The sequence below is a fragment of the Malus domestica genome, chromosome 15, assembly GCF_042453785.1.
Source record: "Malus domestica chromosome 15, GDT2T_hap1".
NCBI lineage: Eukaryota > Viridiplantae > Streptophyta > Magnoliopsida > Rosales > Rosaceae > Malus > Malus domestica.
The window spans coordinates 51,285,224-51,346,171 of NC_091675.1; the positions used below are offsets into that span (position 1 = coordinate 51,285,224).

Consider the following 60,948-nt stretch of genomic DNA (forward strand, 5'->3'; position numbering starts at 1 on the left):
GAGTTTGTTTTTACAACATATGGTAGAATCATGGCCTACCAAGGTGTGGCATCATGCCCGAAGCTGATCCTTGGTACCTAAGACCTAAAACTTCAAGAATAAGGGATAATATTCCCAAACCTCAACCTTGTAGAATCTACTTCCGTCTCGATGGAATAGACCGTTGGTTATGCACCTGTTCGTGCCTATACCAATGTCGTTGAGGAATACCATTCTCATAGTCAATATGTGAGACTAATTTTGCTCCACCAAACATCGTTGGAAGAGCAGAATTTTGACATTGATGGCCTTGTTGGTCGAATCACCTTAGTAAACCATTTACTTTGTGAATATTTTTCCATGTTCTTGGATTCACTTTTGGCGTTTGTTTTACTTATGGATAATCTTATTGATATGGTCCTCGAATACGAGTTAATTGAATCATGTTTCTTGTATACATGTGATCGAATTCAATTAAACACGTGATTAGGTAGGAATGTGGGAAAGTTAGTTGTTTAGATGAATGTGATACTACGCACACTAACTTTACACCTAAATCACATCTCTAACAAGGACTTCAAGTTTATCCAACCTGATTAAGAGCATTGGCATGCTCCTCGTTGTATGAATAATACTGCATCACCATTCAAGGGACTTTAAATTCTCCCTGTCGTTGAGTTTTTAAGGATATTCGAGAGAACAATGATCATAAATGAAACCATTGAAGAAAATAGAGTGAAGTATTGTTGCACCACCTCCAAAAATGAGCCTAAAGCTTTGATTTGGGGCCAATAGGTTGTCCCTCAACTGGGAACACACCACATGTGGCCGACCTGGAGTCTGGTAATTGAGCAGTTTACTTGCTTTGGCACAACCTTTTTAGACACTTAGGTCAAACAAAGATGCCACGATGCATCTCCTTACCCAAAGTAAGGATCTTGTACGTACAAGCACACTTTGCCAAGCCTGCTCATTAGGGAAATTGATTTTCTATATCATTCCTCGCAAATATACGAAACGACCCTCTTTTAACAGTGGATTCAAGGGAATATATGTGGACTAATCCAACCAAAATGCGAACCATATAAATACTTATGGTTTTGGTTGATGAATCGACAAACTGGTCACATGTTTGTCCACACACATTGCTGCTAAACCTCATGGCCAATTAAGGGTTCACCACCCTACTTATCCCTTAAGGTTTAGGAGACTGGATAATGTCGGAGAGTTTATATTGATGGTTTTCGATAAAGTATTGCATGTATTTTGGGTTTATAATTGAACATCAAATTCCCATGATTCACCCCAAATAGCCTTGCCTAGTGATCATAAAGCGCAATTTAAATGATTGCCCAAATTTTGGTAAACGTGCAAAGTTTTCTGTTTCTGCCTAGGGTTATGCAATCTTGTACGCAGTTATGTTGGTCTACCTTAAGGCCCATTGCCACCCAACCTATTTGACGTTATAGTTGGTTACTAGGTACGAACCTAATTATTTTTGTATTTACACATTTGGGTGTGCATTCCATAAGCCAAGTTGTGCCGCCGCAACGTACCAACATGGGTCCTCAAATGAAGTATGTGAATCTTTTGTCAATTATGAATATCCCTCACACTAGTTCTCTTCGAACCCTTGCACGTGATCTCTTTACCGCTCATTTTGCGGGTTGTCACTTTAATAAGACAGTTTTCCAGCCATTATGAGGAGATAAGAACGTCAACGTTACTGGAGAACGACATAAAGTTACGTGGACGTTTCCCACTATATCTCATCTCAATCCCCATAGCGCACAAGTGTGATAAGCAAGTGTCATAAATTCTAGCTTTCAGAATGTTGCTCCAGACGCATTCCTCTGATCTACCTAAAGTGACGAGATCATATACCAGTTGCAAACATGCCTGCAATGATAGACGTACTTAACGGACATTGAGTCAACATCCCCAAAGGGTATGCCACCCCCAAAGGGTATGCCACCCCCGTTGGACTGTTTGGACGCCCTTGTTGGACGGTCCGGTACACTGGCGGATAGCCAATCAATCTGTTTTGGTCTGGAGCACAACAAATCACTTGGTTCGTAGGATTCACTTCCCTAGAAGAGGAAGACAAGGCACAACAATGAATCCATACTTGATAGCTGTCTCAAATCATTTCCATCTCATGAGATTAATCCAGATTACTCCCGAGACTTGAAGTTTTTGGTCCAGTATACTAGTTTGGATTAGCTAAATGGAATGAGATTACCATCGATGATGTTTTCACTTATATGGTAGCTATCGACATAAATGAAAAGCGATGATATCGAACCGTGTTCCATTGATTAAGTGACAACGTAGAATTGATTGGACAACCAAAATAACAATCCAGGTCAAATTTTTTACCAAAGTGTGTATTAGACTTGCCATTCCTACACTACCCAATGTAACCCTATTGTGTTACAAGTGGGAAAAGAATTGTTATGAGCTGAATGAAATAGTGCGATATGATGCACGCCTTACGGCGTAAGGTTTCTCTCAAACGTCCTATGATTGATAGCAGCATTATGAAATGTGGTTAGTGTTTTCTCCATGGGGTTGTTGATATGGAGATTTATATGTAAGTTCTTGAAGAATTACATGGACTGGTTCAAATAGTTCCAAACCATGGAACACCATCTTAACTTGTTTGAGTCATTCACTTACCATCTGACGGATGTGGTATACCTATCTAAGTGATTATTTGATCAGTCAATGATGAATTATGCCCTTGCGTGTTAAACTGTGAAGTCTTATTCTGAATTGCTAGAGTTACAGTTTATGTCGTTGACACGAATCTCACTAAGATTTCGGAAGAGCTTAAGAAAACTGCCTCACACTTGAAGATGGAATTTAAGATGAAGGATATTGGGAAAACTCGTTTATGCCTTGACCTGAAGTTCAAGCATTGTTCTGATGGTATTTTGGTCTACCAGTTGAACTACACTCCGAAGGTGTCACGTTTGAATATACCTTTGATCATCTATACGCTATATGCAAATGAGACCCTTGAAGAGGTTATGGAATCCAAAATTCCATATTTGAGTTCAACTTTGTGTTTCGTTGTACTTAGCTCATTGTATTTAGACAGAACATCTTATTCGTTGTTGATCTGTTGGTAAAGATGCAGCACCGTGCCTACACGCAACCACTTAATTGGTATTAAAGACGTCTCTAAAGGTACTACAAAGGCAAATCCCAACGCATCTCAAGCGGATCTAACCCCGTGATCCTCGAAATGATGCTTGCCTTGTTTGTTATGCTGACACATGTTACTTATCAAACCTGCACAAGGCAAAATCCCCGAATGGTTATGTCTTTACAGTTAGAGATATTGCAATATCTTGGAGGTCCACGATATGGCCTTAGTTGCGAAATCTTTGAATTGTTCCGAGACTCACCTTACTTCACTACACCACAAGTGAAACATGGTTAGGAGTTGTTGTTGAGCATATTCGAAGTACTTGCTATGTTTTCATCTATCATTGAGTTCGAACAACGTTTCATGAAGATTATGTCACATGTATCCACCCGACCAAGACATGATACATCAACGAAGTCAACGCTAAGACATATTGTGTCTACATCTACATTAGCAAAACATCAGGAGATTGAAGTCATGCAAGCCGATCTTAGACAACCTTGCCGACCTCTACACAACATCACTGCCGAAGTCAACCTTCCAGAAACTTGTCCGAGGAATTGGTATGCCTAATTATTCGTATGCAATGCTTATAGTTCTCATTTGGAAGTTATGTCAAACTTAGGGGAGTATCCAGAAGTATACTCACTTGATCTTAATGTACTTTTTTTTTATGATTATGAGCATTTTTCTCACTGGGTTTTTGCTACATAACTAGGTTTTAACGAGGCACCCATCCTGCACTGATTATACCCTTGTGAGCTATTCTACTTACGTCCAAAAGATGTATAGTTTTGACTTAATGCAACTTCTCACTTTTCTCCTTAGACTATGGATTTTCCCCCACCTTGGGTTTTACCATAGCGAGGTTTTGTGAGTTTTACCTTTTTATGCATTGTTCTGATGACTTCATCAATTGTACTTACTCCATCGTTGAAGATCTGATTCGCCATTTACTTGAGTATTTACACACTCAAGGGGGAATGTTGCAATCCTATTAGATTAGGAATGTGATTGTATAAATCCTAGTATATCTTGGAATATCTCTTATATTCCTATTAGGAATTGATTACCTATAAAAGTTGTAATCCTAAAAGGGTAAGGAATTAATCTTCTCTACTACTATAAATAATGGCACAATGGGGTGGAATAGAATACACCTCACAATTACACATCTCTCTCTCTCTACTATTACCGCACCCTCTCTCTTTATATGGCCTCCATAATTGTTTAGTAATTATGCCCACAACATAATTCACAATACAATTAGATTCTACTTGAAATTGTTGAGACGTGATATACAAAAGGTAAACAATATCTATCTTAATTAGATTCTATTTGAGATAATTTAGACGTCATATATAGAATGTGTACTATCTGACATTTCTCTATTAATTGGATGTCAAATAAAAAAAAAGAAGTTTCTTGAAAAAACATATATAAAATAAAATTTTAACAACTTGTTTTTTAATTTTTTTTTAAATTTTCCATTTTTCTTATCTCATATTAATATCGATAAATTTTTCATCCAAAATAACCATGCACAAGTCACATTACTTGCATTTATGGTTTATTACGGACCTTTTCAACTCCCTACAACCCTTTTCTCAAGTTATTTTGGGGCAAAATTTATTAGGCTTTTTCGTTAAAACCAAGAGGCACAACAAAAACTTGAGACACAAGATGGATAGATAATGTCATAAATCATCATGACTTAATTGAACACTTTTACTATCCTACATGACACTTAAATGAAGTACTTTTTGCTTACATGAACACCAGATTGATGTCGGACGACAAAATTCATTTATAGACACACACACACACTGTACATATACTAAAACCCAAACTCGGGTGGTACTGTTTTTCACTGTTCATGAACAGTGAAAAGACGGTAATGCCCTTCGTTGTTGCTGGTTCTCAATTTCAATTTTCTGTATTGCACAGTGAAATGACAATTTTACCCGTGTTGTGCACGTGTTGATCATCGCGTAATGGGAAGCAGGATGCAAAATCCGAAGCCAGCTCTCTCTCTCTCTTTCCCTCTTTCTCAAAGGTTCCTCAGTGCTCCATTTTTTGATAGCCTTCCTCAGCGTTTTTGTCCTCCCGCTCCACGCGTCTCTTCTCCTCTACTTTCGCGTTGTTTGGATTGTTCTTCGCTATCGTGTTCTGCCATTTTTTAACCCTTGGTGGCTTTTCTTTTGTTAATCTTTGTGTTCACAGGTGTGGAGCCATTTTGCAAGGGAAAAACCCATCGGCCGGTAAAGGTTATTTAGCTTGGTAGGTTGGGTTGTACGGATCTTCAGCTTGGTGAATGTAATTTCTCTTGGTGAGTTTTTTTGGTTTTTTTACTGTAGGTTTTTGGTTTTATTTTGTCTGATTTTAGATTTTACCAATGGGTTTCTTATTGAGAGATGTGTTTTCAAAATTTTGGGCTTTTGTTGTTGTCGTCAGTTTTTGGGTATGAGATTTCGATTCTGTTCCGTGTGTGGTTTAGTCATCTAGGAAAAGAACCAGGTTTCATGTATGGGTGTTCGCCAATCAAACAGAATTCAAATATAGACCACACTCATCCAATGAAATTTGATTGGAGGTTGGGTGAGTGTGGTCTATATTGTATGGATCCTTTGTATTTGAAGCAAGATTTTGATAAAATTTGAGTATTTTTTGCAAATGACTACTTTTGTGTGTTCCAGCACTCTATGCATATTTTTTAATAACGTACCAACAATTAGGTTTCCATATTCTTAATGACTTGCAAAGATGTGTTCCAATTAGTCTATGAACTTCACTATTGTAATCTTAATATATTTGTGTATATTAGTGCTTTTTGTTATGATTTAATGAGTTCGTGCTTTTTGTTGCTTAAGTAACATGAGAATATGTTTCTATTATCATGGATTACAATCGACTATCATTTTTACATGCTTCACATTCCTTTGTGCTTTTGTTTTCCCCAGTTTTCTCCCCTGTTGCCTGTACTCATGCAGTTCCAACTTTTCTACAAACTCGATACTGTGAAATGAACCTTTTTGGTCAATAAAACGGTATAATTTTTTCCCACTTTTGTGTATATTAGTGCTTTTTGTTATGATTTAATGAGTTTGTGCTTTTTGTTGCTTAAGTAACATGAGAATATGTTTCTATTACCAACTATGGATTACAATAGACTATCATTTTGACATGTTTGTGCCTATCCATGTGACTTTTTCAGTTGATTCAGCATGTTGTTATATATTATCTTCTTTCTTAGGTTCTTCAAGCATTTAGCTTCTTAGAATATCATTTTTCAGATGGTTCCCTTAACATGCTCTGCCTCAATTTTACAGAGCTCTTACATTAGTTTTATCTTACTCCTTTTTAACTCTTGACATGATTTCATCATGTTGGAAGAACCATTTTCAGAACGCATGTCGAGGGTCAACTAAAACTTAACAGATTTATATATTTACTATTAGCTAACTCTTAATTATGACGCCGTTAAAAAAATCAAGGATAAGTTGAATGATTTGAAAGAAACTAAAGTCGAATTAATATGAACCAACCATTCACTGCAAAATGATATATTTTTAGGTGTATTCACAATAAAAAGTACTATAATGACTGGTATATGTGGTTTATATTTTCTATACTTTTTTCTTATAATCTCTTATGCCTTGATCTAATTACTTTCTTGAATTCGATCTGTTTTTGTAGAAACTTGGTTCTAAGGCAAGTTGGAAATGCACAAAAGTTTGATCGCATCCTATAGAAGTACCAGAGAAGGTCATTTCCATTTCATGCAAAATCAGACTTCTTTCTACACACAAAAACAGTAGGTAAACACGCATTACCCTTATTTTGTTTATGATATAATTCTATTGTCTATAAATTTATTTCAATTTTTTTTTCCTCGCCAGAGATGCTTCCTTAATGACCAACATAGCAGAGAACAACTTTTAGTATTGCACTAAACAACATTTCCCGTTAATGTTCTTGGACAAAAAACAATTTGTGTTTTTTCGTATCCAAAGGACTTCATAATATTTTTAATAGACAAAATAGGTTTCTCTTTTGATATTTAAATTTGTTTAAAATTGTGTATAATTTTCATTAACATTGGTAACTCAGTTTTTCATTCAAACATTATTTATGGAAATTGAAATTACATAATCTTTTATATAGTTTTCAATTCCGCAGCAACGAGCGTGTACAAATTACCTATCCTCCAGTATATGTTTCCATCATGAGATCACCCAAAAGACAAAAACCACCTTCATTGTCAGTTCATTTCCATACAAGTTATCTTGGATTGTTATAGCATTTAGCCCATGCTTAATATGAAGGACTAGACTACACTTGAAGGATTAGGAAGGGCTATCCATAAGGGGTTGATGTCAAAGCGTATCCCTAATCTTATCCCCACTAATAAAAAAAAAGGTCGTACCCAGTGCACAAGGCTCCCGGTTTACGCAGGGTCTGGGAGAGGTGAATGTCGGCTAGCCTTACCCCCATTTATGGAGAGGCTGCTCCCAAGTCTCGAACCCGAGACCTTCCGCTCATGGGCGAAGGCACTTGCCATCGCACCAAGTGCGACCTCTACTTATCCCCACTAATACGTTTAAAAATTGTAAGCAGACATATTGAAATTTATGTATATAAACTTTTTTTTTTTATATAAGAACAGATGTAATTTAGAATCATGCATGTGTCACCATCGTGGTAGTATATTATTGAACGACACTAAAGATTAATTATGAACTTAGACTATATGCCAGAAAAAAGTTGCTCATTACTTGCATATAATTTATTTTGTTTGTTCAGGGCAGAGCATGGTGGCATGTGCTTTGGGTGGGAGTTTGTACCGTAGGAGAAGCTGTCGTACATTCTTGAAGCAGAACATCGTGCGGAGAACATTCAGAGGATTGGTATGTATGTCTTTACCTCTTTTTAGATTAAATAAACCCTCTGTTTATAAAATTTATATTAGATATGGCTTTTGGCTTCATTATATATTTGTGAAACTAATCTCTGCAGTTTTTCAATTCATCTAGCGTATTTGTTATTTTGAATGACACTAAAATTATTTATGGGTTATAGGAACCATGGGTTAAGAAAATGGGTACAAATTCAGAGCTGCGTTCTTCTTCCCTCAAAATAAGAAGAAAACACTTCCTCAACACCATATTTTGGCACCTCAGGTATATTTGTGTTCTAAAGCCTTCATGTCTTGAGTACTTACGGTTTTGTACATTGCAAACTTTAGCGTATTGATCCAATTGGCTAGAATAGTATACTCAACCAATTTCATATCCTCTTGGCCAAAAGAGAGTATAATACTTGCCACTAAGAAAAATACTTCATATAAAAGCAATATGTTGTTGTGTGGCATGCTCTAATTAGGGATATTTTTCTGTTATAAGAAAATCATAAAGAGTCACATTTTTGTTTTTTAGCATTTGGTTAATGTTTCAATCGTAAACGTGATTACGCAATGAAAGCTGAGGACACACAAATGATACATTAAGTTTGGTATTTGTAAGTTACAAGCTCATGGAAAGTAAGGTTTTGTAATTGTCTAATGACATGGTCAAAAAGTTGTCCACCTTATGTTTACAATGGTTGTCAACGAACATTGTAGTCTCATTCCGTGGAAGAAATCTCAAAGTAAGATGTTAAATGTCTGAAATAAGCCTAATGTTGAAATTTATTTCCTTGTTTCATTTTTTTGTATGAAAAAAATATTTATTGTTGAAATTTTCTTGGTGCTTTGTTTTATAAAAGATTAAGCATGGGGATTATTTAGCTTTCATTGATTGGCATCAGTTTTTAAGTTTTGTCTCTGCTTTTGTTTGTAGGATCAACCTGGGAAAGAACAGAACAAAACAGAGCACAAGCATTATCAATTTATTTGCTGAAGTATTGCAGGCCTGCAGCTATCTGCACGACTCCAACGAGCCACACCAAGCTTACAACAGGTTTGCACACCTGTAAAGCTCCCTCTTCCTCTTTCCCTCCCTCCATTTTTTTTTTCTTACAAGTTTCATGTTAACATCAATTTCTACATCAATGAAATAGGAATAGCTAGATTTTGAACAACTATTTATATATATATATGTAGAGTTGTCAATAACTATTATATACATTTTATAAATACTTTGTACATATTTTGTATAAATACTTTTTACATATTTATTTACACAATGGTTACAACACATTTAATTCCTCATTGTAACACATACGCTTATCATCAAGTTGACATTCCCGGGACATCGCGCAGGCTAAATTTCTAGTATATATCTAGAATGGTATAATTTTCATTAAGAAATATTCTTATTTGTTCATATAAAATTTGTTAATAAATTTGTCATTCTTGACTATTGCAAGCAAAAAAAACAAACCATCCAAGTGCAGTCGGAAAAATAAAATTAATATTTAAACTTAGGATAAATATCAGTTTACTATTTTCAAGTTTCGTGATTTTCAACCTTTAGTATAGAAAGTTTTTTTCTTCTCAAAGTCATACATAAAGTGTTAATTTTGAGATAGTCTCATACATCCATTAGTATAACTGGTAAATTTTCCGTTAACTGATGACGTGACACTCATATGGATAATAACTGGACGACACGTGTCATTAAGGATCCACGTGGAAATTAAAAAAAATTTAAAAAATAAAAGTTTGGTCGTTTTATCCCTCCCCGACCTTCCCTTCCTCCCTTATCCCTCCATTCTCTCCTCTGCACTAACCCACCAAACCCTCCTCTCCTCTCCTCTTCAACTCATTCTTTCTGTCTTTTTGTTTCGCTTCACTCCCTACCAGTACACATCTCCTCGCTGGCCATCTGCAATCTCAAGCAGCTTATCTCATAGATTTCTTCCCCATTTGATTTTCTTCTATATTTTTGGGATTTTAATCCCCAAATAAATGGTGCCGTAGCTTATCTTCCACAACCAGTAATCCCAATTTTTCTGCTCAAGAAACAAAATCTACTGATTACACGGGATTCAGTTTCCTTCCTTCTCTCCGATCCCAGAATCGGATTCCGCAGCCGTGAAACCGCAGCTGAATCTTTCTCTGCGTTGGTCCGTCGGATTTGGTCAAAAATGCAGGTCGGTATCGAGACCCATTAAAGCTCTGATCCTTTCCGCTCCTATTTGTTTCTCGTTGGTCCGTAGGATTTGCGCTCAATCCTAGAAAAGCTCCGCCGCAAACCGCCGTAAAGATCAGATATTTAGCTGCCCTTGTTAAAATCTCCACCTTGGTTCTTGATCTTGGTACTGAATCTACTGTTTTCTTTCTCCTTTTTTTGTTCTGAATTTTGATAGTGTGATAATCTCGCTGCTCAAATTTGGCCGTTTGGAGAAGAAAGGGGAGAAAAAGATTCTTAGGTTGCTTTTAATTTCGATTTATTTCCTTCGTGTTAAATGGGTTTACGGCGAAGAATCTAGGTTTTAATTTCTTTTGAGCTGAAAAGATTCGAAAGCCAAGCCCTTTGAGTCTCTGAGGGAGCTTCTTTTACAAGGATTCCAAAAGGAAAAGCAAAATCAGAAGAATTGCAACGGTTGGAACCTTCAAAGTCGCTTTATAGAAAACACATTCTCTTCTCTGAGCCCAAATCATTCTTTCCCTTTACCAAGTATCCTTTGCTTCTATTAATTGGAGCTATAATGGATTTACGAGCCAAAAGCCAGAGGTTTTGAAGCTTGAATTTGCATAAATTATAGCACATTTTCAGTTACCATTCTTTGGATCCGAAATGTTATAAATAGGAAGTCTTTTGGGTGCATATTGTCGTCTGGGAATTGGGTTTCTACCAAGTTGGTTTTGAGTGGCATTGTGCTGAGTTTCAAGATTTCAAAGCATCGATGGGGTTCTTCGAAGTTTCACGATGTTGTTCATTGTGATATGTTTTTTTTCCCGGCTGCCTGATGTTTCTGAACAATCCTCAGGAGGCTCAACACGCGGGCTTGATGGGCTTCTTTGCGATGGGTGGAGTCGAAGATGGAGGGGAAGGGTGGATGTATGAGGAGTCGAAGAGGAGAGGAGAGGAGGATTTGGTGGGTTGGTGCAGAGCAGAGAATGGAGGGATAAGGGAGGAAGGGAAGGTCGGGGGAGGTAGAAGATGATATATCTTTTTTTCTATTTTTGAATTTTTAATTTCCACGTGGACTCCTTAATGACATGTGGCGCCAAATCATTGTCTACATAGGTACCACGTCATCAGTTAAAAGGGAGACTTAACAATCAGACTAACAGATGTATGAGATTGTCCCAAAATTAACACTTTAGGTATGATTCTAGGACGAAAAAAACTTTATGTACCAAATGTTGAAAATCACAAAACTTAAGGGTAGTAAACTGAGATTTACCCTAAACTTAAAAGGAGCCAAAAGTGTAGGAACTCATAACTCAATGGTAGTAAAATGTCAAATTATAAAATTCAAGGGCCAAAATGTTACTGACCCTAAATACATGGGTGCAAAGTGAAGCCGTTTAATATTTTGAGTCCATTGAGCAAAGAGAGAAAGAGTGCCCAATCTAACATTTCGTCAGTACAACAACAACAACAATGCCTTCTCTCATTATGTGGGATTGGCCGTATGTGAACCTTCTTTGATTTCCTCACTTTCCATTTGGTGTCCCTCACACGTTGGTGGTTAGAGAGAAGCTAAAATGCTTATGTAAATCCTCCGGCTTCCGAAAGCGTGGATTACCGTGACTAAGTTACCAGCTGATCTTTTTATTTTTTTATAAAGAATAAATAAATAAAGATAAAGAGTCCATAATACAATTATATTCTACTTGAAATGGTTGAGACGTGATTTACAAAATGTAAACAGCATCTATCTTTTTAATAAAGATAGAATCCACAATATAATTAGATTCTACTTAAGATAATTTAGACGTTAAATGCAGAATGTGTACTATCTAATATTTCTCCATTAAGTGGGTGCCAAATAAAAAAGGAAACAAGTTTCTTGAAAAGACATGTATGAAGTAAAATTTTAAGCAATGTGTATTTTAATTTTTTTTTTTATATTATCCATTTTTCTAATCTCACACTAATGTCGATCAATTTTTCATCCAAAATAACCATGCACAAGTCACATTACTTGCGTTTATGTTTTATTATGGACCTTTTCAACTCCCTACAACCCATTTCACAAGTTTTTTTGGGGTAAAATTTATTAGGCTTTCTCGTTAAAGTCTAGAGGCACAACAAACGCTCAAGACAAAAGATCGATACATGATGTCATAAATTGACACTTTTACACTTTGCAAGTGCATATGTAGCTATTATATATAACGACAAGGGTACAATTTTCATTACGAAAAATTCTTATTTGTTCATGTAAAAATAAACCAACATAGTGCTAAGTTGGAAAAGTAAAATTAATGTTTAAACTTAAGAGAGGCCAAAAGTGTAGGAACTCATAACTCAATGGCAGTAAAATGTCAAATTATAAAAGTCAAGGACCAAAATGTTACTGACCCTATATAGATGGGTGCAAAGTGAAACCCTTTAATATTTTAAGACTCCGTAGAGCAAAGAGAAAGAAAGCGAGTGCCAAATCTAACATTTGGTCACAGTACAACAACAACAACAAAACCTTATTCCATTAAATAGGGTTGGCCTTATGAATCCTAAAACCCCATTGCGCTTGACTTTGCATCAAAGTCTTCCGTTAGCACCAAGAGGGGAAAATACTCGACTCAACCTTGTATATAACACGCTTTTTGCCTCCTTCATTGATTAGAAGTGTATTCAAAAGGCTGAGGTGGCTGAGGTTCCTCATCAACAGCCATGGTCGATGCAGAATCCTGCTGTCCGGTTGCTGATACACCACCAGCTGCAGATGCTGTAGAAGACGGAGTGTCGGTAAGTGAAAGCACCTCGGGCTCAGTAGGTCGCAGGTCTCTCAAGAGAACAAACCCCGAAGGTGCTAACTTAATGGGCACGTATCTACTTTCTTCCAGAAATTTGATATATTTCTCCTGAGAAGGAACCACCCTAGCAGGGTTCGTTAAAATCTCAAAAGAAGGCTCAGGCTCTGATTTCTTTTCCGCTTGGCCATCAACCTGGCAAAAGGATGGATCAGAAACTAAAAGACAGTAAAGTACATGGATCTAATCATAGTTCATTTTCTTCCAATAGTAACCACTGTTTGTGTGTCCTGTGTATAGATAAGACAACTTGATGATTATGGAATATAAACCGAGCAACTTTCGGAAGAAACATAAACCGTAAACATTGAACTTTCTGAAATTGCGTAAGAGGAAGCGGTGAGACAGGACTTACCTGCATTGAATCCCCATCCTTCTCACTTGATTTTCCTTTCTCATTCTTTGCTCTGGAAGATGAAGCCTCCACCCCGGATAATTTTCCAGCATTTGCCTTCTGGTCTGCTTCTTTCTTGGCCTTAGCTTTGCTGGCCTTTGCTGATGTTGACAATACAGCAGTGGGGAGTTTTACAGCCGATGTGGCAGTTGGCACAGTGGTCGGTTTAGGATATTCAAACAGCGAAGGTTTTGCATGTGACATGAACTCAAACTTTGGCACTTTCAGGTCAGAGTTCAGTCCTATCAAAGCTGTTGGTGAGAATGCCAAGCTTATGAAATAAATGAGAGGATACCAATACCAATACTGGCTGAAAACAGCAAGGCCAACAACTGCGGTGACCTTATCATGTTTTGTCTTAGAAAGTAATCTTATGGTCACGTTCCTTCCACCAGCATCGAGAATTCCGGAGGCCAAGATTGCTCCCATTTTGCTCATGGTGTCCTCATGCTTATCAAGAATAATTCTCTCCAATTGCCGCCTATAGTTAAAAAACAGAACCAAAAATAAAACAAGTTAACTCGATTTTCTAAATTTCAGACATCATTGGAAGTAAATGATAACTATATTTTATCTATATATGACTCCATGTGGGACTCAACCAATGTTACGGTCCAATGTTCTGAACAGTCCACTTTCTTGGTCTCCATCAAAAGATCATCCTTACAACTAATCAGCCAAATCAAAATTTGTTTGACTATAGTATCATCACACAATGATTTCAATGTCTATCACAACTATTCATCTATTTATTTGATCAGTCAGATAACTTAATGACTTTCAATTTGGCCGACTTTTCGTAAAGATGATATTGGATGGAAACCTAAAGAGTAAATGGTTCTACTCATTAGACCACAATGTGGCTGGATCCCACAACGTTATCCCTAGAAATTGCTATAAAAGGAATCCCTCATATGAAGCTACCCCTATCGATAGACATATACATAAATATACAATCAGTCTTTCCAAGGATCAAATGATTAACAACTTCCAATTCGGATAAACTTTTGCCATGGAGATCTTTGAATGGGTATTCAATAGAAAGATGGTTCAGAATACTGAACTATAATGAAGGTTAAGCCCCACAAGCGATCCTCCTTTTTCTGCAAAGCTAAATCCCTCCTTCAAAGCTCCCTATGTGTGTGCATGTTTGGTATATGTATAGTTGTATACACGGTAGAAAGGGACCATAACCCACTTAAAAATTATCCATAAAATTGCAAAATTCAGCAAAATGGGAAACCATTTCACCATTTCATTATCATTGTGAGCATTGCAGCACATTATGGTTGCTCTTTATTTTGTCTAGATAGATCCTCATGATTTTCAATTTGGTTGGTTTTTCCTATGGTTGATCCTTGAAAAGAAAACCTAAGAAGTAGACAGTTAAGATCATTGGCTTGCACGAGATGTGTGTGTTTAGAGAGAGAGAGAGAGAGAGAGAGAGTTTGCAAAATACAATAACAGTACCTGAAAACTCCTACACGAGAATCACTGGCTTCACTAATCTGGACCATGACCATAGCCATTGCAATGAGAGCACCTTGGCGCACAAAATCAACAACATCTGAAGTCAGAGGCTCTAGCAAAGATATGGCCTCACTCAAGCCAGTACCAGCACAGGAAATGCCTACTGCAAGAGCAGCACCATAACGAACATGCGGGTTGTAAGACTCAGATAGCAGGGAGACAATTCTTGGCGTCTGCAGTTTGTGCAATTTTGGAGATTCAAAGGCATCATAAGCAAACAAAAAAATAAAATAAAATAGGGCAGCAGCATCAAATTGATTTGGACAGAGCATAGCAATGGACAAATAAGACAGTACCAACCTGCTCTGGCTCAGAGTACAACACAAACCCAAGTGCTAGAACAGCAGTCCTCCTAACATCATCACTCACATCAGACACAGCAAAATGCAGCAGCTGACGAATGGCTTTGTTGTTTGCTGTCCCACTGTAGGCCAATGCCAAAGCATACATACCACCATAACGTAGTATAGGATCTTGATCCCTTGTCATCTGCTCAATTAGTGTGTCTGCTTCTTCTTCTCTTCCATATACTGTCAAGGCAATTCCCAATGCTAACCCCCTGTAACACACTATACAGTTAGTAAAGACCTTAAGCGTATTATACCTACCACAGATCACAAATTAGCATACTTTGCTCGATAAAATAGTATAGTTATAAGTAAAAGAATGCCGAGAGGAAACAATAAAAAGATAAAGCAATTCTCTATACCTGATGATCTTTTCATGTTGTGTCTCATGTGCATAAACAAGCATCTCACTAGCCTTCTCACTTGCAGTTCCAACCATAAGCAAACCCATACTAATCCCAGCAGCTTCACCTGCAACAGCACTGTCAGTATACAGCACATTTTTAATGTCATCATAGATCTCTTCGTCAGCAGTTCCTAAAGCTGATAAGCCAAGACCTAAGCATGCACCATGTTGAATAACCTGCATCAATAGATCTCCCATTAGAAAATTTTGGCAATATACCAAATATGCACAAAAAGATATCATCGCTGATTTACAAAGTACACACCTCTACATTGGTACTACGTAGGCTATCACGGAGGAATTCTTTGATGCCCTCGCCATGGTTGGCATGAATAAGACCCAAAGCATACAGAGCACCGCCTTCTGAGTACGGACTGCCACCGCCACCACCAGCACCACCCTGAGGCAAGTAAGGTGCCATCAGAGATCTTCCTTGCTGCAAGTGGCCTCTGTGAATAACACCTAACCCTGCTGTTGCACTGAATTTTGCCCAATTTGTGGCTCTGCTCAACCAGTCCTGACAATTTAAATTGTTATTGTCAATATTGATAACAAAGAAATATGCCAATGGAGACGGTGGTCAAATGAAAAACTTAGGAGATGTGCTTTACCAGATTCTCTCTAAGAAATGTGTCCACAGTCGTTCCAGCATGCATAATTGCATTAGCATAAATGGTTGCACTATGGCATACACTATTTCTCATCTCAACAGACTGCTTTATTGTCTTCAGAATAAGAAGATCGGACCTATATGCAAATTTCAAAACAGTCAAAACACTTTTCCACCACTCAATTCAGAAGAAACAGAAGTTCTGATGATTGCATTAAAAAACAATAGGGAAGAAAACAGAAGCCTCACTTGTTATGACTGTACAAAAATTGTAGAGTCAACTGTATTGAAGTCTCGCCAGACAAAATTCCTTTAATTTTTGTTAGCCTCTCAGAATAGATCACTTCTTTCGGATCTTCGAGCACACTCACATTAGAAGTAGAACCTCCATCTGTCATTTGAACATCCTCAGCAGCAGAACTTTCATTTGTTGCAGCTTCACTGGCTTCTGGCTGCGCAGCTTCTGATGGCTGAGGCTTGGGAGGTGAGAGGCCATTTCTTACACTTAAGAGAAAAGCTTGGTGTTCATTCTCTATGAGATCAAAGGCTACTTGATATGCCAAGAGCGCATCGTCCTTGTTTTCAGAACGCAGAAGCTTTTCCAATATGCTTGCAACACCTTCAGGTTCATCTAAGAACATGAGACACTGACAAATGCTCAAATAATCTGGAGAAGGCAGTTTCTGATACACATTTACCAGAAGACGAAGTACCTGTCCCAAAGAACCAAAGGAGAAACAAAAGTCTCACACTCCAGAAGAACATTTGTAAATGCATGACTTGATTCAAATAACCAACATCTGTGAATGCATGACTTGATACAAATAATCAACATAGCAGAAAGCATTGAGGGGTAAAGGATTGGGTGCTTTTCCCTATCAAAGGATTATAGAACAAATCAACAAATCACATTTTTACCGCTAAACTATAGCCACTACAATCTAATTAATGTATATAAATGAACCTTTTGTCGAACAAGAAAATTGGCCATAATGAAGAGATAGGATCATCAGATAATCATGAAAATTAGAGCGTTAACATGTTGTATCAGAGACCCCAATGAGATTAGGAAAAGAAATAGAATCCTTTGAATTTATATAACTAAATAACAAGTGTTTCTTGCCAGAGGTTTTTGACCTAGACATTTCGACATCACTACTCAAGCCATAACATGCATGTATTGTGTTTTAATTAACTCCACATCATTTAAACGTAATATTATATGAAATACAAAATTATTATGGAACAGAAATCTAAACTACATCGTGAACGTGCAAACACATGTTAAATCTATGCAATGTATTGTACTATCCATGCACACCTTTGTTATACATGTATCATGCATCTTTTCTTTAAACACTGCATTTCTGTGCACTTCTCAAGAGAATAAAAAATACATATACTTTTAAAGAGAACAATATAATAAGACACAAGCCTCTTGCCACACTCATATGCGTGTGGCAATTAGCTCTTTTATAACTAAATTTTTTTTTGAACAAAAAAGTTTAAATTTATAATTTGTGTAATTTAAAAGAATTAGACAAATATAAAACAATTCAAAAAAGTCAGTAACCACCCACAATGTGTGGAGTGTGTAACTTATTTTAAAATTTTAATTCAAATTTTTTTCAATTCAAAATGTTATATGATTACTATTTTGTCCTTGATAATTAAATTCTCATTTTGTGAATGTCTGATGGCAACTTTTGGTATTATGAATATTTCACCAAATTACCCTTCTCCCATTATACATAGAGATGATACTTTCCAGTTTAAACAAATCTACCGTGTTATATACATATATAGCCTCAAGAATCAACAAAAGGTAAATGCTTCTACTATCCTTATATCAACGTGTTTAACAAAATGTTAGCCAAAAAAGGAGATACGAAGTCACACATTTTCATGTTATCAAAAGAATCATATGAATCTAAAAGTTACAAGCCAACAAGGTATCATCTTACCTCACGTCTATATTCTCTAAGATTAACAAAGGAATGAGAGACATTTATGCAATATGACAAAGTTCCATGCACATTATCACTTTTTGTGATTGCTTCCTCAAGTATATCCAATCTTCGGCATTCAATTGCAATCCCCATAGCCTGGTGGTACTTTCCATCCACGATACACCTAAAGGGGAAAACAGGTAAGAAAACCAAAGGTACTGAAGTACTGTATTTAAAGACACTAGAGGCCCGCATACTTATTCAGCATTCTCTCTACAATTGCCTCCAATCTAGGATCCACATTTGCTGCTTCAGCACTTGATTCTGCTGCCTTAGACTTAAGACTGGCATATTCGTCTATAGCTTTAGCTGAAGAGGAGCAAACAACCAAATATGTCATGTAAATAAATTGTGGTTGTGTATCCTCAAAATTCCATACAAATCCACTTCTAACAATACTAAATCGGAGATGATGTTCTACTAGATCACGAAGCAAAGTTGATTATCTAGTTTGAGATATCTTAAACCTGCTTGCATTGTCCTTTCACAGTTTTCTAACCCTCAAAGTACATCATAGATTCTACTCATCACAGTCCTCGCTTACAAAGTGAAGTCAGTTTTAATACCTTAGAGTATCATACTTACAAAAATATGCTTACCTAGAAGAGTATGGACATAATCAGAATCCTCTGACACATCAAATAACGAACTAGCTCCAAGGGCATAGGAGAGTGAATCATTAAGTTCACCCAAATAATAGAAAACCTGGAGTGAGGAAAAAATCATGCAAACAAAAGATTGAAGTAGTTAAGCTTACATTCCAGAAGAAAATAGGAAATTTTGCACCCACAAATGAAAAAGAGACACACAAACTTCAAATTTAACCTGTCAGATTTGCATGCAAATACTTAGTATTACGAATTCATTGATGTTTTTCAAGAATTTCTTGGCTGTTCGAAGGAAAAAATGCAACCTTACAAAATTCAGCCAACAGGGCCCAGGTTGCCAATAGATTTTCCCAACCTTATTTGTGTGCAAAATTGCAACCAAATTGATTGATTGAAAAATCACTTTCGAACTGCCACACTAATTCCAAAAGGTAGGCTGCACAGTTTTTACCTTTGACACAAGCAATGCCGCCAGTTGTCTTTGATGTTGATCAAACTCTTCATCTTCATACAAACTTTCTCTGAGAAACAATAAGACATCCTTATAAGTATTTTGTTGGCTCGTATATTACTATTCATGAACCTAGTCTGATTATTCCAAGAATATATCTCAATGCCTCCAAAAAAAATTCCAGGAGCCATTGACTGATCAAGATTATGGAGGGAGAAAGAATCAAATAAGGAAACCCCTGCCACTGCCAGGGGCACTGACTGGACACTGGCAACGAGGAGCAAGTAATATTCTTCCTCAGTTCCTCTTAAGTATCTAGAAAATCAAAGTTTTCGAAAATAACGCAGAAAAACTTAGTTGCATTTCTCCATCTCCGTTGTAATATCAATCCAAAGTCTTATTTCTCAACACTGCCTTAAAAGTGCAATTCAACTGCCCAACGCCGAATTGAAGACAATGGAAACCCCATTATCTGCTTCCATAGCCTACTCCGCCTAAACCATGATCTCAATTACTCCATCCTACACAACGCTCACTCTTCCACCACCACCCACAAAACAATTGCAATCCAACACATAAATCCAATTCCGTTCTCATTAAAATAATCCTAATTTCATAACCGGCACTAAGAATTGAAACCCTTATCCCATTCGCACAAAATCGAAAACAAAAACAAATTATTCGAGTTCACACGTCCTTTCAACTACTCAATACTCCAAAATACATACACACACAAAAATTCGAACAATTCTTCTCAGAACAAGCGAAACACTAACCCTAAATCACAAGCATTCTGAAAAAATAAATAAATAAATAAATGTGTGTGAGAGAGAGAGTACATGACGGGGACGCTGGTGGAGATCTCGGGCCAAAAGTTGTCGACCAATTTGTTGAGGTTGGACAAAGCGTGGAGCTTGAGCAAAGGATGGGACTCGTTCAGCATCGCTAGTAGCCCACCGGCCGAGCTCACCAGAGTCGCCATAGCTACACCACCGTACACCGATTAACGCAATTTCCGATGAGGTTCCCTGCGATTGGGGTTTTGCCAGACGCAGATTCGAAACCAACACTTGAATAATAAGGACACAGAGTGCGGGCTTACTTCGTTTTCTTTTTGTTTTTATGAAATCATTATGAACCCCTGTATGATTTTTTTTGTTACATTTAAACCCTCAAAAAGTTAAATAAATAAAAAAATAAAAAAACACTGGCATGACAGAGAGGATGTTGTAGGAAGTAGCTTATGTAACTAGACTGATTGAAAATTTTCAAGAACTCAGTCGTAACAAAAATATGTGTAAAAAACGTATCTTCATATCCTAATTTATATTTGAATACACAGTCAATGAAGATTAAATGTTGATAACATATAAATAAAATATCGATGACATAATGAATAAAAATTAACGAAATAACGATCAAATATTAATAATATAATTGTTGGTGCCATAATTCCTCCTGCGTTTGTGGTAAACTTTGTGATCGAAGGGACTGTGCCATAAAGGGGTTAAATATATGTTAAGTTCTTTTTTATGCCTTAGTGACAAGGACTTTATATTTTCTTTATGTTAATGCCAGGAACCAAAAACTGATTAGAACTCTATGTCAGTTTGCATTTTTATGTAAAGAGAACGATAGAAAGCAAGACAAACAGATAGAAAAGTGAAAAACTGAATGTAAGGGCAATGTCAAAGCTTGTCAAATGTTAATCGAAAGAACAATAACTTGCACAAAATAATAACTTGAAAGTACATGATAAATACAAATATTCGAGCCAAGTTTAAACTTATTCGGGCAAGATCAATTGCCAGTTGGGCGAGTTCTTACAAGTACAAGATGTGTTTTGGGAAAAGAATGCTACAAGAAACGTAGTAGAGCTATAAAAGTAAGAGTGTTTGAACTACAAAAAGGAATGTATGAAAAGTAAGAATGTTTGAGTTAATATATCTTCTTCCTTTACGTTGCCTTCTATAGAACCACCTCTTTATTTAAATACTCGAGCTTTTATTCCATTGAAACTACATACTTGCCACATTAAAATACTTTTCTTCTATAAAACTCGACTGACTAGTCTTCCTTCCATGTGAAAGGGGGTTTTTGGGGAATTGGATCCTCTCCTGAGCTTGTGCTCAGGAATTTGTTGACTAGCGCACGTGTGATCCAACGACTACAATTATTATAACTTTTAAAAGGATTATCTGTTTATAGCAATTTAATCAAAATCCAACGATCCTGGTGCGCTGATGATGAGGCTCATGAGCATAAGCTCAGGAGAGGATCTAATTCCGGTTTTTTTCAACCCATAACTTTTGAATTCGTTGGGCTTCGTACTTCCATTTGCCTTCAAATTAAATACCCATCAGACTTCAGACACAATTCAGTGGGTTGGGCCTTGAACAGACCCATGTTTTCAGGCCTAACAAGGAGTCCCATTTTTGTAAAATCACATACATACCCTTCCCAAAGACATTTCAGTCGTTTGGATCCCAGCCAACCCTATTATCAGGGATTTGGATCCTCGCCGGATCCCCCTCCCTGGGGATCTTAAGGGATCAATGCACACAGACCGTTGATAAAAAATCGTACGGTCCAAATTAAATTATTTTTATATTTATAAAAGTAAAGTAATCTCGTTTTGCATGAAAAATAAAAAAAAAAATTATAACCGCACGATTTTTGATCAACTGTCCATGTACGATCCCCAGACAGGGATCCCGCGAGGATCCAATTCCAATTATCAGGGCACAAACCCCTTGGCAGAGCAAACAGAAGAAAGCAAGTAAAAGCAAAGCCACTTTCTGATTGTGGTGTGCATTTGTGGAATGGGAACCCCAGCTGTCCTCTCCTTAAATTTGCCACAAAAAGCATAACACAAATTCCACAGATTAAATATCTACCCAACTACTTAAATATCTACCTAACTACCGTAATCAATGTCAACCCTTGCATCCATTTTAATCCATACGTTCATCCACGCGCCATGTCTCGTGTGGGGCGTGACACTCTCTGTGACATTGAAGACACCGTCATTAGACCATAAAAACGCTGACGTTGAAGCAGTCCAGCCTTACATAAGTTACCCACCCTATAAGTAACCTGCACGTCATTGTTACTCGCTCACCGTTGATTTACCAATTTTACAAAATCAAGGAGGAGCCAAGAGTTTGCAAAACACATATTTCATTTTGGATGTTATCCTGTCATTTTCAGGAGGCACTACATTATAGTCTGACACATATCTTTTAGTTTAAGAGAAAATTATAATTATTATGTACTCGATTTAATCATATCACCGGTTTAATGGATATTGCAATATTATGTACTCAGTTTAACCATGTTATTGTTCTGCCTAAAGCAAATTGAGATTCCACTATAAATCAATTGACAATATAAATAACATAATTTATTTATAAGCACATGTAAGGTTCATCTTCTCATCAATGCGAGGATTTATTCGTAACAAGCTCTCTCACGTGTGGCGAACTTTCAAGCCTAACATGTGGACAATACAAACAGATTGACATGGAGCAAGTGTGAGCGTTAGGCTTTACACTTGAGACAACCTGACTTTAATACTATTAAAAAGTTGAGAATCTATCACACATTATGTCCTATGTTATTAAAACATTTTTATTTTATTAGCATAAAATATAACAATGTGTTGATGTCGTATAAATCGTTAAATTGTTCTCAACGGTTTCATTTTCTTGATTTGGTGCAACGTTGAGGAGAGAAGAAAACAAAAGTAATAAAGCAATAAGTTAAATGATGGTCTGAGTCGCTCACTCCCTCAAGTGCTGTCTCCATCTTTTTCCTCTTTCCTTTTTTCCATTCACCAAATATTGAAACTATCAATGCCAGGATGCATTCGCAAAGCGTTTTTTTACGTGATGAACTTTCAAGTTTAACATATAGACAATATAAATGGGTTGACGTGAAACATGTGTGAGCGTTAGACTTCACATTTTGGATAACCTGACTTTGATGTTATAAAAAAAATTGAGATTTTATCACACATTATATGATATACTATTAAAATATATTTATTTTATTAACATAAAATATAATAATATGTTCGTGTCATATGCGTTATTCTCGACCATTTCCTTTTGTTGATTTGATGCAACGTTGACGAGAGACCCCGAAGACCGTCTCCATCTTTTTCCTCTTCCCATTTTTTCGTTCTCCAAATATTGAAAACTATCAAAAGCTCAGAGAGAAAAGGAAGAACGGACAGAAACAAAAATAGAAAATGATTCACTTTTATTATTATTTTAATAACAGTTAAGCAAAGCAAAGAGCTGAGTTTGAGTTTGAGTGTGAGTGTGAGTCCAAGGCAGATGCAACGGGCAGCCGGCGGAAGCAGCGGCGGCGAAGTGAGTCGAGGAGGAGGCGGACTCGGGCGGTTCAGCTCCGCCCCAGCCGCATGGTTAGAAGCGCTGCTTGAAGAGGACGAAGAGGACCCACTGAAGCCCACCCAGTGTTTGACTGAGCTTCTTGCTGACAACACACCTTGTACGACGGTGGATCCAGCGTCGTATGAGGCTGCAGATGGGTATCTTAGTCGACAGCATAGCTCACCGGCTGATTTTAGTGGCGGCGGCGGGTCGGGGGGATATTTCTCGGGGTTTGGAATTCCGGCCCACCTCGACCTTGTGTCGTCGTCGTCGTTGTCCCCAAACAGCTCTTCTTCCTCTGCTAATAAGAGGGTTCGGGAGCAGCACCACTTTTCCTCCGACTCACATGTGGTCAGTTTTTTATTTTTTATTTAATATATTGTTTGGTTATTAATTTGTTAATCTGGTTTAATTTTGGTAATCTTGGTTAATTTGTGAAATGGCAGAAAGTGGAGGAAGGTGGGTTGGAGGATTCGGTGAGTTGCAGGGTGAGGGCCAAGCGTGGTTGTGCGACACATCCCAGGAGCATTGCTGAAAGGGTTTGTAATTATTTTCATTAACTTAACTTAATCACTCTTTAACTACACACTAATTGTATATATTTCTCCAGAATTTTGAAAGGTGTAGGAATTTATTTATATTAATCGTTAAAGATTTCAAGCTTAATTTTGTGGGTTAATTCGTAATATTATAGGTCCGGAGGACTAGGATCAGTGACCGCATAAGGAAGCTACAAGAGCTGGTGCCCAACATGGATAAGGTACATACATACACCCTCCAAGATTCCTCCTTTGCAGTTTCCTTTTTTCGTTTTTAGTGTCGTTAGGGCGCGCCGGTTTTCTACACTTTTTGGTTCTTCTAGTTCTGCAGTGCAGACTTACTTGAAACAAGTATTAGGGCGCCGGTAAAGTATACGATTGATGTATTCATTACTATATAATATACATTTATATAGGTTTTAAATCTAGGAAATCACTACCTAGTTTAAGACAAATTTTTAGAATCCGTACCACGTCTAAGTTGCATCAACTTTCCTTAAAGCGTCATGGATGCTTGTTTGAGGAGTGCATCAATGTAGAAGATGAAACCGAAGTTGGTCGGTACAACACCTTTCAAGTATGTGTGGTTTCTACAAGAAAATTATCCCCGTGATAGGTCAGCGGTTTATGAAGGGTTCTGCATCAATTTTAATGGTTAATAAACATTTAAAAGACTTCTTGTGTACTTTCGTATTTTGCAACTTCTTGGTTTTTTAATTGAGATGCAAAGTTATCATGATCTGCAGTAAACTGTAAGCACCCATTGTATTTCAAATTAGCACTGTTCTTATTTTGTCATTGTGGGGGTTAAATTCGGCTTCCCCGCTAGTGAGATATGTTTGGAGCTTCTGTATGATCAGAATATTAAATATATGGAAAAAAGAACAGAATCATAGATTGTGTGTTGGATAATGACATACTTTCAATTTTTGGTCAAAGATAATGGCATACTTAAAAATCAGGAAGTGTGATTCATGATTAAAGCTTAGAAAACTTAAATCTACAAGGTTAAAAACTTTTTTGGTGCTCTAAAAAATGATATGTAATTATGCTTCTTGCCATCAACTTTAACCCATAGGGTAACAAGTTAGGACTTAATTTTACCGACAAAGACAATCTCGTTTAGATAAGAAAATATCAGTCAAGAAAATTACAATAATATGACAAAAGTACCGTAAAACTTTTTTTCCAGATAGAAGTCGCGAGTACTCTTTAGAGGTCGCACTTGGTGCGATGGCAAGTGCCTTCGCCCATGAGCGGTAGGTCTCGGGTTCGAGACTTGGGAGCAGCCTCTCCATAAATGGAGGTAAGGCTAGCCGACATTCACCTCTCCCAGACCCTGCGTAAAGCGGGAGCCTTGTGCACTGGGTACGACCTTTTTAGAAGTCGCGAGTACTCTTTGGCTTGGGAGCTATTTAGATAGAGTTTCTCTATGCACGGTAATCGTTGCTATAATGCTGATGTGATATCAATGCTTGTCTTGCTTCAAACTGAATCACTTGAATCTCGTATTGAAGAATTTGAGTGAATGAAATCCTTCAAGAGAGTAGCACTTGAGCATTTTTCATTGTATGGGACAAACTTTATGTGAGGGAATAAGTTGCATGGCTGCGGCCTGCAGGTGGAGCCATTACAGCAGAGAGATTATTGAAAAGAATATGTATAAGTTGGTGAACATAGTGTTATTTGGGCCGTTGGTCTCACTTTATGGAGAAAGTTATTTAGGGAGGCAAGGTTGACTTTTATGATTGATTCCCTAGTCATGCATACTTTAGAAACGAGAGAGGTTGTGCCTTCGGTGGAGCAGAAAAGGTGCAAATATGATGGAGCTGATGCATTTTGAACATTTTTGTATAAAGGAATGCAAGGATTTTGAAGGAATATGAGGAGATGAGGTATCCTTTTTGTGGGAACGAGTGTGTTGTTTGGCATTATAGTGGGCGTTGGTTTCTAAATAGTTTCTACAATTTATTGAGATTGTTGTGTGTGTTATGAAATTTTTACTTTTCATAAATAAAAATCTAACTTGAAATCCTAATACATATTAAACTCGAGTCCCATTCTCTTGGTCGCTTGGTGACCAAGGATGCATGGTTACTCGCTCTTGATTAGATATCAAGGGTTGAGATTAAAACATTAAAATCATATCCAACCCTTGATATCAAATTCAAGGGTGAATGACCATGCATTCCTTATTGACCAGGTGACCAAAAAACATTTATGTATAAAACTCTGTGTCTTTAGAATCCCTAACCCTAGAATTTGTAGAACTATCTTAAAACTTTGCACAAATAATAGAAACAAGAAGATATTTTGAATAACTTCAAAATCTGAAAATTGTGTATATGAATTTTGTCAAAACTTATCATGTGTTTATGAAACTAAGAGGACAATAGCTTACAATTGTTTGGTGGGGTGCTTCTGTTGATTTTCCTTGCAGCAAACTAATACTGCGGATATGTTAGATGAGGCAGTGGAGTATGTGAAGTTTCTTCAGAAGCAGATTCAGGTATTATTCCTCTGAGGAGACACTTGGGAAATATTTGAACGGAAAAAATTTACATTAGCTTTTCCTTTCTTGCTCCGTCTTTTGAATAAGATGTTATGTCTGTCTGCGGTGTAATTGAGGTAATTGAAGGGAAGATGCATACTAAAAAATTCGAAACATGGCAGGAACTTTCGGAGGATCAGCGCAGGTGCAAATGCATAGCTAAAGAATGATCAGAAGGTACCAGAAATGCCTCCTACTGTCCTACTGTTTAGTGTAATTACTAGATATATTAATTTCAGCCAAGGTTCATCATGCTGGTGGCATGTTGATAACGATTCCTAAGAGACTTACCTTGTAATTCAAGATACACCATTTTCTATGTTGCATTCTTCTGCAATATATAGATGTAAGAGTGCCATACCTAGATTCCATGATTCCGCGCTTAGCTGCTTCCACTTGGAAAAGTTCAATCGGTATGATTTTTGTTGTCGCTTCCAAGGAAACAGATTATTATTGTAGTTGTACATTAGAATGGCAAGATTTTTTTTATTTTATTTTGTTATTAACACGCTTCATTTATGCATCTGTAATGTTTACTATCGTGTATCCGGATGTTTACATTCATAAAGTTTTCTGTTCCGTGATGGAGCTATATAATTAGTAAAATCGCTTGTGAAATTCTCAGAGCGGTAATTAACTTAAGTTACCTTGTAGGCTTGTAGCATAGTGATATTGAGTTTCGATGTGTATGTTGTCATCACCATAAAGGAGGATTCAGGTGAGAGACTATCGACCTGCATATGGCTGATGATTGTTTTAAATACCACAACGAAGCTTTATCCACTAAGTGTGGTTAACTGTATAAATTTTAGAACATCACTGAGTTCGGTTTTACACTAAGTGGGGTAGGCTGTATGATTGCAACCTCTAATATGGAGTGGTGGCTCTCAGAGTTGGTAATGGTGAGAGGCTGACTCATAATCTAGACGAACAAGTTGGAAGGATTAGCATTTTTGAGTTAAAGGTTCACAAATGCATGGTCAGCAGTGATGCTTTAGTTTGAGTTGCACCGGCTTTGGTTTAAGTTTGTGAAACATATAATTGGAGCGGGTAAGCTGTTTTTTGACGGCCTGAATTATCCCTCTAAACAATATTTTCTGGTAAATTAAGCCCTTGATTATTTGAAATCAGCCAATTAACCTCTCACCATCAGATTCGATGAAATTTCATCCACTTTGCTATCAAATACCGGCATAACTTAACCCTCAAGTCTGAATTGAGTGCTGGTATTTGATGGCAAAGTGAATGAATTTCATCGAATATGATGGTGAGGCGTAAAGAGAGCACCAAAATCCCACGAGGTGCCAAACTAAGTAACAGAAAACTATATCGCGGATTGGTTAAGAGTGTTTATCCTTGCATCCGACTCGCCTGGTCCAAATGCGAAAACGCGAACCCAAAACTTGCACAGTTATGTAATGCTACTAACAAAGTTGACCAAGTTTCTGCTGGACGAACCAGTCTCTCCCAAAGCAGCCAAAGCCATCTCCCCAATTTTCTTGCACCTCTCTCTAAGCACTCTTCCTCCCGACTCCATCAACTCCCTCACTCTCCTCTCCACTTCTTCCCCGCTCACGAACCCATCTTCCTCGTCTCTCTGCTCCACCCCGATCGCGATTTCCATGTCTGTCACTAGAACATTCCTGTTCATATGCTGCTCCGCGTAAAGCGGCCAAGCAATCATCGGCACCCCCGCAACCACTGCTTCCAGTACCGAGTTCCATCCGCAATGTGTCACGAACCCACCAACCGATTCCTTCTTCAACACCACCACCTGCGGCGCCCATGACTTCACTACCATCCCCCTGTCTGCCGTCCTCTCCAAGAACCCTTCTGGCAACACACCCTCCAAATCAAAGTCGTCAACTCCATGGACCTGCTTTGTTTTCTCTTCAACCGGCGGCTTCTTCACCACCCACAGGAACCTCTGCCCGCTCGCCTCCAACCCGTTCGCTATCTCCTTCAGTTGAGCAGCCGGAAAGGATCCCCTGCTTCCGAAACAGAGAAACAGCACGCTTCGACTTGGCTGCTTATCGAGCCATGACAAGCAGTCCTCCTCCTCGGCTGCAGCTGCATCATTACTCAATTCCTTCTCTTCGTCAATCAATGGACCAACGTAGTACACAGGCGGAGTTGGCCCATCAGGAACACACAGGCCTCCAGCAATGGCCTGGAGGACGTTAGATGACTCGAGCTCTTCGAACGTGTTGACGATGATTCCGTTGGATTTGGGAAGCTGTGAGCAGAAATAGATCATGTCCGAATAAGCAGGATCGTTCCGGTCGAGCACCGGTTCGACCATGTGTATAGCCTTCAGAGGAGACTTCCATCCGGGGAATTCGAAAACGGTGTCGCGGAGGTCTTTGAAACTCTCGGTGGTTTGCTCATCGATCTTGGGAAAATACAAAAAAGCAGCAAGAGCTGCGGCACCAGAAGTGTAGAAATAGTATGTTGGGATGTTGAATTCCTTCCCGATGGGAAGAGCGGAGGTGCAGAAGAGGTCGATGATGAAGGCGCGAACGGCGGCGGATTTAGAGATTTCTTGGAGGGCACGGCGGACGTGGGGATCGTTCTGGCGGATGAAGTCGAACATGATTGCGGCGCCGCTTATGTTTCGGGTAATTTTATTGGTGACGCGAGGGAATTGGCGGAAGGAAATGGAAGGGTGGGAGTGGGAGATGCGGCGGATGTAGGCGGGGATGCTAGTGATGTCGACAACGCTGCCGCAGGTGTAGAGAATGGTGATGGAGAATTTGTGGGGGCCGTAGCGGTGGACGATGAGCTTGCCCAGCTCCACCATGGAGACGATGTGCCCCATCCCTGGAGCTGCGTACAGCACAATGGCGTCTCCCATGGCGGCGGCTACGACCCCTGGTGGTAGTTATGATTTGTTTGTGTGTCGCGTTTCGTGCTGCAATTTGAAGTGATTTGAGAACAGAAATTCAACTGAAGAGAATTAATGCTGGTGAATGGCCCGTGCGCCCCAACTAATTTGTTAGGAGGAAGTTAACCATGATTTGTTTGTCTTTTTATTTTTTATTTTTATTTTTTTATCTTGTTTTCTAGTATAGTATTACGATTGGTCAAGAGATGTGCCACGTATCTTTCTTTATAGCCATGAATTGAACAAAACTGTTCTGGATTACCATTGTTAAATTCATAGAACCGTCAGTTTGTTTAATTACGATTGTCTCAACTTTTATTGAGGACTATTAGATGTGACGGCAACGGTAGTCTGGTTTTTGCTGCTTGAGATTAGGGATTGTTTTTGTTGTTTGTTATCGTTGCCTACGGGTTTAGTTTGTGAGGATCTCCTGTTGTATCTTGGATTGATACTCTCACTTTACTTGAGCTTTTTACTTTATCTGTTGTTGTTTATCAGGTTCTTTTCGAGCCTTATACTAATTTTTATACTAATTTTTATTGTAATGAAAGTTCTAATGACCAACAAAAAATGTGAAAACATAAGAGCTAATTGAGTCTCTAGAGAGAAGTGAGGATTAAATTGAGTTTTAGAAGATAAAGTGTGATCAAACTGAGTTTTATGAGGCGTAGCTAAATTAAACATATGATATTACATTTTTACCCATCCACATCAGCAATTTTAAAGGCTATTTGACAAAAAAAAAACATAATAAAGTCGAACAAATTTTAACTTTCAGAGAATAAAGTTGTGACTTATAAATTATATTGAGTGTATGATCAAAATTAAATTCTATAAAGCGTATGATCAAAATTAAATTCTATAAAGCGTAGCTAAACATAAGTTACTAACCCATACATTTTAAGTTGGTCAATTTTTTTTTATATTCATTTTTAAATATACCTTAAAGTAATTATTAAATTATTCCAATTTAATCTTTTTACTAACAGTAACTCCACCCCTAAAATATCCCTAGGCTATTACTCTCTAAGTTATTGAGGAAGGCCATTACTCTCCTTAATGAACATTAATATGCATCTCAATCCCTAAACTAAATAATTTAGGTAATTCGTATTAAAATATTAATTTTTTATAAAATAATATAAGATAATTTTATTATAATTTCGGACAGGAGTGGCTCGAACCGTCTTCCAAATTTCTCGCAACTTCAGCTCATTACTCGTAATCAGGACATGAGTGGCTCGACCAATCCGAACCTGCATTATTAGTCATTTTTTTGCAAATATGATAACCTTGAGAGAAAGATTCGTCGAAACTATTTGAAAATATTGAATCGTGGTGTAAGGTGAAGGAGCATAGTTACATATTTAGAGGAAAAAATTATAATTTTTTGTATTATTTAATATTATTTTGACTTAATTAACCTAGACCGTTTTATTACAAAAAAATTGAAATCAACAGCCCAAATTGTGACACGTAATCTAACAGTAACAATTCCATTTTTTTATCTTTTTCAAGTTCGGAAAATATGGACATTGATCGTAAATTCCAACGGTCCAGATTGTGACACGTTACCTAGCCGTTAGGGTTGAATTTCAAATTTTTTTTTATAGCCGATGGAAATCCAACTGCTCAAGTCACGCCACGTTGCTCCAAAATCCAAAGTCATTAGTGCACCTGCACTCGAGTCCCACTCCTGAAATCGTGTCAGTTAACACGCCTCAACTCACTAGTGTAATTCACGTGCCCGGCGCAAAAAAATAAATATGAAACGTTACTAGCGTCATGTTGACACTAACCTGACGACACTACGCCTCAATCTCTGGGTCAGTCAATTCGAGCCTCGACACTGTGTCTGGTTCACCTTAAGGCCAGTGGATTGATTAGGGCTAGAATTTTTTTTATTTTTTTTTTTCGGTGGTTGAAGGGAGGCATTCGCTTGCCCAATAGCCTATGGTATTTTTGGGCTGGAGTTGCTCTAAAGGAGCCTTGGGGTCAGTTGTTTGGCTTTACTAAGTCTCATTGGATTAGATTGGACTAACTCTTAAAGTAGTCCTATGTTTGTTCCGCGTAGGGATTACTTTTAATGGTACTATTAGGGACTCGCTGCGACTAACACCATCGTTAGGTGGTCTTAGCAAGAGCCCCTGAAAACAATGGGACTGCTAAGACCTGCTTCGTTCTTCTACTTCGTTTGTCTACTACAATGACTCACTTCTTTGTTCATCTACAACACCGACTTATTGCTTGGTTCGTTCTTTCGTTCGTCTGGAGATATTGCTCAACTCGCAAGTGTAATTCACGCGCCCAGTGCAAAAAAAAAAAAAAAAAATCCGGAATGTGACGCCACGCTGACATCGGTCTGACGCCAATACACCTCAGTCTCTAGGTTAGTTAATTCGGGGCTGGGCACTGTGTCAAGTTCACCTTGAGCCCAGTGGATTGGGTAGGGCTAGAACTTTTTTTTGTCTTGGGTGGGGGGTGGAGGTGGGGGGGGGGGGTGGGAAGGCATTTGCTTGCCCAGTAGCCTATGGTATTTTTGGGTTGAAGTTTCTATAAAAGAGCCTTTGGGCCTCTTGTTTGGCTTCACTAAGTCTTATTGGATTAGACTGGACTAACTCTTAAAGTAGTCATATGTTTGTTCCACGCATGGATTACCTTTAATGGTACTATCAGGGACTTGTTGCGACTAACACCATCGTTAGGTGGTCTTAGCGAGAGCCCTTGAAAAAATAAAGGCATGGGTCTCAAATCGCTAAGCTCGAACTTGAAAGAAAGTCTGGATCGGCCGAATCTGGGTCCTGAGAAGCTATAACGGTGGTTTGATTTTTGAAAATTCTGATGATACAATGACTGCAGGGAAGGGATCAAAGTAGGTCTAAATTAGACTAGGATACACCTTTTTTTTTTCTAGGAATTAATAGAGGAGTTGGGCTACGATGTTCCACGAGCACCTGTAATTTGTGGCAAAATGTGTTCTTGGTTGTGATGGAGGAGTTGGGTGAAGGAAGATGAACAAAATTTGACGACCTTTTTTTTTATGATTTGAAAAAATTAATTACTTTTTTAATGTCCTACTTTTTAGTCCAACACTTCAACAAACATTTCACTATGTTAGTCTAACTTAGTATATTCTAAGCCAGTCCAACTTAGTCCCTGAAGCTAATCCAATTCGAGATAGTTTGGTGCAACAAACGCACCCTTTGAGCCTTAAGCCATCTCAAACTGACCCGGCCAAAGGGTCTTAGGACAAAATATAGCCCGTTTTGACATGAAATCAGTCTCCAATCGAGAGCTAGGCCAAAAGGATTGCTGGACCCATTGGGCCATAAAATAGCCACAAGGCTTGCAAGCTGGCCAACGGAAGCCAGCCAGCCCGATTTGAGGGGCCCAATCTGCACAGCCACTTGCTAGCTGATAGATTTTTTTTATTTTTTATTTTAGGACGAAATTAAAAAAAAAATTAAAAATTCTAATTTTTTTGTTTCTATAAATACCTAAGCTATTTCTACACACTTTCTCTCATTTCCTTCAATACTATTTTACCTCATTTTATTTCAATTCTTCACTGACACACCCCGATCCGGAGGATCCAAGTGTGCTGGCCGTCACGTGGGCGTGACGTAACCATAAGCACGACACGGAAGCGGAAAAGCAACATAAATCAGCAGAATTTCAAACCAAATTCAAACATAACCACCTATGAACATAACCGGACGAGTTAACAAGTGACCACATAAGTTCAGAGCATAGGTTATCTGCAGTCAAGTAGGACTAAAATAAGATACATCACCCTCGGGTGAGTCCTACATGTGGAGGGTCTGTCAGAAAGCCGGAATACAGCCTCGAGAGTCACCAACCGCTAAACTAGAACCTGGAGGGGCGCAAAACAAAATGAGTGGGTCAGTAAAACTAATTAGTTTTCCAAAACAGTTCATTAAAACAATTATATCCCCTCGCCGTAAAAACCTGTATACTTTCCCAGAAATATATATAACCATATAAAATCTCAAAACTTAAATCCCAAATCTTTAACATTTTCAAGAAAACATGCCATGCCATAATTCAAAATATAAATCAGGTGAAATAAGGAATCAATCGGAGACCCTGCAGTTGGTCCTATACGATTAATTCAATAGCTCAAATCCCACTAAGCCGGAGTCACCACAGTGACCTATACGGCCCTACTCTGCACATGTCTCGGAACTACGTAAGGTAATCTATACGATGAAAGGTGTAAAAATACGCTCTAGTGCTTCTCTCATCATATCATCAGCGCGCATATCTAAGGTCACCCACCGGTCGGAACCCCTCTAATGGTCTGTACGACTGGCATGTCGGAACCCTCACATGGTCTGTACGACATCCACCTACTTGGATCCAAGGCGAGCGTGCGGTGTGGTGAATAAAATAAGCACTAACACCTAGGGTGCAGGTTATGAGCTCAAAACATCTCAACAACAACAATTCAATGAATAAATGAACTCACCTGACTTACCTGTGCCTCCACAGCACCATGCAACATGTATGCATCATATATCAATCATATAACTCATATGAAATTCACATTTTCCAAATAATTCTATGCATGGCATTTTCAAAACATAATTTCGCATAAAAGCATTTTTCTGGGAAAAACAATAGTATATAGGTAATACGAAAACAAAACTGCCCACTCACTGATAAGTCGACGGGTCGTAACCCCCGTGGCGTCCCTGGATGCGGTCGTCCTCGGGATACGTCTCTCACCTATATGTGAAACAACTATAAAAACATTAATTTTAAGCATATCACCAATAATTCGAAATAACTTCTCATACGATGCTCAATTTTGGTATATGAATATACCACATCGACCTACTCGACGTCACGAGCGTCGGGATATTTTTAGAAAAAATTTTTGACTGCCCACGCGCCACACGTGGCACGGGTCCACGCGCTGGCCACGCGCAGCACGTGCAGCACGTGTCGTCTTCTTCGCAGGGCCTCGCCGGACTGGTTTTCCGGCGGCCGGACTCCGGCCAAACTCCGGCCGATTTTCAAACTCACTGTTCTCCTTCGTTTTTCACCCATTTTCTTCGTATTTTATACCAAATTGAAGCCCTAAGAGTGTACTATCACGATGGACTAGTTTTAGGGCCTAAAAACTACGAAATCTCACCTAGCAAAAACCAAAGATTCGGCCAAACTTGAAACCCACGATCCCGACGTCCAAAACTCTCCAACGAACGTCCCCGAGCTTCCTTAGGACCTCCTAAAGCTCGCCACAAGCTTGAAATCTCCTGAAACACAACATTTTACGTTCGCATGAACAGTACCTCAAAAATGGAGGTTCGGGATCTAGGTGAAATCGAAGGTTTCACTTCCTAAAACTAGTACCAATGAACTCAGGACGTCAAAACGATGAAGATACATACCTTATTTGCCTCGATCCGTCGAGTTTTTAGAGGGTTTGGGTGTGTGCCATACAATGGGTGTGTTTGGCTGTGAGGTCGGGACAGAGAGAGAGAGACTGAGAGAGTGATCGAGAGGGAGGAGAGAAAGGGACTGATCTTGTGTGGTCAAACCAATCCACACCATCCAAAATCTCTCTTAAGTCCCTAACCACAAAAATATAAAATCAACTTCCAAAATATTTCTAACTTAAACAACTTCTTAAAAGTTTAGGGACCAAGCATTTTCAAAACGTAATACACCCATACCTTGATACCTGACAAGGGCATTTTTGTCCTTTCATATTCCCGCCAAAAGTACCTCCGGGACGGGCTGTGACAATCTCCCCTCCTTATAGAATTTCGTCCCCGAAATTCCCATAACCAAATCATAAATCAATACTCGTAGAATAATCTTGGGTACATCTCTCTCATCCGGTCTTCCGTCTCCCAAGTAGCTTCCTCTACAGAATGATTTCTCCATAATACCTTCACCAAACTCACCGTCTTGTTCCTTAGAACTTTATCCTTCCAATCCAATATAGTGACCGCTTCCTCATCATACGTCAAATCTGGATTAATCTCTAACGGTTGAGGAGGAATCACATGAGAAGGATCAGAAATATAATGCCGAAGCATAGAGACATGGAACACATTATGGACCTTAGATAACTCCGGAGGCAGTTCCAACCGGTAGGCAACTTCACCAACTCTTTCAATGATCACATAAGGTCCAATGTATCTCGGACTTAGCTTTCCTCTTTTCCCAAATCGTACCACACCTCTCCAAGGTGACAATTTCAAAAATACCAAATCACCCACATCATACACTCGATCAGTAGTATGCCGATCCGCTAAACTCTTCTGTCGATCCTGGGCTGCTTTCAGGTTTGACTTAATTACCTGAACATTTTGAATCGTCTCATCTACGATCTCAGGGCCTTCTAATATCCGTTCGCCAACCTCAGACCAACATAATGGCGTTCGACACGCCCTACCATAAAGTGCCTCGAATGGGGACATACCAATGCTCGAGTGAAAACTATTATTATAAGCAAACTCCATTAAGTCCAGACGATCATGCCAAGAATCACCAAATTGCAGTACTGAAGATCTCAACATATCCTCCAACGTCTGAATGGTCCTCTCTGATTGCCCATCAGTTTGAGGATGATAAGCTGTGCTATACAATAATTGAGTACCCAGAGCTTCCTAAAAAGCCACCCAAAATTTAGAAGTAAACCTCGGGTCTCGATCAGAGATAATATTTACTGGGACTCCATGATACTTTACAATCTTCGAGATAAACAACTTAGCCAATTTATTTAGAGGGTATTTCTCCCTCACCGGAATAAAATGTGCTGACTTAGTAAGTCGATCCACAATCACCCAAATGCCATCAAATCCATTTCGTGTACGGGGAAGTTTATACACGAAATCCATAGTTATATTTTCCCATTTCCACTGGGGAACGGGAAGTGGTTGCATTCACCCAAAGGGCTTCTTTCTTTCTGATTTCACTTGCTGGCAAATAATGCATCTACTCACATATTCTGCAATTTCTCTTTTCATACCCGGCCAATAATAAAATGGTCGAATGGTATGATACATTTTCGTTCCCCCGGGATGCATCGCATAAGCGGAACAGTGTGCTTCATCCAGAATTTCCTTCTTCAATTCCTCATTATTCGGAACATACATTCTGTTTTCTTGCATGAGCATACCATCTGATTCCCGAATTCTGAGGTCTTTCTTTTTCCCCTCACTTCTTAACTGAACCAACTCCTGAATTTCCTCATCCACCATCTGAGCTGCAAGTATACGGTCCACCAAAACTGGCCTGACTTGAAAACTAGCAAGAAAGGCTCCACTTGGGTCTTCAATCTCCAACCTTACTCCCGTTGCCCTCAGTTCAGTAAGAAGAGGAACACGGCAAGCATATAAGGCATTGAGTCTGCCTTGAGGTTTCCTACTCAGAGCATCTGCTACCACATTAGCACGACCTGGATGGTATTCAATGGTACAATCATAATCACTTAGCAATTCCATCCACCTTCGCTGACGAAGATTAAGATCATGCTGGGTGAATAAGTACTGAAGACTCTTATGATCAGTGAAGATCTTACATTTCTCACCATACAAATAATGCCTCCAAATTTTCAAAGCAAAAACAATTGCTGCCAATTCAAGATCGTGAGTAGGATAGTTCCTTTCATGATTTTTCAACTGCCTAGAAGCATAGGCAATCACCTTATTATGCTGCATCAAAACACATCCCAAACCATTTAAAGAAGCATCACTGTAGATCTCAAAATTACCGCTATCATCAGGAAGTACCAACACCGGTGCATGGGTGAGGCAATACTTCAATTGCTGAAAACTCCGCTCACAATTTTCATCCCACTCAAATTTAACATCCTTCCTGGTCAACTTTGTCAACGGTAAAGCAATCATAGAGAAATCCTGGACGAACCGTCGATAATAACCTGCTAACCCAAGAAAGCTTCGTACCTCCGTGACGGTTCGAGGTTGCTCCCAATTCTCCACCGCTGTAATCTTTTGAGGATCAACTTGAATTCCTTGAGCCGATACCACATGCCCCAAAAATGCCACTTCAGTCAACCAAAACTGACATTTACTGAACTTTGCATACAACTGATGCTCCCTTAATTTCCTTAACACCAAATTAAGGTGTTGGATATGATCTGATTGGGATTTAGAGTATACCAGAATATCATCAATAAAAACAATAACAAATTTATCAAGATATTTCTGGAATACCTCATTCATCAATCTCATAAAAGCTGCAGGTGCATTAGTCAACCCAAATGGCATAACCAAAAATTCATAATGCCCGTACCGAGTCCGGAAAGCCGTCTTAGGTACATCATCTTCCTTAATCTTCAATTGATAATACCCAGATCTCAAATCAATCTTAGAAAATACACACGCACCTTTCAGCTGATCAAACAAATCATCAATGCGAGGCAATGGATAACGGTTTTTAATCGTTACCCGGTTCAATTGCCTGTAATCAATACACAATCGCAAAGTTCCATCTTTCTTCCTCACAAATAATACTGGGGCACCCCAAGGTGAAGAACTAGGCTGAATAAAACCTTTATCAAGTAATTCTTGCAACTGGATTTTTAATTCTCTCAACTCAGCAGGAGCCATTCTATAAGGAGTTAGAGATATAGGATCCGTACCTGGAAACAAATCAATAGCGAATTCCACCTCCCTGTCTGGTGGCAATCCCGGCAAATCATCAGGAAACACATCCGGATAATGTCTGACCACACCAACTTCTTCTATGCTAGTGGGAATCACATCATTTAACACCACATGTGCCAAATATCCCTGACAACCCTTCGATAACAATTTCCTCGCCCTTATGGCAGAAATAACCCCATGTCTCACCCCGCTTCTCTCGCCCACAAAAGTAACTTCGGGTAATCCAGGACGATAAAAAGTAACTGATTTACCATAACAATCAATATGGGCATGGTTATAATGTAACCAATCCGCTCCTAAAATCACATCAAAATCCACAATATCTAACGGAATAAGATCAGCGGACATAATCACGCCCTCAACCATCACTGGACACCCAAGATACACAATATCCACATAACATTTATCTCCTCTAGGCATGGCAAACTCTAAATCAAATCCTAGAGGTGAGGGGTGAGGTTGGGTTATTTGAGCAAACGTATGAGAAATCACAGAGTGCGTAGCACCACAATCAATCAAAACCTTAGCAAAATGACCAAGAACATTCAACGTACCCATAATCAAGTCTGGATGGTTCTGGGCCTCCTGCAGGGAAATATGATTAACTCGCCCCTGAGCTTGCTGACGTCCACATCGGCCTCTATTGCCCTGATTACCTCGTCCCTGAGGATTACGTCCCTGGCCTGGCTGACTAGGCTGCCTGGATGATCTTGCACCACCAGTAGCAATTTCCCCCTGACGGGGCTGGCCTCCCTGATGCCACTGCGATCCACCAGTTGGCATAGAGGAATAAGATGAATAACCTCCAAAATCCTGAGAATACCCAGCCTGAGAGTGAGGCTCCTGGGAATACTGATAAGATCCGAGAGCATACGGAGCAGCATCCCCCTGATAGTGGTAGGCACCACCACGACTCGGCTGGCCATAACCACCCGGTCCAAAACTCTGCTGAACTGGTGCTGGAGGTGGTATAGTGGTCTGCTGTGGTCTGTGCTGACCCTGGGGGCACTGAGAAGCCCGATGTCCCATCTGCCCACACGTAAAGCAGGCACCAGTACCTCTCCTACACTCACCATGGTGACGGGAGTTACAACGGCGGCACCATGGAGCGCCAGATCCACGAGCATCCCTCTGACCCTGAAATCTGGGTCCACCATAAAATCTTCCACCACCTCTCCTCGGGCCAGTAAAACTATATCCCCCACTAGAAGAACTCGAACTCGCTCCACTCTTCTTAAAACTCTGTGTCTGTCGAGGTCCAGGAATAGAAATACCCTTACCCTTATCATTCTTCTTCTGACCCTCATTCTTGTCTTCGTCATCCTCACTGTCAGGAAGATTATCAGAGTCCTCAATCCTAACCAAAATCTCGAAATACTCATGATAATCAGCGCAGGGAAGTGCATTGGCAAAGGTACGCCACTTCTTCTTAGATCCCAACTTGAAACGTCGAAGCATCTCTCCCTGATTACCAGCTGTATCAGTGTCATAACGAGACAAATCAGTAAACTTTCTATAATATTCATGTGCCGACATATTTCTCTGTTTTAACCTAGTGAATTCCTGCTTCTTACAGTCAATATACTCAGGAGGGACAAATCTCTTCATAAAATGCTCTTTAAACACTTTCCAGTCGGCTGCCGTCTCAGGTGACATGTACCTAGCTTGATTCATCCACCATGCTGCTGGTTCTCGACCCAAAAACCAAGTGGTGGTCTCCACCCACCTATTAGCAGGGAGATTCCCCTGACTCTGCATCACCTGGAAGGTTTTCTCAATATGATCTAGCCATTTCTCCGCCCCCTCATGACTTTCATTACCCATAAACCGATATAACTTCAAGTTGTACATGGTCTCCAGAGGTGTCCTCGGAGGAGGGGGAGGACGAATCACATTCTGTAAAGCCTGGGCCATCGCTTCCCCTAGCTGAGTAATATCCGGGAAATTAGGTTCAGAAGTACGGCGGGACTCCCTACGCTCCCTACGAGGCGGCATGATTCTGACAGAAAACATCAAAAGATCGTTAAGACATTAACAAATTTACAGGACTGCAACCTAAGCTCTGATACCAAACTGACACACCCCGATCCGGAGGATCCAAGTGTGCTGGCCGTCACGTGGGCGTGACGTAACCATAAGCACGACACGGAAGCGGAAAAGCAACATAAATCAGCAGAATTTCAAACCAAATTCAAACATAACCACCTATGAACATAACCGGACGAGTTAACAAGTGACCACATAAGTTCAGAGCATAGGTTATCTGCAGTCAAGTAGGACTAAAATAAGATACATCACCCTCGGGTGAGTCCTACATGTGGAGGGTCTGTCAGAAAGCCGGAATACAGCCTCGAGAGTCACCAACCGCTAAACTAGAACCTGGAGGGGCGCAAAACAAAATGAGTGGGTCAGTAAAACTAATTAGTTTTCCAAAACAGTTCATTAAAACAATTATATCCCCTCGCCGTAAAAACCTGTATACTTTCCCAGAAATATATATAACCATATAAAATCTCAAAACTTAAATCCCAAATCTTTAACATTTTCAAGAAAACATGCCATGCCATAATTCAAAATATAAATCAGGTGAAATAAGGAATCAATCGGAGACCCTGCAGTTGGTCCTATACGATTAATTCAATAGCTCAAATCCCACTAAGCCGGAGTCACCACAGTGACCTATACGGCCCTACTCTGCACATCACTCGGAACTACGTAAGGTAGTCTATACGATGAAAGGTGTAAAAATACGCTCTAGTGCTTCCCTCATCATATCATCAGCGCGCATATCTAAGGTCACCCACCGGTCGGAACCCCTCTAATGGTCTGTACGACTGGCATGTCGGAACCCTCACATGGTCTGTACGACATCCACCTACTTGGATCCAAGGCGAGCGTGCGGTGTGGTGAATAAAATAAGCACTAACACCTAGGGTGCAGGTTATGAGCTCAAAACATCTCAACAACAACAATTCAATGAATAAATGAACTCACCTGACTTACCTGTGCCTCCACAGCACCATGCAACATGTATGCATCATATATCAATCATATAACTCATATGAAATTCACATTTTCCAAATAATTCTATGCATGGAATTTTCAAAACATAATTTCGCATAAAAGCATTTTTCTGGGAAAAACAATAGTATATAGGTAATACGAAAACAAAATTGCCCACTCACTGATAAGTCGACGGGTCGTAACCCCCGTGGCGTCCCTGGATGCGGTCGTCCTCGGGATACGTCTCTCACCTATATGTGAAACAACTATAAAAACATTAATTTTAAGCATATCACCAATAATTCGAAATAACTTCTCATACGATGCTCAATTTTGGTATATGAATATACCACATCGACCTACTCGACGTCACGAGCGTCGGGATATTTTTAGAAAAAATTTTTGACTGCCCACGCGCCCCCACGCGCCACACGTGGCACGGGTCCACGCGCTGGCCACGCGCAGCACGTGCAGCACGTGTCGTCTTCTTCGCAGGGCCTCGCCGGACTGGTTTTCCGGCGGCCGGACTCCGGCCAAACTCCGGCCGATTTTCAAACTCACTGTTCTCCTTCGTTTTTCACCCATTTTCTTCGTATTTTATACCAAATTGAAGCCCTAAGAGTGTACTATCATGATGGACTAGTTTTAGGGCCTAAAAACTACGAAATCTCACCTAGCAAAAACCAAAGATTCGGCCAAACTTGAAACCCACGATCCCGACGTCCAAAACTCTCCAACGAACGTCCCCGAGCTTCCTTAGGACCTCCTAAAGCTCGCCACAAGCTTGAAATCTCCTGAAACACAACATTTTACGTTCGCATGAACAGTACCTCAAAAATGGAGGTTCGGGATCTAGGTGAAATCGAAGGTTTCACTTCCTAAAACTAGTACCAATGAACTCAGGACGTCAAAACGATGAAGATACATACCTTATTTGCCTCGATCCGTCGAGTTTTTAGAGGGTTTGGGTGTGTGCCGTACAATGGGTGTGTTTGGGTGTGAGGTCGGGACAGAGAGAGAGAGACTGAGAGAGTGATCGAGAGGGAGGAGAGAAAGGGACTGATCTTGTGTGGTCAAACCAATCCACACCATCCAAAATCTCTCTTAAGTCCCTAACCACAAAAATATAAAATCAACTTCCAAAATATTTCTAACTTAAACAACTTCTTAAAAGTTTAGGGACCAAGCATTTTCAAAACGTAATACACCCATACCTTGATACCTGACAAGGGCATTTTTGTCCTTTCATATTCCCGCCAAAAGTACCTCCGGGACGGGCTGTGACATTCACACTCTTTAAACTCCTAATTTGTTGTAATATTTAATATCTAAGTTGTTGTAGTTTTAATATTTAAGATGTTGTATTTCAATTAAGTTGTAATTCAATTAAATTGTGATATTTGAATTAATGTCTAAGTTGTTAACATGCAAGTAAAATTAAAATATTTAATAACAAGAAACTTAAACAACATTTTGCTCCACGTGTCATTTGAAATCATATACGAAAAATTATTGAGATTATATAATAAAATTAACCAATAAATTAAAGAACAAACTTAAAATAATAAATTATTGAGAAGGCTAAAAAATAGCCGTCTTTGGTTGGAGATAGGTTTTGTGTCAAAATGTGCTAAGTTTTAGTCTATGGCCCTTTGACATGCTCGATTGGAGATTGTATATAAATATTGTCTGGCATTGTTTATTAAAAAATAATTTCTTGCAAGACTATAATCTAAACGGAAACTAAACATGGTCCTCTCGGTTGAAGGTGGCCTTTAGCTCACTTAACCGGTTCGCACATTTGCGGGCTAAAAAGAAGGGAGGCAGATTTTTTACCCTCCCATTACCATACCCTTCCCATCCCCTTCTACATTGTGCAGTCATGGTTAAGCCACGTAAATATTTTATATTGATTTTTTATAGAGATAATAAGATATGTTGACGTGGCTTAACTGTCACCGCACAAATAGGAGTGGATGGGAAGGGCATAGTAAAAAGGAGGGCAGACAATCTGCCTCCAAAAAGAAGTCATTTTGAGTTTGGACATTGGATCATGGGTCGAGAAGAGAAGCCTAAATTAAGCTTTGTGGAGCGGCTGATTGAAAAGCACGGGAAAGAAGACGACGGCCGTCGCCATGTCGTCGTGGAACCGCAATCGCTGTCGACTTGAATCATGTTGCTCCATAAATCAAGGCCCCCAAAACCTGAGTGTCCTCTTTCCATTCAATTTTTCGAGCCTCTGGTTTCCAATGGTCAAGTAAAAGAACCCAGTATGTTGCCTCAAACTGCACCGACTCCACAGCAGTGCTCTCAACTTTGCCATCCCAACTATGCTCTCGACAATGTTGCCTATACAAAACTTGTCTAACACGCTACCAAAACTGGGTCTTCACTCCATGGCAAACTTGCCCACACCCACATGATCAAAACCTCCTTTAAGCCCTTTAGGTTTTTGCTCAACAATATTCTCACCATGTACTCTAGGCTCGGACAATTCGACAGTGCACGCCGCCTGTTCGATAGAATGCCTAAGCGGAATCTCATTTCGTACAACTCCTTGATTTCTGGATATAACGAGGTGGGTCTGTTTGAAAAGGCAATCGGTGTTTTTAACGAAGCAAGAATGGCTGGTTTAAAACTTGATAGGTTTACTTATGCTGGTGTCTTGAGTGTGTGTGGTCAAACCGGTGATTTTGAGCTGGGTAAGCTGGTTCATGGATTGATAGTCGTCAATGGATCGGGCTCAGAAGTTGTTCTGTTTAATTCTCTTATTGATATGTACTCCTAGTGCGTCCGAGTTGATCATGCTAGGAAGTTGTTTCAGAGTTCGGATAACTTGGACCATGTCACATGGAATTCCTTGATTGCTTGCTATGCTCGAATTGGTGCTAACGAGGAAACATTGACCACTCTCGTGAAAATGCATCAGTGCGGGTTGAGCTTGAATACCTATACACTGGGGAGTGCCCTCAAGGCGTGTGGCAAAATTCTTGACAATTCAGGACTATTTGGGAAAATACTTCATGGATACACGGTGAAACTGGGGTTGGACTTGGATGTTGTAGTAAGAACAGCATTGCTTGATATGTATGCAAAGACTTGTGGCTTAGGTGAGGCGATACAAATATTCAAAATCATGCCTTACCGCAATGTTGTTCTCTATAATGTCATGATTGCGGGGTTCCTCCAAATAGAGACCTTTTCTTATGGACATGCAAATGAAGTGTTCAATCTTCTATCAGAGATGCAAAGGCTAGGAATCAAGCCATCAACATTTACTTTCTCAATCATATTGAGAACTTGTAAATCGGTTGAAGCTCTTAAGTATGGGAAACAAGTTCACTCTCAAGTCTACAAGTATGACCTACAAGGAGATGAATTCATTGGAAGTGGGCTTATTGAATTCTACTCTTCTGTGTGTTTATCCGATTATGCGTTGAGACGCTTTAACTTAACTCCTAGGCTAGATATTGTCTTGTGGACATCCATGGTTGCAGGTTATCTCCAAAATGGGGAAACTGAAAGTGCATTTGATTTATTTTATAGACTCTTGGAATTTGGAATGAAGCCTGATCAATTCATAATATCAAGCATGCTGGGTGCGTGTGCTGATTTGGCTGCAGCAAGATCAGGAGAGCAGATTCAAGGATATGCTGTAAAAGCTGGATTCGGGAAATTCACTGTTGTTCAAAATTCACAGATATGCATGTAAGCAAAATCTGGAGATATTGATTCTGCTAATTTGGCCTTTACAGAGATAGAGAATCCTGATGTGGTTTCCTGGTCCGTGATGATATGTAGCAAAGCACAACATGGATGTGCAAATGAAGCCTTGAATCTTTTTGAGTTGATGAAGACTTGTGGAATTGCACCCAACCACATCACTTTCCTTGGAGTTCTGATTGCATGCAGTCATGGATTGTAGAAGAAGGTTTATGGTAGGTTATAAAAACTGAAAATTTAAATTTCGTTGCTTTTGTTTGATTTGAAATAAAAATCGTAAAGATAAGGAAACAAGATTAAATAACTCCATTTTCCTTCTCAAAGTTTCTGGGAAAAATATGTGAAATATGATACGAAGTATGTATATTTGTAAGAATTTCCCTACGTATTCTTCAAGGAACCAAATACAGTAACATAAACAATTTCCCTCCATTTTCTTCTTCACACATCTCTTGTTCTTTCTTTTAGTTCAAATCTTTTTGAAAGTGAAACAAACTTCATCTTATGCTTCTCGCTCCTTGTTTTTTGTTCACAATTCACCAATGGTTAATATTCTGCCCTTCAGTTTTTTCAGTAAGCAATTTTCCTGAATTTGGGACTTGGTTGGGAACGTACAAGGTGATAAGTTGCCGGGAACTGAAATTAACAATAGCGTAGGTAATCCATCTAAAAAGTAATTAAGGGAAAAAAAGGGTAGAGCATTTAGATGTAATGAGGAAAATGTATTGTTTTGTAGTCTTGAACGGCTGGGAATCAATTTATAATTGAATAGGAATCATTTGGAGAGATATGCCATTTTGAAATTTATTTTGTTGTTTCTAGGTCATCACGTCAAGCCTTTTCAATTGCAACCCAATATTTGTTTTTTTTAAATGAACACTTGTGAATGCAGTTTAAATGCTCACTTCCAGGGTGTGTTAATTTCTTGACTCTTCTTGTTAATGCAGATATTTTGAAACAAGGAAGAAAGATTATGACATGTCAACCAATGTAGAGCACTGTGCCTGCGTTGTTGATCTCCTAGGTCGTGCAGGAAGGCTAGCAGATGCTGAGAAGTTCATTTTCAACTCATCTTTTGAGGATAATCCAGTTATGTGGCGAGCCTTGTTGAGTGCTTGCAGGGTTTATATGGACACTGTTGCTGCAAAACGTGTTGCAGAAAAGCTAATTGATCTTGAACCTCAGGCTGCTGCATCATATGTTCTTCTGTACAACATTTACAATGATGCTGGGATAGAGTTACCGGCCAAAAGAATTAGGGAACTGATGAAAAATCGAGGAGTTAAGAAGGAACCTGGTCTAAGTTGGATAAAGGTAGGAAACAAAGTTCATTCTTTTGTTAGTGGCGATCGGTCTCACCAAATCGTTCAATTAATTTATACTCGGTTGGAAGAAATGTTGCATAAGATAAAGAAAATAGATTGTATTGTTGGTAAGTTGATTACTTCTGAACCGAAACTTAAGGACAGCAAAGTGAACTACCACAGTGAAAAGTTAGCTGTAACTTTTGGAATTATCAGCTTGCCAGCATCAGCTCCAGTTAGGGTGATGAAGAATTTGGGAGTCTTCTATGATTGTCATACAACAATGAAGCTCTTCTCTGAGGTGGAAAAAAGAGAAATAATCCTAAGAGATCCTATTCGTTTTCATCATTTCAGAGATGGTGCTTGTTCTTGTAGAGATTATTGGTAGCCGCATTGTGTATGTATTGAGAATTGAGATTATACCTGGGTACCTGGATAAATGCTCCCTTGTGGAAGTACAAGAATCCTTCAGTCAAAACTCAATGACAGAGAATAAATGGATCCTATTTGGAAGAAGGTACATGGGACGAAGCTAAAACAGATTTGGAAACATCGTATGGGAAACATGTTTGGACTCATCGGTACACAAATATGTCAAAGGAGCCTGGCATATTGAGGTATAATTTACTGATCTCAATGATTTAAATTTAGTATAATGGAAAGTGCGAGAAAGTTATTTGCCTTGGCTCAGTTTGTTTCGATAGAAAATAGTACACTAAAAAGTTATGAGTAGACTTTTAACTTTATATTTATTTTAACATATCAACAAGTTCTTAGTTTTTCCAGGAAATATTTTTGTAGAAAAAAGTGCAAGACTATATAATTTGTTCATTATGTTGAATTGAGACCATTATTAGAACACAATAAGAAAAACCCTAAATGCTTTGAAATTGTTTCCTTGTCTGTTTTTCCCCCCAAAAGAAACATATTTCCTTAAATCTTTACAGAATTGATTTTTTAGCTTTCCTTCATCTGTTATACGATTCCATCATGTTTCCTCTTCCAGCACTTCCATTTATTACTGGACATGCTAGGTTGAGAAGCAATTGGTGGACTGCTTGGTAGAGAAGCATTTGACCTTGGAACAGTACCATCTGTGGCAGGTAACTTTTACTAAATGTATCAGTTTTTGTTCTTCCTCGTTCAGATTACACAACTTTGCTCAAAAATCCTAAATTGGAGATGGTGTTTTCCTTAAGATGCCAAATCAGTTGCAATTCCTCCTATGAGTTATGATTGTTAAAAGGAAGGTCCATATTGTTTATGATGGAGACGCTTGTTGGAGATTGATCTTCAAGCCAAGCAATTGACCTCAGAAACTCATCTATATTTCAGGTAACTTTTATTGGCTAAGATAGTTCTCTATTTACTTTGGACTTTTAACTGAAATCTTTGATCAGTATAAATCGGTGTAGCAAGGGGTTGGAAATTCACTTCTTTAATTAATTTTTATTTTTTTGTTGATTCTTAGAGTTCTATTTTTATTAGGATCAACTACAGAAAACTCCCCAAACTCTTGGGTCATTTCCAAGGTACTCCTTCACATTTTCAAACTTATGCCCGAAATAAAATAAAACCTACAAATTGACCCTTCCATTAACTAGCTTATTAGTAAGTCTTTTTAGTGTCTGCGTGGACACTGTGAATCCCACGTTTTACGCTTATGTGGACTCTAAATTTGTGCCACTTGGAAAAAGATTTTATAATATGCATAAGCCTTTGAAAATAAAGTGAACACCATGCATTAGAAGAGCAAAAGAAAATAACAATGAAAAGCAAAACAAACAAAACAAAATCTCTCTTTTTCGGCTTCCTCTCTCTGCAGCCCACTCCAAACATCCCATGCCCCATCCCCCCTTGCCATTCCCCCAATGTCTCCTCACTTCACCAATTCACCATGTCATGTAGTCCCTCAATGAAGTAAAGTTTTATTAGTTGCTAAGTAACATGCCCGAACACTAATTCTTATTTACTTAATTTTATTGGATTTTTAGGATGCAAAACCAGCATGTAAGACTTGTAAGATCTCTGCTTAAAAAAGAAAACAGAACTCCTCAAAACATTGTCGAAGTTTTTGGAGTGGATAACGAGATTTTAAATAATTCAACTTTCGTCATGAAGGTAATAATCAGTACCTTAATCTAGTAAACAAGGCTTATGCTGGTTATACAAGAGTATTGTACAACAATGATCTAATGTAGATATTACCAGCACTAGTGCAAGTATTGTGTATTCTACAAACGCACTAGGTCATGCAAATAATCTTAGTCGTATGTTGAATATCCTTCTAGAAGGTTGTTTACTCTTAAATGAAATACAAACGTCATTTTCCAACTGAATTCGGTTGACAAATTAAATGCTGAAAATCTTGTTTTGTAATCCTATTCAATTATATACCATACTTACTCTTTTCCTGACCAATTATAGGTGATACCTATATCCGTGAAGATGTTACTGTTAAGAGCAGTATTACAGTTGAGTTGACTCCTTGCAGCCACCGAAGTACTTACCTATATAACCATCTCTTGTGCAACTTCCGGAAGGTACCTGCTGCTTCTTTGTATTCCCAACCATGGCTAAAAATAGGACTAAGCATGAATTGATTTCTCATGAACGAAGCAGGAGAGCAACCTTAAAAAAGAGGAAGGCTAGCTTCTTCAGAAAGCTGAATGAGATCACAACTTTATGCGGGGTTATTGCATGTGCTGTTATTTACGATACTTCTGATACCAAGGTGGACGTGTGGCCTTCTCCACAGGAAGCATTTTATGTACTCGAAAAAATCAAGAATTTACCTGAAGAAAGGCAAGGTAAGTTTAAACTGGATCAAGAATCCTTTCTTAAGAACAATATATCCAAGCAGAACAGACAATTGGAAAGAGTGAGATTTAAGAATCAAGAACTTGATGAGAAGCTGCTTTTGATTGAATACCCGGAACTGGAAGGTAAGAATTTTCTTGATCCTGGTCGTCTTGAAAGTTTGATTGGACTTGATGATCAGTTGGATAAAAGAATTGATTTCCTTACTTAGCGGATTGAGTTCTTCGAGGGTGTGGGGCGCAACCAAGTTGATGCAGGAGTTGATTCTAATGAGATGGGAGTCGTTGACGACAACCAAGGTTAATTTGGTGTATGGAGGTGTAGTAATTCAACCAATTCAAAATAAACTTTGTGAGCAGAGAGCATAGTGCATTGTTCCAAATGTACTTTTATTTTCGTTTACCTGAATAAACATAGTTTTCATCTTTCAGTTATGCTCAAAGGTGTTTTAGGTTAAGATAATTTTCGCTTCGATGCGTAATTTAAACAGTATTATGACACTTTGAACGGCTTACAAGGGCAAATCACTCGTAAGATCACCTGGTGAATGACCAAGCATTCCTTATTGACCAGGTGACCAAAAAACATTTCTGTATAAAACTCTGTGTCTTTAGAATCCCTAACCCTAGAATTTGTAGAACTATCTTAAAACTTTGCACAAAGAACAGAAACAAGAAGATATTTTGAATAACTTCAAAATCTGAAAATTGTGTATATGAATTTTGTCAAAACTTATCATGTGTTTATGAAACTAAGCGGACAATAGCTTACAATTGTTTGGTGGGGTGCTTCTGTTGATTTTCCTTGCAGCAAACTAATACTGCCGATATGTTAGATGAGGCAGTGGAGTATGTGAAGTTTCTTCAGAGCCAGATTCAGGTATTATTCCTCCGAGGACACACTTGGGAAAGATTTGAACGGAAAAAATTTACATTAGCTTTTCCTTTCTTGCTGCGTCTTTTGAATAAGATGTTATGTCTGTCTGCGGTGTAATTGAGGTAATTGAAGGGAAGATGCATACTAAAAAATTCGAAACATGGCAGGAACTTTCGGAGGATCAGCGCCGGTGCAAATGCATAGCTAAAGAATGATCAGAAGGTACCCGAAATGCCTCCTACTGTCGTACTGTTTAGTGTAATTACTAGATATATTAATTTCAGCCAAGGTTCATCATGCTGGTGGCATGTTGGTAACGATTCCTAAGAGACTTACCTTGTAAATTGAGAGATACACCATTTTCTATGTTGCATTCTTCTGCAATATATAGATGTAAGAGTGCCATACCTAGATTCCATGATTCCGCGCTTAGCTGCTTCCACTTGGAAAAGTTCAATCGGTATGATTTTGTTGTCGCTTCCAAGGAAACAGATTATTATTGTAGTTGTACATTAGAATGGCAAGATTTTTTATTTTATTTTGTTCTTAACACGCTTCATGTATGCATCTGTAACGTTTACTTGTGCGTATCTAGATGTTTATATTCATAAAGTTTTCTGTTCCATGATGGAGCTATATAATTAGTAAATCGCTTGTGAAATTCTCAGAGCGATAATTATCTTCAGTTACCTTGTAGCATAGTGATATTGAGTTTCAATGTGTATGTTGTCATCGGAATAAAGGAGGATTCAGGTGAGAGACTATCAACCTGCATATGGCTGATGATTGTTTTAAATACCACAACGAAGCCTTATTCCACTAAGTGCAATCGACTGTATGAATTATTTGAAATCAGCCAATTAACCCTTTACCGTCAGATTCGATGAAATTTCATCCACTTTGCCATCAAATACTGGCATGACTTAACCCTAAGTCTAAATCAGGTGCTGGTATTTGACGGCAAAGTGGATGAATTTCATCAAATCTGATGGTGAGGCGTTAAAATTGGCTAATTTCATATAGCTGAGGGAGTTAATTTACCAAAAAAAAAATAGTTTTAAGGGTCAGTTTCAGCTAGAGTAATAGTTTAGGAGGTCTAACGGCAGTTTACTCTTTTGGAGCTTGATGTATAGACGAGAGTGTACGCTAGCTGTTAGCTCGTACATGAACATAAATTTGTTAACCATTATTACATGATTTCTGATAATTTCAGCAAATTGCACAAAGTTTGGAATAAAAATCCATATAGAATAAGTAATGTACGGTCTGCTCGATAACTACTTAGTTTTTAGTTTTCATGTTTTGGTTAGATATAAAAAGCAAATACGAGGGAGAATGAGAGATGAATAAGGAATGTATGATGAGTTGCGGGAAGGATGCAGAACAAATGCACATGGTGATCCTCATTTCAGTAAGAAAAGAAAACTTCATATGCATTTCATTTGTCACAAGTGGTAAGTATATAAATCTAAAATTTTGTATTAGACTTGCGGAGTTTACAGTTGCAATGACGTCTAGGCCGGATGAACTGCGATTTTCTGTTGGTTTCGGCATCTGCATTATACACGTTCAAGCGCTAATAAGTTAACAAGTTTAACATGGTGTGGTGTGAAAAATCGACCAAGGAGCTAAGCTAACCAAGGACTTGGTAAGAAAGAAGTACATAATCTTATTGGTTGGAATTAAGCTGATGGTCGACGTTACATCAACATTACATCCGAATAGTTTGATGCTTTCTTAAAACTCTCAAAAGAGAGCACCAAAATCCCACGAGGTGCCAAACTAAGTAACAGAAAACCATATCGCGGAGTTGGTTAAGAGGGTTTATTCTTGCACACGACTCCTCTCGAAATCCAAATGCGAAATGCGAACCCAAAACTTGCACGGTTATGTAATGCTACTAACAAAGTTGACCAAGTTTCTGGTGGACGAACCGGTCTCTCCCAAAGCAGCCGAAGCCATCTCCCCAAGTTTCTTGCACCTCTCTCTAAGCACTCTTCCTCCTTCCGACTCCATCAACTCCCTCACTCTCCTCTCCACTTCTTCCCCGCTCACGAACCCACCTTCCTCGTCTCTCTGCTCCACCCCGATCGCGATTTCCATGTCCGTCACTAGAACATTCCTGTTCATATGCTGCTCCGCGTAAAGCGGCCAAGCAATCATCGGCACCCCCGCAACCACTGCTTCCAGTACCGAGTTCCATCCGCAATGTGTCACGAACCCACCAACCGACTCCTTCTTCAACACCACCACCTGCGGCGCCCATGACTTCACTACCATCCCCCTGTCTGCCGTCCTCTCCAAAAACCCTTCTGGCAACACACCCTTCAAATCAAAGTCGTCAACTCCATGGACCTGCTTTGATTTCTCTTCAACCGGCGGCTTCTTCACCACCCACAGGAACCTCTGCCCGCTCGCCTCCAACCCGTTCGCTATCTCCTTCAGTTGAGCAGCCGGAAATGATCCCATGCTTCCGAAACAGAGAAACAGCACGCTTCGACTTGGCTGCTTATCGAGCCATGACAAGCAGTCCTCCTTCTCGGCCGCATCTGCATCCTTACTCAATTCTTTCTCTTCCTCAATCAATGGACCAACGTAGTACACGGGCGGAGTTGGCCCATCAGGAACACACAGGCCTCCAGCAATGGCCTGGAGGACGCTAGGTGGCTCGAGCTCTTCGAACGTGTTGACGATGATTCCGTTGGATTTGGGAAGATGTGAGCAGAAATAGATCATGTCCGAATAAGCAGGGTCGTTCCGGTCGAGCACCAGTTGGACCATGTGTGTAGCCTTCAGAGGAGACTTCCATCCGGGGAATTCGAAAACGGTGTCGCGGAGGTCTTTGAAACTCTCGGTGGTTTTGGTTTGCTCATCGATCTTGGGCAAATACAAAAAAGCAGCAAGAATTGCGGCACCAGAAGTGCAGAAGTAGTATGTTGGGATGTTGAATTCCTTCCCTATGGGAAGAGCGGAGGTGCAGAAGAGGTCGATGATGAAGGCGCGAACGGTGGCGGATTTAGAGATTTCTTGGAGGGCACTGCGGACATGAGGATCGTTCTGGCGGATGAAGTCGAACGTGATTGCGGGGACGCTTATGTTTCGGGTAATATTATTGGTGACGCGAGGGAATTGGCGGAAGGAAATGAAAGGGTGGGAGTGGGAGATGCGGCGGATGTAGACGGGGATGCTAGCGGTGTCGACAATGCTGCCGCAGGTGTAGAGAATGGTGATGGAGAATTTGTGGGGGCCGTAGCGGTGGACAATGAACTTGCCCAGCTCCACCATGGCGACGATGTGCCCCATCCCTGGAGATGCGTACAGTACAATGACGTCTCCCATGGCGGCAGCTGCGACTGGTGGTGGTGGTTATGATTTGTTTGTGTGTCGCGTTTTGTACTGCAATTTAAAGTGATTTGAGAACAGAAATTCAACCGAAGAGAAATAATGTAGGTGAATGGCAGGTGCGCCCCAACTAATTTGTTAGGAGGAAAACACTAGTCAACCAAAACGACAAGGAAGTTGACCATGATTTGTTTGTCTTTTTATTTATTTTTTTATTTTTTTATCTTGTTTTCTAGTATAGTATTACGATTGGTCACGAGATGTGCCACGTATCTGATTTATGCTGTTTGAGATAAGAGTCTTTTTTTGTTATTTATTATTGCAGCCTACTGATTAAGTTTGTGAGCGTCTGTTGTATTTTGGGGTGCTATTCTCATTTTACTTGGACCTTTTACTTTCTCTATTGTTTATCGGGTTCATTTTGGACCTTATGCTCATTTTGGGCCTTATTTTGATGCCGCGGCAGCGATGGTCTGATTTATGTTATTTGAGATTGGAGTATTTTTAATATTTATTATTGCAACCTATCGATTAAGTTTGTAAGGGTCTCTCGTTGTATCTTGGGTTGCCATTCTCACTTTCCTTTGACCTTTTACTTTATCTGTTGTTTATCAGGTTCATTTTGGCCTTATACTAATTTTGGTTGTAATGAAAGTTCTATCGACCAATTAAAAATGTGAAAACATAAGAGTCTTTTTTGTTATTTATTATTGCAGCCTACTGATTAAGTTTGTGAGGATCTCCCGTTGTATTTTAGGTTGCCATTCTCATTTTACTTGGACCTTTTACTTTATCTGTTGTTTATCGGGTTCATTTTGGGCCTTATTTTGATGCGGCGGTAGCGATGGTCTGATTTATTTTGTTTAAGATTAGAGTATTTTTGTTATTTATTATTGCAGCCTACCGATTAAGTTTGTAAGGGTCTCCCGTTGTATCTTGGGTTGCTATTCTCACTTTACTTTGACCTTTTACTTTATCTGTTGTTTATCAGGTTCATTTTGGTCAAGAGATGTGCCACGTATCTGATTTATGCTGTTTGAGATAAGAGTCTTTTTTTGTTATTTATTATTGTAGCCTACTGATTAAGTTTGTGAGGGTCTTCCGTTGCATTTGAGGTTGCTATTCTCATTTTACTTGGACCTTTTACTTTCTCTATTGTTTATCGGGTTCATTTTGGGCCTTATACTAATTTTGGTTGTAATGAAAGTTCTATCGACCAATTAAAAATGTGAAAACATAAGAGTCTTTTTTGTTTTTATTATTGCAGCCTACTGATTAAGTTTGTGAGGATCTTCCGTTGTATTTTGGGTTGCTATTCTCATTTTACTTGGACCTTTTACTTTATCTGTTGTTTATCGGGTTCATTTTGGGCCTTATTTTGATGCGGCGGCAGCGATGGTCTGATTTATGTTGTTTGAGATTAGAGTATTTTTGTTATTTATTATTGCAGCCTACTGATTAAGTTTGTAAGGGTCTCCCGTTGTATCTTGGGTTGCTATTCTCACTTTACTTTGACCTTTTACTTTATCTGTTGTTTATCAGGTTCATTTTGGGCCTTAAACTAATTTTGGTTGTAATGAAAGTTCTATCGACCAATTAAAAATGTGAAAACATAAGAGCTAATCGAGTTTCTAGAGAAGGGAGGATTAAATTGAGTTTTAGTGGATGAAGTGTGATCAAACCGAGTTTTATGAAGCGTAGCCAAATTAAACCTATGATATTACATTTTTACCCATCCACATCAGAAAGAAAATAAAAAAATAAAAACATAGTAAAATCGAACAAATTTTAATTTTCATAGGGTAAAGTTGTGATTTTTGAATTACATTGAGCGTATTATCAAAATTAAATTCTATAAAGCGTAACTAAACATAAGTTACATAACCCATACATTTTAAGTTGGTCAATTTTTTTATTTTCATTTTTTAATATACCTTAAAGTAATTATTAAATTATTCCAATCCAATCTTTTTACTAAGAGTAACTACACCTCTAAATTATCTATGGACTATTACTCTCTAAGTTATTGAGGAAGGCAGTGAACAGTAACTACCAAAATGCATTTTCACCTCTAAACTGAATAATTCAGGCAATTCATATTAAAATATGAATTTGTTTATAAAATAATAAAATATTTTTTTATTTTTAATTTCGGATATGAGTGGATCGAACCATCTTCCAAAGTTCTTGTAACTTCTGCTTATTACCCATAATCAAAACATGATGTGCCCCATCCCTAGAGCTGCGTACAGCACAATGGCGTCTCCCATGGCGGCAGCTGCTACTGCTGGTGGTGGTTATGATCGAGGTCTAAATATCGATATTATCCCGATATTTTCATCGAAATTTTCGTGTTTTTGGACTACCGATATTTCCGATATCATCGATATTTTAGACCTTGATAGGAACTCTATGTGGTATTAAGTCACTCATGTATCTTACCATGAAATGTATAAAGTATAAAAGATTGTACTAATTCATTATATATAAATGATTACGGTGTGTTTAAACATCTTTCATTAATTACTACATATTTTCTACACTCACAATGTTTCCCAGCTCACTATATAATCAACTTAAATCAATTAAATCCATCATGCAATGCATTTCCTTCCAATTTTTTGTGATAAACTATTAGATAATTGACTAAATAAATATCCTGCAAAGTTTCAATAAATTTTTTTAAGTTTTTCTTATAATTTCCGTGGTTTTTATTCAATTTTTATCGATATCGATAATATCCCGATATTTCCATCGAAATTTCCGTATTTTTAGATTACCAATATTTCCGATATCATCTATATTTTATACCTTGGTTATGATTTGCTTGTGTATCGCGTTTTGTGCCGCAATTTGAAGTGATTGAGAACAGAAATTCAACTGAAGAGAAATAATGTTGGTGAATGGCAGGTGCGCCCCAACTAATTTGTTAAGAGGAAAACACTAGTCAATCAAAACGACAAGGAAGTTGACCACGATTTGTTTGTCTTTTTATGTGTTATTTTTATTCTTTATCTTGTTTTTCTAATATAGTATTACGATTGGTCAAGAGATGTGCCACGTATCTTTCTTTTTAGCCATGAATTGAATAAAACATTTGTGGATAACAATTGTTAAATTCATACATTTGTCACTTAGTTTAATTACGATTGTCTCAACTTTTATTTAGGGCCATAAGATGTGGCGGTAACGGCGGTCTGGTTTATACTGCTTGAGGTTATGATTTTTTTGTTGTTTGTTATCATGGTTTACGAGTTTAAGTTTGTGAAGGTTTTTGTTGTATTTTGGGTTGCTATGTGGGGCGCAACCAAGTTGATGCGGGAGTTGATTCTGATGTGAAGGTCTTCTGTTGTATCTTGTGTTGCTATGTGGGGCGCAACCAAGTTGATGCGGGAGTTGATTCTGATGAGAGGGTGGGAGTCGTTGACGACAACCAAGGCTAATTTGGTGTCTGGAGGTATAGTAATTCAACCAATTCAAAATAAACCTTGTGAGCAGAGAGCATAGTGCATTGTCCCAATGTACTTGTATTTTCGTTTAATAAACGTAGTTTTCATCTTTCAGTTATGCTCATAGCAAAGGTGTTTTAGGTTAAGATAATTTATGCTTCGATGCGTAATTTAAACAGTATTATGACACTTTTAACGGCTTACAAGGACGAATCACTCGTAAGATCACACAGTATGCCCATGTTCATTCCGAAGCTTCGTCACCTTCTATGGAAGAACTAACGGCTTCAAATGATCGAAGGCTAGTCCTTTCTTGTAGGGATATTTCAAAATGCTTGACAGATTCTATTAGATTTTTTACAGTAGAAGGTTCACTGAGAAGGTACAGATTCTTTGATGTTTGCATTCCTTACACATGAGCCAACTTTTTGGTTCAGCAAAACAAGCATTCTTTTGGTCAATGACACATCTCAACATCTTTTATTTGGTTACCAAACGGGATCGATCCAAGAATGATTCTAAATGAGAGTGAGCCTTGACGTTATGAACATGTTGCTCCTCGGTGAAATATGTTGAAACAACCCATTTGCAAAAATGAAGTAAGACTGCCTACGATAGACGTTACCCAACCCTCGCAATGCGGAGAACCTTGTTAGTTTAGGGTGTTGATTCATTCACACGCAGTCTGTGTTAGAATCTGGACTAAGATGAAGGATCGGATACCCTCATCCAGGCGAAAAAGAAAGGAAAAACACAGAAGATGTAGCCAGCGTTAATTCATGTAACTTCACATAAGAACAAGTGCAGCAGTCTGACTCCATATCTTTCATTACAGCTATGGTACAAGTATCATATCGAAAGTTACCAAAAACATCAACTTTACAAACAAATAATTATCTGCGACAAGCAAAGAGATTCTCCGAATCCAAGTCCTTATCAACAGCATGAACTGGGGAGGTGCTGGGCAAGATACACAAGATGCCAGCTAAGAGCCATTAGTGACGCGATGTTGAGGAACGACGAACATGTATTTAGCTTCTTCAGGCTCTCACGCATCTCGTTAAGCCTCTCAATATCAGGCTCAACCACCTGTTGCTCCCTCCTCGAGACTTGTGGAGGCGTCGTGATTGAGGGTTCGCCTTCAGTGGTAGTCTGCTGCTGCTGCTGCTGGCCAGCCTCCCTGCTGATTCTGGCATCAACATGTACTCTCTCTCTTCCTCTTCCTTCTTCCTTCTCGATCTTCATTCTCTCAAACATCACCTGCACGCACATTCTATGCAATGAGAGCAAATACACACGGACCAAGCACACGCGCAAGAGCATAAATGAAATTACTTGGAACACTGCAACAAGACTGAAAATGAAGGCGAGTTTAGCAGAGCTGCTAAAAAACAAGGAAACACGGACAGCCAAATTCCATCCAAAACGCCGAGTAATTAACATACAAGGCAATTTTAAAGTATGCCTAGTAGCTATAGAAATCCTTGTCATTGTATCAGTAACAATAATAGAAAAGCAGAAAGACCTTCAACGCAATGAACTATGCTGATGGCCCCCAATTATAATGCACAAACTGTGAAAAATATAGGGTTCCAGACTCGCGAATTGTTTCAAGTGCTCATGTCGAACTATAAACACAGATGACCAAGAACGTATTGACGATTAACAATCATGCCTGTGAAGGGGATCAGGGAATGGCACACACCAGAGCCAAATCTGCTGGAAGACAAAATCCTCCGAACGATATCACGGCATAAACAAAGTAATTATATCAAAACAATCTACATCAGGATAAAATCATAAGAATATCAGAGCACTAATTGTACCGTGATTCCGAAATACAAAATAATAAAAAGCTAGTGGTCGATACAAGCATGCCATTAATATAGTATATGAACACCAGACATACAACTTATATATGATTCTATATAATTTTTTGTTGACGATTACCTTAGTGGATCGAGGCTCCAAGTACATCATATTGAATAAGATCATGGAAAGAGCAGCGATAAGATTATAGTTCTGCAACATATCCGCCGCCTTCCCTCGAAACAATGAGCTTCTATGTCTCCACAGATGACCCAACAATGCCATCCCAACACTATACGCCATGGCCTTGAAATAAACCTTGTAAATCTTGCTCTGTACCATCCCAAACTGCTGCGGCGGCAGACTCCACGCCAACACGTGGCTCGACACGAACGTAATCCACATGCACATTCCGTAAGCCGTAGCCAGCCCGAATAGATGCGCCACGGACATCAAACCCTCCAGTAAGTCACCCGATGCTATGGACCTGAATGCACCGTACCAGAACTCTCTTACTTTGTCCCTCGACTGATGCAGCCTCTTCTGGGTCCCACTTTTGAGCTCCTCCGCTCCAGCCTTAACCTTACCAGCTGCTTCCTCCGCAGTCTCTTTCGCTTCTTTCGCTTTTTCAGCCAAGTCACTTTTGAGCTCCTCCGCTCCAGCCTTCACCTTAAAAGCTGCTTCCTCCGCGGTCTCTTTAGCTTCTTTTGCTTTTTCCGCCAACGTGTCCCCCATGTCCTTGGCCGTCTTGGAGGCGTTCTTTGCTTTTTCCATTGGGTCTCTAGCAGTTTCCTCAACCTCGTGCGCCTTATCCGACACCGTATCTTTCGCCCTCTCGTACACATTTTCGACCGCCTCGCCTGCCCTGTGTGCCGCCTCACCTACCTTATGCGCCGCCTCCTTTGCCCCGTGTGCTGTCTCCTTACAAATCTCCTTTTTGGTCTCGATAGCACTTGCAATGTTGTGCTTGCATCTTCCGTAGGCATCGCACATGAGCTCTTTCGGACTGTGACCCTCGCCATGGCCTTGGCCAAAGTTAGCGAGACCAGAGGCCGCTTCTTTGATGTTTTCCATGGAGTTGTCGAAAGCCCTAGAAATCTTCGAGGGCGACGATACTTCATTTTCGGAGAAGGAAGAAGACTCTCTGCGGGGTGGATGGCCGTGTTCCGGCGAGATTGAGACTTTGGTTTTGTGGTGGCCATGCTCATCGTACTCCACGACAACCACCCTGTGCCCATTTTTGACAATGACTTCCTGATCCCTAGCATGCTGCTGCTGAGGACCTTCTTGCCTCTGCTTCTGCTGCTGGGTCTGATCACTTGGTGGGCTGGCAGACGGAAACCACACCCCAGCGGTTACCAGTGAAGTCACAACAAGGAACAGAGCCACAAAGTTCATCATTTTCTGGGTTTTGATTTCTGCGTAAGCACGAATAATACGATGATTTCTTGCTTTTTAAAATCACAAACAAATGGGTGAGGGTTTTCTTTGTTTGCTCAGTGTCGCAAAACAACGGTGGGAGCGAAGGGTTGGGGTTGTGTACGAAATTGGCACTTGTTGTTGGTGTGCGACGTGGCGCTTAGGTGCTTGACATGTACTGCGTTGCGAGAGGAGTCGACACGTGTTCACCTGGATGGCCACGTCGATTAGTTCGTGTCAATTGGAAAATGCTTGAGCTATTGCCCATGGCTTCACTGCTTCCCGAGTGTTCCTATCTGTGTTTATAATCATCCATTTATGTGATACATTCAAAAAAATTATTCCTGCAAGAATCATTTCAACCGAAGATCCTTTGATATTTTAATGTAATACAAATTGGCAGGGTAATAACCAAGTAATATCTTTATAATCAATCATCAATTTATGTGATATATTTGACTGATTGAATGATCTCTCACATAATTATTTTTTGTAAAACTAATATTTAAATGAAGATTAATAAATTGAATAGTTTAATCATTGATTTTATTAGCCATCACCAATGACTAACGATAGAGTCCATTCCGTGAAGTAGAATAATTAAGAAATGAGAGATTTTTCAGTGACTGTCATACGAGATGGTACAACACGTGTCTCTATATAAATAGTAAGTTATATGTGTTAAAATGTTAATAACTTAAAAATTAAAATTTTTCACCACTTATATAAAAACACGTAATATACCATTCG

General features: G+C 39.1%; 7 protein-coding genes and 1 long non-coding RNA gene across 15 annotated transcripts; 4 read left to right on the forward strand and 4 right to left on the reverse strand.

Annotated features, from left to right (window-relative positions):
- Positions 1 to 5,161: 5,161 nt before the first annotated feature.
- Positions 5,162 to 9,329, forward strand: LOC114821464 (uncharacterized). 7 transcript variants are annotated; one of them, XR_011576213.1, is made up of 6 exons: positions 5,162 to 5,462; positions 6,094 to 6,180; positions 6,830 to 6,951; positions 7,937 to 8,040; positions 8,213 to 8,313; positions 8,971 to 9,329. XR_011576213.1 is itself a non-coding variant. In XM_070813863.1 (6 exons), the coding sequence occupies exons 3-6, from the start codon at positions 6,856 to 6,858 to the stop codon at positions 9,104 to 9,106; spliced, it is 384 nt and encodes a 127-aa protein (XP_070669964.1). In that variant the 5' UTR covers positions 5,185 to 5,413; positions 6,094 to 6,180; positions 6,830 to 6,855; the 3' UTR covers positions 9,107 to 9,329. The 7 variants fall into 7 exon arrangements, 3 of the variants coding, with proteins under 3 accessions (XP_070669964.1, XP_070669963.1, XP_070669965.1); XR_011576214.1 differs by having other exon boundaries at positions 5,185 to 5,413; XM_070813863.1 differs by having other exon boundaries at positions 5,185 to 5,413; positions 6,830 to 6,898.
- A 511-nt stretch (positions 9,330 to 9,840) lies between these two features.
- LOC139192570 (uncharacterized) lies at positions 9,841 to 11,498 on the forward strand. Its single transcript, XR_011576774.1, has 2 exons — positions 9,841 to 10,390; positions 11,066 to 11,498. It is a non-coding gene; the product is annotated as an uncharacterized lncRNA (long non-coding RNA).
- A 1,041-nt stretch (positions 11,499 to 12,539) lies between these two features.
- On the reverse strand, positions 12,540 to 20,562 carry LOC103402193 (26S proteasome non-ATPase regulatory subunit 1 homolog A-like). The gene is made up of 13 exons (XM_008340928.4): positions 20,256 to 20,562; positions 19,417 to 19,486; positions 18,957 to 19,062; positions 18,555 to 18,666; positions 18,313 to 18,481; positions 16,598 to 17,061; positions 16,350 to 16,485; positions 16,004 to 16,255; positions 15,695 to 15,915; positions 15,286 to 15,544; positions 14,926 to 15,158; positions 13,417 to 13,936; positions 12,540 to 13,196 (listed from the first exon to the last, which is right to left on the reverse strand). The coding sequence occupies exons 1-13, from the start codon at positions 20,396 to 20,398 to the stop codon at positions 12,864 to 12,866; spliced, it is 3,018 nt and encodes a 1,005-aa protein (XP_008339150.3). The 5' UTR covers positions 20,399 to 20,562; the 3' UTR covers positions 12,540 to 12,863.
- Positions 20,563 to 23,504: 2,942 nt separating this feature from the next.
- LOC103425311 (transcription factor bHLH80-like) lies at positions 23,505 to 50,523 on the forward strand. 2 transcript variants are annotated; one of them, XM_008363395.4, is made up of 5 exons: positions 23,505 to 24,164; positions 24,260 to 24,352; positions 24,508 to 24,573; positions 26,793 to 26,861; positions 27,026 to 27,397. In XM_008363395.4, the coding sequence occupies exons 1-5, from the start codon at positions 23,757 to 23,759 to the stop codon at positions 27,071 to 27,073; spliced, it is 684 nt and encodes a 227-aa protein (XP_008361617.1). In that variant the 5' UTR covers positions 23,505 to 23,756; the 3' UTR covers positions 27,074 to 27,397. The 2 variants fall into 2 exon arrangements, with proteins under 2 accessions (XP_008361617.1, XP_070669966.1); XM_070813865.1 differs by lacking the exons at positions 26,793 to 26,861; positions 27,026 to 27,397 and adding exons at positions 50,114 to 50,182; positions 50,347 to 50,523 and having other exon boundaries at positions 23,534 to 24,164.
- LOC103425310 (UDP-glycosyltransferase 88F4) lies at positions 28,315 to 29,757 on the reverse strand. The gene is given in 1 exon segment (NM_001328870.1): positions 28,315 to 29,757. A coding segment is annotated over 1 exon segment (1,443 nt).
- LOC103416321 (agamous-like MADS-box protein AGL80) lies at positions 48,921 to 49,733 on the forward strand. Its single transcript, XM_017327070.3, has one exon. The coding sequence runs from the start codon at positions 49,056 to 49,058 to the stop codon at positions 49,512 to 49,514; it is 459 nt and encodes a 152-aa protein (XP_017182559.2). The 5' UTR covers positions 48,921 to 49,055; the 3' UTR covers positions 49,515 to 49,733.
- A 1,301-nt stretch (positions 50,524 to 51,824) lies between the features above and the next one.
- LOC103402192 (phloretin 2'-O-glucosyltransferase) lies at positions 51,825 to 53,606 on the reverse strand. The gene has a single exon (NM_001328723.2). The coding sequence runs from the start codon at positions 53,516 to 53,518 to the stop codon at positions 52,067 to 52,069; it is 1,452 nt and encodes a 483-aa protein (NP_001315652.2). The 5' UTR covers positions 53,519 to 53,606; the 3' UTR covers positions 51,825 to 52,066.
- Positions 53,607 to 57,720: 4,114 nt separating this feature from the next.
- LOC103416320 (late embryogenesis abundant protein D-29) lies at positions 57,721 to 60,335 on the reverse strand. Its single transcript, XM_029094860.2, has 2 exons — positions 58,921 to 60,335; positions 57,721 to 58,230 (listed from the first exon to the last, which is right to left on the reverse strand). Exons 1-2 carry the CDS (start codon positions 60,178 to 60,180, stop codon positions 57,907 to 57,909), a joined length of 1,584 nt encoding a protein of 527 aa, XP_028950693.1. The 5' UTR covers positions 60,181 to 60,335; the 3' UTR covers positions 57,721 to 57,906.
- Positions 60,336 to 60,948: the final 613 nt, after the last annotated feature.

What these genes read in the sequence shown, in the direction of transcription:
- LOC114821464 (XM_070813863.1), top strand. Translation starts at nt 6,856, where the DNA reads ATGCACAAAAGTTTGATCGCATCCTATAGAAGTACCAGAGAAG. An exon ending in CTATAGAAGTACCAGAGAAG is followed by an intron (nt 6,899 to 7,936) that starts GTCATTTCCATT and finishes TTGTTTGTTCAG; the next exon opens with GGCAGAGCATGGTGGCATGT. An exon ending in ACCATATTTTGGCACCTCAG is followed by an intron (nt 8,314 to 8,970) that starts GTATATTTGTGT and finishes TTTTGTTTGTAG; the next exon opens with GATCAACCTGGGAAAGAACA.
- LOC103402193 (XM_008340928.4), bottom strand. Translation starts at nt 20,398, where the DNA reads ATGGCGACTCTGGTGAGCTCGGCCGGTGGGCTACTAGCGATGCTGAAC. An exon ending in TTAGAGAATATAGACGTGAG is followed by an intron (nt 17,062 to 18,312) that starts GTAAGATGATAC and finishes TCTTTGGGACAG; the next exon opens with GTACTTCGTCTTCTGGTAAA. An exon ending in CAACATGAAAAGATCATCAG is followed by an intron (nt 15,545 to 15,694) that starts GTATAGAGAATT and finishes AGTGTGTTACAG; the next exon opens with GGGGTTAGCATTGGGAATTG.
- LOC103425311 (XM_008363395.4), top strand. Translation starts at nt 23,757, where the DNA reads ATGCAACGGGCAGCCGGCGGAAGCAGCGGCGGCGAAGTGAGTCGAGGA. An exon ending in TTTCCTCCGACTCACATGTG is followed by an intron (nt 24,165 to 24,259) that starts GTCAGTTTTTTA and finishes GTGAAATGGCAG; the next exon opens with AAAGTGGAGGAAGGTGGGTT. An exon ending in TGGTGCCCAACATGGATAAG is followed by an intron (nt 24,574 to 26,792) that starts GTACATACATAC and finishes TTTTCCTTGCAG; the next exon opens with CAAACTAATACTGCGGATAT.
- LOC103416321 (XM_017327070.3), top strand. Translation starts at nt 49,056, where the DNA reads ATGGCTAAAAATAGGACTAAGCATGAATTGATTTCTCATGAACGAAGC.
- LOC103402192 (NM_001328723.2), bottom strand. Translation starts at nt 53,518, where the DNA reads ATGGGAGACGTCATTGTACTGTACGCATCTCCAGGGATGGGGCACATC.
- LOC103416320 (XM_029094860.2), bottom strand. Translation starts at nt 60,180, where the DNA reads ATGATGAACTTTGTGGCTCTGTTCCTTGTTGTGACTTCACTGGTAACC. An exon ending in TGGAGCCTCGATCCACTAAG is followed by an intron (nt 58,231 to 58,920) that starts GTAATCGTCAAC and finishes ATGTGCGTGCAG; the next exon opens with GTGATGTTTGAGAGAATGAA.